General features: G+C 31.9%; 7 protein-coding genes and 1 pseudogene across 15 annotated transcripts in view; 3 read left to right on the forward strand and 5 right to left on the reverse strand.

Annotated features, from left to right (window-relative positions):
- Positions 1-314: 314 nt before the first annotated feature.
- LOC123915447 (probable serine incorporator) lies at positions 315-7,932 on the reverse strand. 3 transcript variants are annotated; one of them, XM_045966561.1, is made up of 13 exons: positions 6,858-7,932; positions 4,690-4,989; positions 4,325-4,398; positions 3,922-4,081; positions 3,787-3,811; positions 3,594-3,683; positions 2,866-3,037; positions 2,699-2,772; positions 2,388-2,457; positions 2,023-2,094; positions 1,810-1,943; positions 1,614-1,687; positions 315-776 (listed from the first exon to the last, which is right to left on the reverse strand). In XM_045966561.1, exons 2-13 carry the CDS (start codon positions 4,880-4,882, stop codon positions 721-723), a joined length of 1,194 nt encoding a protein of 397 aa, XP_045822517.1. In that variant the 5' UTR covers positions 4,883-4,989; positions 6,858-7,932; the 3' UTR covers positions 315-720. The 3 variants fall into 3 exon arrangements, with proteins under 3 accessions (XP_045822517.1, XP_045822520.1, XP_045822519.1); XM_045966564.1 differs by lacking the exon at positions 6,858-7,932 and adding an exon at positions 6,386-6,413 and having other exon boundaries at positions 319-776; XM_045966563.1 differs by lacking the exon at positions 6,858-7,932 and adding an exon at positions 5,711-5,969 and having other exon boundaries at positions 319-776.
- Positions 7,933-9,157: 1,225 nt separating this feature from the next.
- LOC123913623 lies at positions 9,158-12,333 on the forward strand. Its single transcript, XM_045964429.1, has 6 exons — positions 9,158-9,274; positions 9,387-9,473; positions 10,336-10,500; positions 10,630-10,690; positions 11,062-11,204; positions 11,974-12,333. Exons 1-6 carry the CDS (start codon positions 9,158-9,160, stop codon positions 12,331-12,333), a joined length of 933 nt encoding a protein of 310 aa, XP_045820385.1.
- Positions 12,334-24,433: 12,100 nt separating this feature from the next.
- Positions 24,434-27,349, reverse strand: LOC123915448 (leucine-rich repeat extensin-like protein 4). Of its 5 annotated transcripts, none has more exons than XM_045966567.1 (2): positions 25,532-27,328; positions 24,434-25,489 (listed from the first exon to the last, which is right to left on the reverse strand). In XM_045966567.1, exons 1-2 carry the CDS (start codon positions 27,053-27,055, stop codon positions 24,821-24,823), a joined length of 2,193 nt encoding a protein of 730 aa, XP_045822523.1. In that variant the 5' UTR covers positions 27,056-27,328; the 3' UTR covers positions 24,434-24,820. The 5 variants fall into 5 exon arrangements, with proteins under 5 accessions (XP_045822523.1, XP_045822524.1, XP_045822525.1 ...); XM_045966568.1 differs by having other exon boundaries at positions 24,434-25,485; positions 25,528-27,328; XM_045966569.1 differs by having other exon boundaries at positions 24,434-24,963; positions 25,030-27,328.
- A 6,033-nt stretch (positions 27,350-33,382) lies between these two features.
- On the reverse strand, positions 33,383-38,616 carry LOC123915449 (aldehyde dehydrogenase family 2 member C4-like). The gene is made up of 10 exons (XM_045966570.1): positions 38,581-38,616; positions 37,945-38,116; positions 35,825-35,967; positions 35,341-35,724; positions 34,860-34,949; positions 34,588-34,761; positions 34,354-34,491; positions 34,132-34,269; positions 33,964-34,025; positions 33,383-33,858 (listed from the first exon to the last, which is right to left on the reverse strand). Exons 2-10 carry the CDS (start codon positions 38,051-38,053, stop codon positions 33,585-33,587), a joined length of 1,512 nt encoding a protein of 503 aa, XP_045822526.1. The 5' UTR covers positions 38,054-38,116; positions 38,581-38,616; the 3' UTR covers positions 33,383-33,584.
- A 3,036-nt stretch (positions 38,617-41,652) lies between these two features.
- LOC123915450 (aldehyde dehydrogenase family 2 member C4-like) lies at positions 41,653-46,949 on the reverse strand. 2 transcript variants are annotated; one of them, XR_006811867.1, is made up of 10 exons: positions 46,787-46,949; positions 45,884-46,026; positions 44,416-44,799; positions 44,210-44,299; positions 43,795-43,968; positions 43,156-43,293; positions 42,890-43,027; positions 42,729-42,790; positions 41,939-42,313; positions 41,653-41,706 (listed from the first exon to the last, which is right to left on the reverse strand). XR_006811867.1 is itself a non-coding variant. In XM_045966571.1 (9 exons), the coding sequence occupies exons 1-9, from the start codon at positions 46,887-46,889 to the stop codon at positions 42,040-42,042; spliced, it is 1,506 nt and encodes a 501-aa protein (XP_045822527.1). In that variant the 5' UTR covers positions 46,890-46,949; the 3' UTR covers positions 41,922-42,039. The 2 variants fall into 2 exon arrangements, 1 of the variants encoding a protein (XP_045822527.1); XM_045966571.1 differs by lacking the exon at positions 41,653-41,706 and having other exon boundaries at positions 41,922-42,313.
- A 1,106-nt stretch (positions 46,950-48,055) lies between these two features.
- Positions 48,056-53,803, reverse strand: LOC123915452 (FRIGIDA-like protein 4a). The gene is made up of 3 exons (XM_045966572.1): positions 52,745-53,803; positions 49,006-49,181; positions 48,056-48,897 (listed from the first exon to the last, which is right to left on the reverse strand). Exons 1-3 carry the CDS (start codon positions 53,583-53,585, stop codon positions 48,295-48,297), a joined length of 1,620 nt encoding a protein of 539 aa, XP_045822528.1. The 5' UTR covers positions 53,586-53,803; the 3' UTR covers positions 48,056-48,294.
- On the forward strand, positions 53,657-55,803 carry LOC123913624 (annotated as a pseudogene).
- A 14,878-nt stretch (positions 55,804-70,681) lies between these two features.
- Positions 70,682-71,461, forward strand: part of LOC123915453 (ras-related protein RHN1-like) — a 2,765-nt gene continuing 1,985 nt past the window's right edge. The window contains exons 1-2 of one of the 2 annotated variants that reach the window (XM_045966573.1): positions 70,682-70,941; positions 71,441-71,461. The exon at positions 71,441-71,461 is cut by the window's right edge and continues 57 nt beyond it. In XM_045966573.1, the coding sequence (XP_045822529.1) occupies positions 70,909-70,941; positions 71,441-71,461 (54 nt within the window). In that variant the 5' untranslated portion in view covers positions 70,682-70,908. Of the gene's footprint in view, positions 70,946-71,440 lie in introns of both variants that reach the window. The other variant, XM_045966574.1, reaches the window with a different exon arrangement.

Raw genomic sequence — 71,461 nt, forward strand, 5'->3', positions numbered from 1 at the left:
AAACTAACATAAAAACTGATTTATTTGTATAAGTTGTTTTGTATAAGTTCAAAAATAAACTATTTCAAACGGGCCATAAATAGTATTTTATAATGAGATGTTAAATATTTTAGGGCGCGCGAGTAACAAGTAGGGTGGCAAAATTAGCTCCCATACTTTAGATTGTTAAAAATGGGCCCTAACTTATTTATTTAGATGTTAAAATACTTTAGATGTTAGTATTTTATGATGGCAAATTGAAAAGATGTTTTTAGAAACTAAAATCTAATTTTGTCTATATTATTATAGGATGAAAAACTATAATATATTTAGCCCAGAAAAACTATCAAATGAGATTGATAATTCAAAAAATCATGATCTAAAAAGGCATATACTAAATTGTTTTGCATAATATTATGCTCTCTCACTGACACATTTACAGGTAAGAGTGTAGTTTTCATTGTTAATCACTTCATAAAGAGAAAGGACTGCATATCTTCATGCGGAAATTGCACGAATCTAATCCAACCAGTATGCGTGCATTTGTGCCAGAAACATTGCTTCTGTCCAGTGCGGTGTCCATTAAGAATTTCCTGAATGATTGTAATTGCAATTCTTTTTCGTATCTGCAGACTGCAGAGCTGGAGGAGTCCCCTATATGTACACCTGAGATTTGGGACTGTCTGAATATCTTAATTCTCAACAAAATTTCATAACTAGAATGGTTAGGTTTCGACTTTCTCAAGTAGAACCAGCTTGTCTACACTTCCATATCATCGGAGCTACCAGCATCCATACTATCAACAACAGATATTGTTGTAAGAATAATAAGGAAAGAGTTAGTAAAGCTCTATTAATCCGAGTTAATGATAAGTAAAACATTTACCATGTTAATAGCTCAAAAGTTATTTACTAATACAACATTTAATTGCTTTCATTAAGCAATCTAGTTAAGTAAATCGGACTATGATACCATTAATTCTGACATTCACTGTCAGCATAGCGAAACTAAGCCATAGCCATAGACCATAGTCATGCAAAAGAAATTAATAAAAGTACATAACTAAAATCTTTGTCAAAGGGCATGACTACCACATTCAATCAATCATCACTTAATGCGGAAAATAAAATAAGCATGCAAATAAATAATCTGAGTTAAAATCCATAAAATCATTATCACTGCCCTATGGGACTGCATGATATCAAACTCAAACAAATAACGTTTAACCATTGCTCCTACAATGGTCAAAGACGATTTAGTCGCAAAATACATGATTCATTGGACACTCCAACCACGTTCATCAAATCCCTAACTACTCTTTCCAATATAAGTCATTTATCCCCCTCTGACTTTCAATTTCAACAACTTAGGTCATTGGTAATTACTGATTAGGGGTCTAACTATTTCTGCATACGCTAAATGTAAGGGGAGTAATTTACAACAAAGAAGTATGCTTTTGATGAAATTACTTGTCTTTTTCCTATAAGTATAACACCTTTAACTCTTTATGCATAATTGACAAAAAAAAAGTAGGTAATATAACATTGAAATTTGAAATCCACAAATAAGTAAAAACGTTTATTTAAACAACCAATAATTAAAAATTAATGGAGGGTGTATTGATTTTTCTTACAATAAACACAGACTGCCAGCCATTCATTTACTATTCTGACCCAGGTGCTGGTCCAGCCCACATCAATTGTCCATCTGTAGAAGAATGAAGGCATACCATCAACTTGCTATATCATATATGATTGTACTGAATGAAAGACATAATGAAGATAATATGATATGATATGGACCAAATACAGGAGGGTAGGAGACCATACCTTCTCATAGCATGATGACTATTCCATCCAACTAATAGCATGGCAAAATACATTGCTCCCGTGGCAAAAACAAAATGGAAGAAGCCATAACCATATGGTACATCATCCTCGGCTGGTGTATCATCCTTCCGGAACTGCATGGATTGACAGATACTTATTGGAGAACCTAATAATCAAGTAAAATTTAGACTAACTTCAGAGTTTCGAACTAACCTGGAAGCATTTGGAATCTATGCCTGTTGAAAATGTCGCAATAACAATTGCAAGTATTGCAACAACAAAGCTCTGCCAACAACAATCATAAAGAAGGTATGATCATATGTACAACCAAAAGGCAAAACAAAAATAAAACAAGAAACATTGGGTTATAAATTCTGGGAATAAGTATCAGTTTTTCATAGCACTTATTTGATAGATACGTGTTTGTGACCATGGTAATGAGCATATAATTGGGCTGTAAACCCAGACTTAAATTCACTATAGACATATATATATTTGTAAGTTCACAACTATTGGATTTAAAGAGATATTCTAATACAGTTCAATTTTCTGAATCAAAAATAGACGAGTATTATTACAATTATGCTTAGCCAGTCTGTTTTGGTTGCAGTGTCTGACTTCCTAATGCAGTTTTCTCCAGCAGGTTCACTGCATTCAAAAATATTTCAACGCTCAAATTAAAAAGACGTAAAAAAGGGGAAATTAAGATAGGTTGCATAAATAATAAATGAATAAAACCAAAAGAATATACAAATGCCTGTCTTTCTAGATTGTTTTACATCAATGATTTCTTTGGGAGATAATACACACTAAACAGTAAAAGCTAAATGCATTGGATGGAAGTATGGATACAGATGTAAAAGTGTTAGGAAAAAGTTGGTAGCCCTGCCTTCTAATAGCGCACCAGCAAAGGAAGACAACGTAAAGCCCCATCAGCCCTGGAGTTAGAATGCCGGCATTAACCTATTGCAGATAAAGTTGAAAATTCCAAATCATGTTATGTTGTGCGATAAAATGCACTGAACAAGTAAAGATATGGCCACAAATAGAACATACTTTTGGGTGCAGAGACACACTGGTCATGAGTTGGACAAGTACCAGAGTCCAAGTAATGAAGAAAATGTTGAGAAGGCAAGAAGGCTCTGGTGCATACCAAATGTACATCAAAATGATCCCCACCAAACAGACGACATATGCAGTTGTGGCAAACAACATCACATGAATTTGGCTGCATGGAATTGATGATTAATACAAAATATGGAATCTTATTCCTGGTATTATCCTAAATATATTGATCCATTTTTTTTATCAAGCAGTCATTGTAGTATAGTGGTAAGTATTCCCGCCTGTCACGTGGGTGAGCCGGGTTTGATCCCCGACAACGGCGTTTGTAGCTAGAATTTTTATTTTTTTTGCCAATTAGCCATTTGTTTTGTCAGCCTATTGAAGCTTTACATGTGGAAAACGGATAAAATGCACAATATTAGTTGATGCTAAATTAGTATATTAGCTCAAATAACACCAATCAAATAACAATTGGTTATCCCCTCTAGATTCTCGAGTACTTTCAACGATGTATTTGGAAAATTCAAGATTTTTTTTATCCTTCCTCTTCATATAAAGCACAATAGTCAATTGTTCAACATCCAAAATCAATGAATATAACTTGCTAAATCATTGAAAATTCAACCAACAAAGTTTATACGGAGACAATAATCTCAAGCATATTGTTCATGGTCGAGAAGCTTCTGTTTCTATTTTTCTCTAACTGAATAAATTCTTACCAACGTGCTGCATATTTTTCAGATGCACAGCAATCATTCAGCCATGTGATGAAGCTGATTATGCTTATTAGTTGAATTAGGAGGAAAACCCTGAAAAGGAATTACAAAAACACTTTAAGCAAATAACATATTATTTCGAAGAAGAAAAAAGTGTGATGAAATCATTTATAAAGATTAAGAGGCAAAACTATACCCGGCACCAAAATGCGCTACCTCCCCTGGCAAAAGAATTGTATCAAAGGAATGACAAGGTTACAACAACAATCTTTTGATATAACAGATGATGAATTTATACTTGAACGCTTGTTGAAAGATAAAGTTTACTAACCATAAATTTGAATAAAGCCAGTAGGAAGAAAAAATGGGATGACAGTCATGACAACCCAAAAAACAATCTTAACTAACCACCATCCAGAGTGCCATGTGTCTTTCTTTTGGTTCAGTTTTGAAGTGCCAGCAGTTGACAAAAACATTATGATATAGAATATCTGAACATGGATTAAGTTTAACTTTATATATGTTAGGACTATGCAACTGACCTTAGATAAGTGACTTAGTTATGATATATTGATATAACACTTTGATCAAAGAGCAAACATGTTTTTAATTACTATTTTTCCACCCACCATAAATGAATCAAATTCTTTATTCTTCATTTTCTTTCTATACAGATCTTATACAAAGCCTTTCGTGAGGGTGACCAATTTCATGTATATAACTGAATAGGATACAAAGCAACCCAAGCTCACACGCAAAACACCTTCAGCACCCAAACAGTCTTTTCCACCATTGCATCCTTTTAATCCTGTAGGTTCGATATATTAGATTTAAAGCCAATGGAAGCTATAGATATGATGGAACCACGATTTAATTGTCCCATATGTGTACTTGTACATAAGGTGTAGCAAGAATATTTGTTGATTAAATTGAATGATTTGCCAACATTGAAAACGTTAAACTTAAGCATAAGAAGAAAACCACTTCAATTTATATATAACATACAAATGGCATAACTTAAGCATAAGAGTTGGGACTGATAGAAGCATCATGACGCTAAATGATATATGATAATGGAAAGTGAAAGTTCTAAACTTACTTTCCATTTCAGTTAAAGCACCATGACCATAGTCACGAGCAGCCCATGCCAACAGATTCGACACAAGAAAAATCAAGGCATAGGCATATCTTGCCATCCAAGGATTGGATGCATTTCGGAATTGACTGAGCCATGAAGAATCATTGGATATGATTCTCCTCTCATTACCATTGTTGCTCTCCCCTGTTTCCATACCTTCTTCAACACAGCAATGCTACGCGAGTACGCGGTACATGAATGAATGGAGCAGACAAGAAATGGACGACATTCAATTAAGATCTTTTATTCTATTCCCCTGTACTGTAATGCAGAAAAGAATCATCTTTGTCATGGGAGGTTAATTACTGTTTAGCTAAGACTTAATAAAACAAAAGATAAATAAGTAAATAACTGTGGATGAAGAATAATAGATGTTTCACTTTTCATAATATTTGGATAGTCATAGCTTTTCCTAATGAAAATCAACATATATTCTCTTATGAAGGTTTAATGTTAGGGAACGCAACCCATAATATACTTCCATCCAAAAGAACTAAAAAAGATAAAAATAAATAACTTAATACTCTATTCGTTTATTTTTATTTAATGTTATTTACCCATATCAATGATCATTTAAAAAAAACATACCTCTGATAAAATTATATATATATTCTTATTAATTTATATATTTGTTAACAATGTAGAATTTTTTTAGACATGCATCTAATCAATACACTCCAGAATAGCACCTTATGAAAATTTTAGACCAAAATTAACGCAATTTTTTCTCTTATAACTTATGAAAATATATTCATTTATTAAGGACCAAGTTGAGGGATCAAGTTACATTAACTTATATAGTTAAATGATTAAATTGACAGATTTTAAAATTAAGGAACCAAGTTTAGTTAACTTACATAAGATAAGGGACCAATTGACCGGTTTTAAAGTTATGTACCAAAAGAGGTATTTAAGCCTAAAATATCGTAATTAAGTGCAAAAAATAACAATTTTTTTTTTGTCAAATAATCTAGTAGCTAACCTTGAGGGGAAGTCGAGAATTTGAGATTCTAACTTTGATCTATCTAATAATGTCACCGATAGCTAGTTGACAAAATTCTAGTAGCTAGCCTCTCTTAATATATGACTTTTTACAAAATTCTAACCTTGCAAAATTACCAGTAAAAAACTATAAATACATTTTATTTGTCTTATAATTTATAAATAATTAAAAATAAAAATATAAATAAAACTACACAAATTTTAATTTTTGCGAAAGTTTTTTTATACAATTAACTTAGTTTAGGGATGGATGGAGGGAGAGGGAGGGAGCAATAAAAAACTCATCTGGCAGGCTGCCATAATAATTGGTGATTGGATCGGGCATACTACTTTACTTTCAATACAAGTATCGGAATGCGCAACCTCTCGATTAAAGCATAATCACAATTGTTTGACTTTAAACGCATCTACCTTCTCTCTCTCTCACACACAACTCAATCAATTCATTCATACTCACCGTTTGTTTGTTTTCATATTTACTGAAATACTAAAATGACAAATTAACAATGCAGGAACTATTTTCACACGAACACCGAATACAACACGGACACTGACACGCCCACACTGATAAAAATTTAAAAAAATAACATAATTTAGTGTAATCGTAAGTGTCGGTGTCGGTGTCCGTGCTAATCTAAGGAGTGTCGGTGCTTACTAGATTTTCAATAATAAAAATAATTGCAGATCTACTTCCGTTGAGAAAGAAAATCGATTATCTTTTGGAGAGTTGTATTTCAATTTTATATTATTATTATTATTATTATTATTATTATTATTATTATTATTATTATTATTATTTAAAGCAGTTGAGTACAGTACAATAGAATGATTCATTTTTCTTTACTTCAAAGTAACCATCCATCCCCCCAACTTTCCTTTTTGTTTATTCTTTTCTAATTTTCTCGGCAAACAAATATCACATCCAAATGCATTCAACATTTACTTACATCTGGAAATTGTGAAAAAATAGATAGAAATTTTCACATAATGCTAAGAATTAAACATCAGAACAAGTACTTATAAACAAATTAATGCAGAAAAATAAAAGATGAATCGAACTGAGAAATGAGAATTACTTGAAAGAAAAGCGTAGAATCTATGAAATGAAATTGAAAGCACGCAGATACCTGAGAAGAAGAAGAAGAAGGAGAAAATGCAGATCTATTTGCGAGTGAACACTGGATCGCTGTTTCTCGAAGCGGTTTGTGGTTTCATAATTCTGTTTTCAATCTCTCTCTCTCTTTTTGAGAGAAAGATTATTAGAAAATGAAAAATAAAATGAAAACAGAGAGAAATAGAGAGGGGTTGGAAATTAAACGCTTTGCTGCTTGTGCGCTTTCGGCTCCTAAAAAATGATTTAAACTTGATTGCTTTTTACTTTTGGTTTCCTAGTTTTTGTTTGCTTTTTTCCTTTTTATTTTCCCGCCGCAAGCTTCCTCTATTTTTCTAGTTTTTCTTTTCTGGTACATTCTTTTTTTCCTTCTAAATACTAATATCTAGGGGTGGACAACGGTTCGGGTCGGGCGGGTTTGGGCCCAAAACCATCACCCGGTCCAATCCACGGGTGACGAATTACAGTCCACACCGAACCATTTTTGGACTTCGGTTTAAACGGGTTCGGTTCAAGCGGGTCGCGGGTTCAACGGATGGATATATACGGGTCAGGCTACAACCAAAATTTCAAAACAAACACAAATCCAAAGGATTAAAATTCGGAATACAGCATAAATTAAAAAACAATTTTAACTCAACCTTAGATCTGTATTATCAAGATCTCAACCAACAAAAAACAAAACATAATTAGACATGGAAGAATGATGAAGAAAAAGATGGAAAAGAAAGAGGAGAAAGAGAAGAAGGAAGGGGCAATTATTGTTCTCTTTTGACACTTCAATCGTTATTGTATAAGTCGTTTCTTGATCTCTATTGCTGCAAGGCTAAGAGGAAAATAGATTGAAGAGGCTTAGACTTGAAATGAACAGGAGAGAGATAGAAAAGTTGTATTGGTAGTGTTTGAAAAGAAATAAGTTGATTATAATAAAATAATAAATAAATTAAATAAATGAAAAAATCTCTTCAGATTTGTATGCATGATACCGTAAAAGGAAATTAGGCAGTAATTGGCAGTAATTGTGTTCTCTGAATACGCTTTGGACACTCCATTTTATGAATAATAAAACAACTGTCACCCATTATAGCTGTATTCACGTGATTTTAGATAGAAAACAATAAATATTAATTAATTACTCGGATTGGTTCGGACTACCGCGGATGACTTTCAATGATCCGAACCCGACCGCCTCTAGTCATACCAGACCGCTATTTTGGACTTGCCAACCCGCGGTTTAATTTCAACCCGACCCGGTTCGGTTTCATAGCCTCGGTTTTTGCAGTTTCAATCGGGTTTCGGGTCTTTGTCCACCCCTACTAATATCTCTTTCCGTCTAAAAAGAATGTAGTAGAAAAGAAAAACTAGAAGGGTGCTGTTAACATGTGTATATAGGGCACATGTTAAAGTTTCTATAATTAGAAATTTACATTTAATATTATAAACGAATTTAATGCTTAAAAGATATAATACACATGTTTCGAAAAAATATTTCTAGATTTGTATTCTTAACATGTGCCTTAGGTGCACATGTTAACATTTGCCTTATAAAAATTACTCTCTCCGTTCCAAAATATAAGAGCTAGTTTGATTAATGTACGTATACCAACGAACAATTTTCATCATTAATATCTTTAATTCTCTATTATTAAAAATTATAAAAACTTATATTTTGAAAATACTCATCAAAACAAATCAAACAAGATCTTATATCTAATATTTATATCTATCTATTATTAAAAAAATATGGTCAAAGCAAGATAAATGAATAATGTCATTTAGTAAAATTAAATTTTATAAAATGGGACGTGGGGAGTAAAACATTCATTAAATGCATTTTCTCTTAATAAAGGAAGAGTAACAATGACTTAACTTATTAACCCGCATAATTATATATAATATGCATTATATAATTAAATTTCATTTATAGCATAGTAAAAAAAAATTATCTATTAATCCCCCTTTGTGTGGTTCGTGAATCCCAGCTCAATAATTTTATATTATTAATTAATAGATAAATATAACTAAAAATGAATAATTTTTTTTGATATATTTGGTTAAAAGTTTGGACTAAATACATTAATTAGTTTCAAATTCAACGCTAATTACCACTGAATCAACTAACTATCGATGTTTTACTTCCATTTTTGTCTTCTTAATCATTGTACCAAGCACTGTTTAGCTAGACCATTTTCAACAAAGCATATATAGAAGATAATTAATGTTTTATTATTTCGTTTGCCCTGAAGCGTCGATGCATAAATAGGCAATATACTAAAGCATGATCTATATCATCAAGTCATTACTTTTAACAAGAGAATGGTGAAAATAACAAATACTTTGTTCTTTGTTTTGTGTTTGGTGACTAGTATTACCGGCCACACATTTGATGATTTGGAGATACAAATTAACAAGCCTCATGTCAAGAGCATTCGTGTACACATCTCGTTAATTTATTTGTGGTTTAATTGATTTAATCCCCCTTTTTTATTTATTTTGGTGATTTTATTGATAATTTTGTTTTTGACTTATTTTGGTGATTTTATAGACCGAGTCCGGGTATATAGTCGATTGTGTTGATATTAACAAACAACCAGCTTTTGATCATCCATTACTAAAAAATCATACGTTACAGGTAAAATATTTCATATAATTAAATTTCTACAATAAAATTCTTTTATTATTTATTTTTGGTCAAAATCTTGTAAATTCTTTTGTTATTTATATGGTCTCTTTCAATGAATGTTTTTCTTCTTATTTTATCGTAGAGAAAACCGAGTTTTGAAAGAAAAATGAATGAAACAAGTGTAAAGAGTTCGCCAAACAAACCCATATATTGGCTTGAGAATATTAGGTGTCCAAAAGGAACAGTTCCTATTCGAAGTGATTTTAACTGTTAATCAGAACAGTTAGATGGCCAGCTAGCAGTCCGTTGAGCAGGTGGTTGACGGCGGGTCGAGCAGCTGATCTACGGAGGGGGGGATTGTACCTGCAGGTGCTCTGATGCCAAAGTCAGACAAGGAAAGAGAGTAAGAGATACTAGAGAGATAAAGTAATTGAGAGAATGAATAATGTTACGTAGCTCTCCTATATAGGAGAGCTTATATAGCCCCCAGCTCTTGGCCAAAGGTCCTCTTATTAGGTTGGACTTGTCAAGGCCCAATAAGATGGATTGCCAAGATATCACCCTAAGATAGTGGGTAGAACAGTAATTTGCTCCTATCTTGGAGAGGTTCCACCATGTTCTGCTGACATGGATATGATGGGCAAGCCATGTGGACTTTAGAGGGTATGAAGTGGACTAGTTCTAGTCTAGTCCAGAACATGAAGGATAACCAAAATTGATCTTATTCGAGGCAAATCTGTATTCAATGATCATAACCTAATTCAATCCATTTTGCATGTAAGTTTTCTTTTGAATTTCCAATTTCTTAATTTATTTGTATAAATAACATATAATTCATTTTTATTAATATGCGAATATATTGAATTTGTAGGAAGCTAATGCGTACAATGTACCTCAGCTGGATATTATCCATGGAATTAAGGCAACTACTAGTATTTATAATCCAAAAGTTGATAAGGATCAATCAAGTTCAGGTCATTTATTCGTTCAAAATACAATCACAGATGCTACTAATAAAATCATGGTTGGATGGCATGTGAATTTTCATTATTCTATTATGCAAAAATTTTGTTTTTAATCTTTTTTTTTTTCGATAATTTTTTTTTTTTAATCTTAAAACATACGCGTATACATATAATTAACTTTATACATTAAATGACGCCAGGTATCTCCAAAATTATACAATGATGATCATTCGACTTATTTTTACTCAGCATGGACGGTAAGTAAATGTTTATAGAAAATAAGTCATACATCCTCCGATAATATATAAGTAAAAATTAACTTTTTAGGTTCATTGCATATATAATGTATCTGTTTTATACTATAGATCAGATACATTAAATATACAATGAATCTAGAAAGATGATTTTTGTTTATATATTGTCACGAAGGGAGTATGTTTTTAAAAGATGTTCTTACTAAAGTAACTTTTTTTTTTAAAAAAAAATTATCAATGTTTGTAATATTTCTTTGAATCTTAATTTACATTTAAGATTAATTGAAAAATATAACAGTTTTGTTTCTTTTAAATATAAGATGATTTGTTGAATTTGTCAAACAAAAAAAAAATGATTTCTTAAAAAATTACGGTCAGATGATTTCAAAAGTACCGGATGTTACAATATGTTATGCAAGGGTTTCGTTCAAACAGATAGGTCATATTATCTTGGTTCACGTATACGTAGAACATCTACTTATGGCGGAGAGATGATTGAGATGCCAATTTCTCTTAATAAGGTAATATCTTTACATAAATTTATAAATTTAAAATGTTTCAATTATTAAACCTGAAAGGAAAAAAATCATGATATAATATGTTATAGAGTGATACTCATGATATAAGGTATGATTTTAATTAATATGCACTTACGGTGTAAAATAGTTTTACATTATCAATCAATATCAACCATATTTTCCGCCACATCACCCCACTTCACCCCATTTTCTTGATATGATATGGCAAAATAATGGTTGTTTATTGGACAATCGTGTAAAACTATTTTACATTTTCGGTGCATATCAATTAAACTCATAAGGTATATTGTATTATATATACACAACTTACATAAGATTTAAATTCATTCAACTTCTTAACCATGTGTTTCAAAGTACACATAATGAAAATCTTGTCTGTAACATATTAAGTGTGGAAGGATAATGCTATCATCACAAATTCAAATGACTGTCGATAATAATATTTATAAAAATAAAAATTACGATCCTTTTCATTTTTACGGTTAAAAAAAATATTATTAACGTCAATTCAATATGAGCCACATCTTTATTATATGTTTTTTTAATCAAATCGGTGTCAATTAAGTCATTATTTTAACCATAAAAATGAAAATAATTATTAAATTATACTTGCAAACATCAATGTATATTATCGATAATATTTTAGATATTTTTTAAATATTGTCCCATCATGGACCACTTGATAAAGTGATCTAAAATATAATTTACGTGGAAACTATATATTCACAAAATGTTATGGATATTCATGTAGGATCGAACAAGCCATAATTGGTGGTTAGCAGTGGCAGATAAGACTATTGGATATTTTCCAGCAGCTTTATTCCCTAACATGGTCAAACCTTCCGGAGTGGGATGGGGTGGGTCAACATTATCTCCTGCGGGTACCTCTAGTCCTTCGATGGGATCTGGACACTTTCCTGATAAAGATTTCGTTCATGCAAGTTATTTTAGAGAAATTGGAATTCAAATTGATGATTCTGGAACATATTATGAACCAACTGGAGAAGAACACGCTGATGCTGCCTCCTGTTATAATGTTATATACTACGGAGATCAAGGAGAAGAATTTGGATATTCTCTTCAATTTGGAGGACCCGGTTGTAACAAGTAATTGTCGTAACCAATGTTTGATTATTTCTCATAATAAATTAAGAATAATCAATCTTACCATAAATAACTTACTTTTCTTGATAGTCTAAACACAAATATAATTTGCGACTGTTGTGATATTGATAATGTTGTTTCCTTAACAAATTAAAATTGCTGGAAAACATCCAACATTAGCAATGGTTGCTGTCTTATTTTTCTCATGAAAGGATTAATGTTATTCTTTGGCTTCTTAAAAAAAAATATCAAACTCTTCGAACTCGTCATCATCTTTAAAGATATCATGTCATATATCGGCAGAAAAGTTTGAATTCCAGCAGCAAATAAGAAATTTGATACGGGTTTTGCTTGTTTGAGTTTTTTGTAATAGCAAATATATTATATAAATATAAAAATAAGAAGAAAAAAAAAGTAAAAGAGAAAGTTTAGAAAAATAAAGAGTACGAGAATCTAATAATCTCCTATATATATAAGATAGAAAAATAAACACTTGAAACTTAAAAAAAACAATGAGGCGCACCCACCAAACATATGTTGATTACACTTTTAAAGTTCAGAGAGAAACACAAAGTGACGGCTAGGGTTTCAATAATATTATAATAGCATTACTTAACAAAATAAGGATTACAAAATAATTTATAATAATTCCTAATGGACTACTAAACTACTAACATATAAAGCCCAATACTTAAAGCCCTAATAATATTATTATCTAACACTTCCCCTCAAACTCACGATGCATTATCAGATAATCATCGAGAGTTTGTCAAACAAAAAACGAAAATCAAACTACTCTAACTAAATATTTTATTTCTAATACTACTCCTCAAGCTAAAGCTTACTAAGCTTTGAGCTTGTTACAAATCAACCCGAAAATAAACTAAATTAACTAATAGCTTCAAATTCAACTTCTTCAGATTTCAGACTTCGAATTGTGAGTATTCCTTCACCGGATTCAATGTGAGGATTCCCTCACCGGATTCAATGTGAGTATTCCCTCACCGGATTCAAATTTCAAATTGTGAGTATTCCCTCACCGGATTCAATGTGAGTATTCCCTCACCGGATTCAATGTGAGTATTCCCTCACCGGATTCAAATTTCAAATTGTGAGTATTCCCTCACCGGATTCAATGTGAGTATTCCCTCACCGGATTCAATGTGAGTATTCCCTCACCGGATTCAATGTGAGTATTCCCTCACCGGATTCAATGTGAGTATTATCTTAACTCACCCGAGAGAACCAAACAAAAAAAACAGTCATGACAAACCAAACCAGACCGCAAGAAGCAAAGCATAACCAAACAAAACAGAACAAAAACCAAATCAAATGGAACTGAACCAAATTAAATCAATCATACCAATCCAACTCAAATACCAATCCGATGCACATAATTCCATCAGCATGTGCTGCCGTCTTCTTCATATACCATATACACTATACTTCCATGAGAGTATATGGCACCGGCAACTCTGCCAACAATAAAAGTGACCTTTGATATATTGGAATAGCTATTAGCTTCAATACGGCGGCTGCGGACGAAATTAACATCACTCAACAAACAGAAAATTGTGATTCACTTTAAGCTATTCCTCAAAAACAAATTTGCTCTTTCTTCAATCGATTTCTTTGAACAATACGGAAAAGAACCAACAACCAAAAGATCAGTATTAAATTTCTTTGAACAATACGGAAAATCAAATACTGGAACGGAAAACAAAACAATCAATCAAACACCGAAAATCAAAACAAATAGATTCCCAATTATTATTATTTTTTGGGAACTCGACAACGGAAACTACGAATTTTTCAAGGCGGATCGAACCTTGCTCTAGATACCATGTTAAATATGCTTGGATCTCAACCTCAAAAGCTAGCTCAAAGGGTGAGGTTGCTCTCACATATTTTATACACTTCACATCCCGGGAACCTAAGCAATGTGGGACTTCAAACAATCTCCAACACAACAACATATTCAACACCCACCCTCACGCCTAGCGTGGTCCTGGGTCAAATGCCCACATTGCAGTCCTTAACCCGGCTCTGATACCATGTTAAAGTTCAGAGAGAAACACAAAGTGACGGCTAGGGTTTCAATAATATTATAATAGCATTACTTAACAAAATAAGGATTACAAAATAATTTATAATAATTCCTAATGGACTACTAAACTACTAACATATAAAGCTCAATACTTAAAGCCCTAATAATATTATTATCTAACATACACCACCACCAGAAAAAGAATAATTCTCATAAAAGAGAGAATGAGACTATAGCTAAGAAGATCAAGGAAGGGGAGAAGAATTTATGAGATTGCATATTTGTATGTTTGGGTTCTGCGTTGGGCGGGCGAATTATTGTTTTTGAGGGTTCTGCGTTGTAGAAAATGATACGGATGCTTTTAAAAAAAAATTATCAAGTAATTTAGTGCCTAAAAAACTTTTAAGATAAACTAATTAAAGAACCGTGCGTTTGCATGGGTAGCGTAATATTACGGTGATTAATTAGTTTTCAAATTATAATTTTACTAGGGGTAAACCCGTGCGTTGCACGGGTTCGATTAAATATATAATTAAAATATTTTTATAAATGAAAAATAATAATTGTTATAAATATAATAATATCATATAGTTAAATGATAGATATTAAAATAGCATATTTAACTCCTCTTCGATGTATTATTGGTCAAAAAAGAATAAGAAAATATGAGACATAAGAGCAATTTAAAGTTCGCTTATAGATATGTCGTAAAATAAATTATAACCTTTAACTTCTAAACTTTTGCATAGGTCATATACATTCAAATTATTTCTAATGTAGTTGAGACATACATTTTTTTTTTAAAAAAAGCATACCAAATCCATGGTTTAAATAGAAGGAAAACTTCCGATCAAATGGACGTGCTCCACAATCATCACACTGCAATGACCACATTTATTGCATAAAGCAATCTTTAAACTTCAATCCTTAAAAAGATGAAAAATGGATATTGAAAATAGAATAACATTCATATATATAGACATAATTTGCTAAAATATCTATACATAGAAAACATACAAAATAATTTAAATACAAAAAATGAGAGAGCATGACTAAACAAAAAGTATGTGATACAGGTGAATAGATATTAGTTATATAAGGATCATGGTTACATTGAGAAGCATTCCAACAGTCATAAGATTTAATTGTAATGAGTGTTTAGTTATCATTGCATTATATTTTTACAGATTAACTATGCAAATGTTAATTTATAGCATAAGAAATTAGATCTCTTTATGCAAAAACCACAATAACACATGAAGTTTAATTCTTTTCATTTTAGTGTGCTGTTTCTTTTGCAGATAATCAAAAGTCACACTATTAATTGGTGTTTCCAATTATTTGCAATTAAGCATAAAATAAATCTCATAACTGATTTCAATTATTTTTTCTTCTATGGACCAATAATAAACATGTTATTGTTCTCGTATTTATCAATTCTCTTTTCTAAAAAGTCTAGTATCAAATATAAAATTATATTCATAGTTATACAATAACTTTAGTAAAATTGCATATTATTAAAAAAAATTCTAAGGAAGATTTTTTTTTTGTTTATCAGAGAATTTTTTAGTAAAGTTGGACGCAAAAATGTCAATATGGCGCAATTCAGTTTTTTCTCAATTACATTATATACTATCATTTATCATTATAAGTCCAAATTTAGTAGAACGCTGAGACAAATAATATAAGAATACATCATTGTTTGTTGACATATCTTCTTGTGAGAATTTCATTTTAGAATTCCAACAATCATGAGAATTTGATGATCATAGTATCATTTATGTCTCTCTCTAAACCATAACCGAGATATAAATTTGTAGGTCTTATAATATTAGTTTGTCACTTTTAATTAAATTTTTCATTTTTCATTTTTCATTATTGATATATTCTTTTGTAAGAAATTCTCTTAGAGGTGCCACATCATCACAAAGAAGGCCTAAAAGCAATTCAAGCTTCTTTTTAATAATAAAAGATGTTATGTCAATTTTCAAGATATAATTTGGCCGATCAATATAATAGATATCCAACCATAAAAAATATGGATTAACATATATGAAGAATATGAAATACAAAATGGATAAATAATAAAAGGGTGAAACTGAATATACAATAGATGATAAGATATTCTTATATGAGTGACTATTTGTTTTACAAATTTCTCGTAAGGATGCATGAAAATCAATAGATACTTTAGTCAATATTCTGCCATAGAAATCAATAAATTAGTGAAGGCATACATGAAAAGTAAGAAAAGAACATAAGACATTATTAAAAGTAATACGTACCTAAGAGTTATTTTGGAGAAAGTAAATGATGACTCAAACAAAAAATTTATAAATTAGTAAATACCTTTTTCTTCCTCTGGTTCTATCACATGGATCTGGAGTAAGTAGACTAAAATAATATAACGTTCTATGTTATCGATAACAAATGAACAACCAATATCAATAAATAAATGAGAAAAATAAGATTGTTTACTTACAATCATTGTTATGATAAAAAATATATTTTAAAGATAACTTTTAAATGAACAATATAATTTGATAAGAGTAATTGAGTATACCGGCCTTTTCATCCATTAACATTCTATTGTAGTGAAAAATTATTTCTTTCAACCTACACATGAAGAACAAAAACTAAACATTAGTACAAATGAATATTGTTAGATATCAATACATAACACCATGGTAGAAATACGCTCAAAGATTGAGTGAAAATATCAATTATTAAGATTTAGAAATAATAAGTAGAAAAAGAATGTGGGGTGGTGGTTATAAAGAGTGAGAGTGAACCTATTAGTCACTAAACTTTCTCATTTTATAGTAAAGTGTTTTTCTAGCTCATACCACTTTCTAGCTCTAGAATTTGAAAGAAAAACCTATCATAATACATAGCACATACCACTTTTTTTTTCCTTAGTATTGAAAGAATATATTTTGTGGTTATATTGGTCCCTTTTAATTCATTTAGGAACCAATTAACTTGCAATGAAGAGAGACACACGTTTTTTTTTATTAAATTCAGCTCTTTAAGGGATTGATCAAAGAGGTTTGGAATATCAAAGTGACTCACTTGCTTGAAATATAATGATTCCTTTTTTGTATTAGTATTAGTATTGAAAGAATTCCAATAGTCATGAATATTTTGTGGTTATATAAATCTTATATATTAGTTGGTCCATTTTAATTTAATAATTTTTCATTTTAGTTAGTTGGTCCCTTTTAAGAAGTTATATAGTGATAATTTGATATATTGATAATTAAAATTAAAATGATTTAATTAAAGATAATTAAAATTAAAATGATTTAATCAAAGGAGATGATGAAAAGGTTTTTTAATAGAGATTGTAAACTTGATAATTTGATATATTGATAATTAAAATTAAAATGATTTAATTAAAGGAGATGATGAAAAAGTTTTTTAATAGAGATTGTAAACTTTTCTTGTAGAGTGCCACATCATCAAAATACTTGATTGTGAGCAACTCAACATTCCTTTTATAAATTAGTAAATACCTTTTTCTTCCTCTGGTTCTATCACATGGATCTGGAGTAAGTAGACTAAAATAATATAACGTTCTATGTTCTCGATAACAAATGAACAACCAATATCAATAAATAAATGAGAAAAATAAGATTGTTTACTTACAATCATTGTTATGATAAAAAATATATTTTAAAGATAACTTTTAAATGAACAATATAATTTGATAAGAGTAATTGAGTATACTGGCCTTTTCATCCATTAACATTCTATTGTAGTGAAAAATTATTTCTTTCAACCTACACATGAAGAACAAAAACTAAACATTAGTACAAATGAATATTGTTAGATATCAATACATAACACCATGGTAGAAATACGCTCAAAGATTGAGTGAAAATATCAATTATTAAGATTTAGAAATAATAAGTAGAAAAAGAATGTGGGGTGGTGGTTATAAAGAGTGAGAGTGAACCTATTAGTCACTAAACTTTCTCATTTTATAATAAAGTGTTTTTCTAGCTCATACCACTTTCTAGCTCTAGAATTTGAAAGAAAAACCTATCATAATACATAGCACATACCATTTTTTTTTTCCTTAGTATTGAAAGAATATATTTTGTGGTTATATTGGTCCCTTTTAATTCATTTAGGAACCAATTAACTTGCAATGAAGAGAGACACACGTTTTTTTTTATTAAATTCAGCTCTTTAAGGGATTGATCAAAGAGGTTTGGAATATCAAAGTGACTCATTTGCTTGAAATATAATGATTCCTTTTTTGTATTAGTATTAGTATTGAAAGAATTCCAATAGTCATGAATATTTTGTGGTTATATAAATCTTATATATTAGTTGGTCCATTTTAATTTAATAATTTTTCATTTTAGTTAGTTGGTCCCTTTTAAGAAGTTATATAGTGATAATTTGATATATTGATAATTAAAATTAAAATGATTTAATTAAAGATAATTAAAATTAAAATGATTTAATCAAAGGAGATGATGAAAAGGTTTTTTAATAGAGATTGTAAACTTGATAATTTGATATATTGATAATTAAAATTAAAATGATTTAATTAAAGGAGATGATGAAAAAGTTTTTTAATAGAGATTGTAAACTTTTCTTGTAGAGTGCCACATCATCAAAATACTTGATTGTGAGCAACTCAACATTCCTTTTACTTGTAAAAGATTGCATGATGTGAGAAAATGGATAGGTTATTGCACATTTATACAGGATACTACTCAACTACAAATATGTTTAATTTTGTAAACGTTTTTTATATATGAAAAGTTGTGCTCTTTCAAGTTCTAGAGGATTAACACAATCATAAATTATATGAAAATTTTCCGTTTTGTTTTAGGAGTATTTAATTTTAGTTGGTCCCTTTTAATTTAATTTTTCATTTTTTCATTTTTTAGTATTGATATATCCTTTTGTAAGCAATTTTATTAGAGGTGCCACATCATCACAATGAAGGCTTTGGAGCAACTCAACCTTCCTTTTACTAGTAAAAGATTGCTATACGAGATGAATTAAAAAAATGGTTCTAGTTTTCATTTCTTTTGTTAAATTAAAATGAATTAAAGAAAATTCAAGAGCATTTTTTTTCTTGTTGAATATTCAAGAGCATCTATATGAGATGGTAAAATACATCTTCCAACTTAATAAGAAAATCCTCAATTTAGAGGAACCCAAAAAATTAATATAAAAAGGAACCAAAAAATTCATATAAAAAGAATTACATCGTCCCCGTTAGCTTAATTTAGTCGGTAGAAATATTGCATATATTAGCTTAGTTGGTGGAATTTCTAACCACTATTCTATTAGACAAAAAAAATTCACATATGTTGCCAGCCCTAATTTCATATCTATATATTCTTTGAGTTTCTTTCTTCTTTCTTCTTCCTTCACGAGTGAGGAGGTGGTTTTATGTCTTTTTTTTTTCTTCCTAAAATCACCTCTAAACATCTTTTTTCCTCTCTTTTAATTTAAATAGTTGATTTTTATAAAGATTGAGTTTTTTTAGTTGCTTTGTTTTGTTGTGATTTTGTCGTCTAAGTGCGGCGTTGTGTTGTTCGTCGATGTCTTGGTACGACGTTGTTTAATTTTCCGCCTTGTCACAATGTTCGTTTAATTCATATAGATAAAATCTTGATTTGGGGGTCATCGCTGCTGATCCGAAACATGGACATTCCCGTCACTTTGATTTTATCATATTATGTGTAGGTTTGTTCGAAGATTCATCTTTTTCGTGTTTAGTAAATATTGAATTTGTATTTGCATGATACATTCTATCAATTATTAGAATGAATAAATATCATTATTTTCAGTAAAAAATATATTTGAGTTTAATCCAGCTCTAGAAACACATTTATTAGTCTCTTATATATTTACATTTGATTTTCCTGTGACTATGCGTTTACTGACCATGTCAATTTGTAGCTTCTACGTTTTTTAAAACATAGGCTGGTAGTAAGAACATTTGGCATTTTATATGTTAATGATTTCATGGTTAAGATTTAAAGAATGCACCAATCCTAATTTTTATTTGCTGATGGAAATTTTCGAAACAATGGGAGATGTACTATTTGGTGTTGGATATTTTTGTGCTGATTACATCATTCCTATTTATAGGTAGGTATTAAAAAATAAGTGAATAACTACTAGTAATTTCTAACTACAAACTATATATAATATAATGGTAACACATCTATGTGCCTGCATTCTACATTTTCCATAAGGCTTTCAAATCAAATCTTATACCCAATAATTAACATCAAGATCAAATGTAAGGAAGGATTTTGATGCAATTAAATTAACCAATACATATGAAAATACCAATTTAATAATTTGTTGTTTTTTCTTCAATTGTAATCCAATCAAGATTTTTATTCTTGCAGCATCCGATTTAGGTTATTTTAGATTTGTTATAAGAGTAATTCTCGAGTTGTTTTTTGAGAAAGAGTCATGTTGTGAACTATCGTAATATATTTTTTTGTTGGAAAACTTGACATTTGGTCATGGGTCGACTATGATATGACTTATGATACCGGATCCAGGTAGAATTGAAATATACACCTCTGGATGACCGAAGAATCGAAAGAGATGCTGGTATAATATAGGGTATCCCCCTCCTGCAGGATAGAAAAGGTTGTATTAAAGTTTCGATCGGTTAATAACATTGTGATTGCCCCTGCCAATATCGAAAGTGATAATAAAAGTGGGAATGTTGTTACCGGACCACACAAATAAGGGTGATCTATGCATAGTCATTCTAGGTCCACACATTTTGGAGATAGTTGTTATAAAATTGATAGAACCTAAAATGGATGAAACACCAGATAGATAAAGACTAAAAATTGTTGAATCAACTGCTCCTCCAGAATGGCTGGTAATACCACTTAAGGGCGGATAGACCGTCCACCCAGTGTCGCTACCCACCTCTACTAAGGCTGAGCTTAATAGGAGCAAGAGACGTGGCGACAACGACCAAAATGAAATATTATTTAATCCTGGAAATGCCATGTCAAGTGCACCTATAAGAATCGGAACAGACCAATTACCATATCCACCTATCATCGCCGACATAACCATATAAAAGGTCATTAATTTTTTTTTATAAACAATGTTAGTTGTTAGTATTACAATGTTATGTTAGTTTTTTCTTTTTTGCCATGACTCAGACCCTTGACCTCCTGCTCCTTAACTCTTAGCTCAACCAGATTAACCAGCTGAGCTACCAATCACACCCCATAATTGTATGTGATTGTGAATTTCAATAGTGTTAATCACTTCGTCTACAAATAAATATTGAAGGTGTTTTTTAAACAATTATCGTAATTTGGTCAAAATTTAGGTTTTTTCTTAAAATATGGGTGATTTTTTGTTCTCCTTAAAATTTGTAAGGAATGGAGTATATAATTTAGTTACCAGTAATTTAGTGATGAGAAAGTTGATATGTGCATCTTGTGGTCTTGTTTGTGTAGGCACATAAGGAATGAACATATAAACATTTAACTATTCAAGCAGATTAAAGTCATTGAGTCACAATAGGGAATTCGTAGAAGCTTAAATTTGTTTAGCGGATTTATTTGGCTAATAATGAATAAGGAAGAAAGGGGTGAGAAAGAAAAAGAATGCTGACTTACGGAAACAAAATTAGACAGACAAAAGAGGAATTTGAGGTTATATTGGGCTTGGGCTTAGAGTTTGACATGTTATAAGAATTTTTCTCCTTCCCTTCCCACGTTTCTTTTATACCCCCAATATTCCGCTTTTGCCCCTATTCAAAAATTATACAAATTGTACTTTTTTCGCTCACGTACAGGTTTGGAATTTTTTTTTCCAAAAAAATGCATTTCATACGCAGAAAGGCATTTTCGTTCCTCTTCGTCTCCTAACTTATCACATTTGTTCCTCTTCACTCAAAGTACAAATTTGTTCCTCTCATCTCGTTTATTATAAAAGTAAGTTTTATGCTATAGTTAAGTGTATTTTAGGTTCATGTTTAAAAATTGCAGGCAACGAAAATTTCGGAACATATTTTCCGATTTTTCCTAGGAGAAATTTTGGAAAATATTTTTCGTTATAAACGTGTGTTAGAGGGTGTTTTATTTTTACGAACCTACAACCTGCTAATGCAACTAACCATGCCTCAAAGAGTGTAGAGTCTTTGTCAATCCTCTAATGTTTGATTTTCGTCCACCACTCCAAGGAAAAACGCAAGCTTCTTTGAGAGAGATATTATGATTGAGTAATGAAGAAGTGATGCACATCTTTCCAAAATTTCCGAACTTGAACATGAGCGGAAAATATTTTCCGAAACTTAGGTTCAAGGGAAAAGGGAAGTTTGGGGGGGGGGGGATAATAAATACTTTGGGGGATTTGGCTTATTTTGTGGGCTTATGCAAATAAATAAACTTTTATGTTAATTCATAAGTTTTGACTAACGAAAATTATATTTTTATAAGCCGTTTTCTCATAAACTACTTTGAAAAACTTACAATAATACATAAAAGTTTATTTATTTGTATAAGTTGTTTTGCATAAGCTTAAAAATAAGGATCTTTTAAGTCTAACTTCATCACTAGTAAACTTCAACATAACAGAACTTTTTAAAAACAAAGTGAATTTATTTCATATCATTTTGAATAAGAGTAAACAAGCCAAATTTGAACATCAAAATAAAAATGAGGTATAAGAATGATGCTTTGAACAAAGAAGTTGCTAATTACCACAAGCTGACAGTTTTGTTGGTGAGGTGTGAGACATCAAATGAGTACTAACTAGGAGATTCAGTTTAAATCCTAGAAACTAAGGTAAGCCTACTAACATTTGCTCTAGCAATAATTCTCCAAGTGCTAAGAGGAATGTTATCCCAACACTTATCATTCATAGATTTCCACTCATATTCTGTAGCTCAATTTGGACAGGTTCAATTAATGATTACTAACGAAGTTGCTTTCAACAAGTTTCAGCAATAGGAGTTAAGATCCTAATCCTAACTCCAGCAATAGAGCATGAAAAGAATAGATGCCAACAATGTTCCACATTGGTATCGCAAAACACATCCCCTACGATCAGGATTTGCTGTAGTAAGAAAAAATGCAGTAATACACAGTAACTAGTCTCGTACATTGATTTTACATTAGACGATTTATATTAAACATGCATCAAAGTAATCTTGACCATTTATTGAAATCGGACGATTGATACTGTAACTGCGTTAAAGCACAACATTTGCCCATCCCCTGGTAGGACAAAAAACTCCCAATGATAATCTTTTAGCTCTGTTAATCTTTTAAATCAATGATAATGCCACATTACACCCCTTTAAGAAAAAACTATTTTTTAACATCAAAAGCAATTGCCATTGAGAACTAAGGAGATACAATTTATACAAAAACATTATGACATCAAATTTTTTCACTGCAGACACAGAATACCTTGAGTAAGAGTTACCTGTATGTAGTTCACTTATTATTTTAATCCACACAAGCTTAACAGTTCTAACGTTCACAATGAAATGGGAAATTGTGTAACTCAAATCTCAAAACTAAGAAGACAGTTTGCACATGGAGGGATGGGTAATCTTAAACAACCATACTATTAATCAAATCTAAACTGTTTCAAAAAACTATTAATTATATCTCAAGAAAAGGACTTCTCATTAAACAAATTAACTCTTGCTGAATCTCCCTTGGGATGTCTATCCACCACCATATTTGTATTGTATTGTATTCTATTGAATACAATTTATGTCTGCAAACATGTTCTTTGGCAAACAAACACTGTTATTTCCAACACATACGATGATAAATTAAATTGCTTAAAACACGGTTACACAAATGAAATGAGGAGTTATCAAACATCGATGGCATATCCAGAAACAGATTGGAAGCTACCTATAGTAGGTGTATAATTGAACTACATGCATGGATTGATAATTGATGAACATTAATGCAGAATCAAAATCTAAAAGCTAGTAGAATATCATAATCAAAATCAAAATCAAAATCAAAATCTAATAGCATATCAGAATCAAATTTGAGAGGCTAAAAAGAGAAATGAGTTATCCCAAATCTCATTGCATAAAATCAATAGAAATGAAATGATCATCAACTATAATAATACATATACTAAATTAGAAAGCAAAAGTTTCCGTGGCCATGAATTGTGATCTCCAATTCATTCCAATACATACATTTTTTTTTCCTTCTCTACAAGCTAGTAGAATATTCATAACAAAGTAAAATCAATACGTAGAACCTTTCTCCTCTTACATTCACATATCTTTCTGCATCATCAATCCAAAAGAAGCCTTGAACAAACTCTTGTGTAGTAGTTTTCCTCCATAGTCGCATAGAGGATGATCTCAGCCACAATAACAAAAACGTGACTAACTGACTTGTGTCATTTGTAAAGGGAAAGGGTGAGAGTAGATAAAATACCAAAAGAATCAATAGTAAGGTGGTGGTGGAGGCGATGCGTATGGGAGTCCAGCGATTGGTGGCAATGGCCCTCCATATGCAGGGGTGGGTGGTGGAGGAGACCATAATACGGGGGGTGGTGGAGGCCAGCTGTAATGAACATGGGGTGGTGGTGGGGAACTGTAATGCACAGGGAATGGATGTGGTGGTGACGGAGGAGTATATTGAAATGGTCGATGTGGTGGTGATGGAGGACTATATTGAAATGGTGGATGTGGAGAAACATATACTGGTGGCGGTGGTGTGGAAGAAGAAGATGGTGGTGGTGGTGGTGGGGCTGGATCTTCACAAGGTGGTGATGGTGACGGATGAGGTCCTACAGAAGGCGGTGGAGATTGATATGGTGGTGTTTGTGGTGGTAAATGAACAGGGGAATGAGGGGGCGATGGAGGTGGAGGCGGCGATTGGCCATAATGAGGGCCTGCCGGTGGTGGTAAATACACCGGCGGAGAAGAGTGTGTTGGTGGTGGAAAGGAAGGTGGCACTACAGGCTTTGGTGGAGAGAAAGGTGGTGTTCCTGGTGGTGGTGGTGAAAGAATAGGGGAATGAGGGGGTGATAGAGGTGGAGGAGGCAATTGGCCATAATGAGGAGCTGTCGGTGGTGGTAAAAACACCGGCGGAGAAGAGTGCGTTGGTGGTGGATAGAAAGGTAAGAAAGGTGGCACTACCGGCGTTGGTGGAGAGGAAGGTGTTGTTCCCGGCGGTGGTGAAAAAACAGGGGAATGTGGGGGCAATGATGGTGGTGAATGAGTTGGAGGAGGCGATGAGCCATAATGAGGATCAGGAGATGGTGGTGAATTTAGTGGCGGAGATGGTGGCATAGTATGTGACGGTGGCGACACCACAGGAGTTGTTGGAGATGGAGGTGGTGAATGCACATCCGGAGGAGAGTGCGTTGGTGGAGGAGATGAAGGTGACACTACCGGCGGTGCTGGGGAAATAGGTGTCCCTGTGGACGGTGGTGGAGAAGAAGGTGCAGCTCCAGGCGGTGATGGAGAGATAGGTGTCACTGTTACCGGTGGCGGAAGAGAAGGTGATACAGCTGGCGGTGATACTCCCGGTGGTGACGGAGATATAGGTGACACTGCCGGCGATGGTGAAGGCGAAGATGGATCAAACGGTTTACACTTAAACGACTTACAATCCACCGGTTTAGACAAAACCGACGCACATTCTCCAGAAGATCTCTGTAACGGCCTCGACGGCAAACAATTTCTCTTATCATCAACCGCCGGCAAAGCAGCACACGCCGGAGGTTCACCAGTAAAGAAATTATCAGAAAACGTAAAGTTCTTAAGATTAGGCAACATACAAATACTCGCCGGAATTTTACCAGAAAACACATTATGCGCCACATTAAGTTGCTCCAAACTTACCGCACCGCCAATAGCCGACGGTAACGAACCAACCAACTGATTAAAACTCACATCGAAAACTGTGAGATTCTTCAATAATCCAATCTCAGAAGGTAAACATGACTTAAACAAATTATTCAAAAAATTGATTTCGTTTAAGTTAGACATGTTCCCTAAACTGGAAGGAATGCATCCATGGAATTTGTTATTTGCCAAAACGACAACGGAAACAGGCGAATTACCAAAATTATCAGGTAACTCAAACGCAAAACGATTGTCGTTTATGAAAATCGCGTCTAAGTCTTTATCAAAAAGCGCTTTTGGAACCGTACCTTCGAATTCATTGAACCTTATATCCAAAAACTTGAGAACAGGAAGGTTTAATACAACTTCTGGAAACTTCCCCGCGAATCTGTTATTACTGAGATCCAATTCGAAGAGAAGTTTCAATTTGTTGAAAGTGTGTGGTACAGTGCCACAGAATCTGTTAGAGTTTACGTGGAAAAGTGCGAGATCTGTTAAGAGATCAAGCTCATCAGGTAAATAACCGGCAATGTCGGCGTGATTGAGATCGATACCGGCGACTGTGCGTATTTTAGGGTTGTCTAATGCTTGAGCACAGTAAATGCCGGTGTAGTTGCATACATTGGATCCAACCCAATTTGTAGTGAAATTTAATGGATCAGAGAGAATGGATTGTTTCCATGATTGTAATGCTGTGTAAGCGTCTCTGATACGGTTGTTTTCAAAGACAAGAGATGGGTCATCGGTTGCAAGAGCTGAAAGAGAGAGTGTGTTTATGGTTAGAAACAGTGTAATGAGGAAGAATGTTTGTGTTTTTTTCATCATTTTAGAAATGCACTAAATGGTGAGGTGATTTCTTCACGTTTGCATTTCTTTGTTTTGTTTTTTTTGTGTTTTGTATTACAAGTGTGAGGAGGTTTGAAATTTGTGGAGGATGAAGTGGTGGTGGTGGTGGTGGCTGAGGAGGAGGAGGAGGAGGAGTAGTTTTGTGTTGTGTGGATTTTGGAGGTGTGTGTGTGTGTGAGAGAGGTTTAAAGAAGTGAAGTTATTCCAAATCCAAGTATGGAGTATACGCGTATCCTGGCAGCCAGCTACTCTACTGCAAATAATAATAATGGAGTAATAATTAGATTTTTGAATAATTGTGTTGTCCTTCTGATGCAGTTACACTTTTGTCTATGTGTCTCTTATTTGGATTTAAATATTTATTGATTTTGGCAGACCTATCTCATATAAATAATCACAATTACTACTAGTAGTACTATTGATTAAGATAACTTACTGTTAATTTAATTTAACTAGGGTGGATACATGCTTATAAAAACAAAACTAGGGTGGATACATGGTAATTAAAGAATTTAATTAAAAGTAGAAATTTTAGATTAAAAAAATTAACATTTTGAATCTTAAATTAAGACAAATCTAAAACATGTTCATTTAAAACCAACTATAGGGAGTAATATTAATTAATAATTTGATTTTGTTAATAAAACATTAATGGGAGTAGTTTAAAAATGGAAGGTTATAAAAGAAAAAATGTATTATCATGTGAGCTTAACATGTCTTTTTATTAAAATAAAGCTTCAAAAATTGAAATAGTATCTAATGTTGGACATAATTAGAACCATTAGATAGTATTTCAATTTTTAGAAGATAAAATGACAAAATTATTAGGGTCTTACTAACATGTGCCATAAGGGCAGATGTTAAGAATCTAAAATTAGAAATGTTTTCTTAAATTTTGTGTAATTAATTTGTGATCAAGTTTAAAAATGGAATTAAATACATGAATTATGATCAAATATTTTTTTTTTTAATCACTAACATGTGTCTTAGAGCACATTTTAACTTTCCTCAAATTATATACTCACACATTATGTGGAGGAGCCCAGTTCGAATCTGATCATAACACATTTGTTGCCAAAATAACATTTCTCAAAGAGAAAAACCTATTTGTGCTAGACAAAAATTGTGATTTTAAATTGAGTTAGTTAACTTAGAGTCTATAATTAATTGGAAACATTATTTTTTTAGAGGAATTAGTAATTGGAAACATGTTAGCATGATTGTTGACTTATACTAAAATATGAGTTGGCGGTGCCGTATTTAGGCTTAGTAGAGTAAGCTAAATTGTTGAATTAATGAATGAATCATGGAATTTATGTTTGGTTGTTGAGCTTGCAAGACATTTGTGTTATTCTTCTCCCTACTGGCGGTGAGACGCGGATAAGTGCTTTTAGTTTGATGTTTAGTTGTCATGAAAATGTTTTATGAAAAATTAATGAACTTTTGTACTGTAAAATATAAAGTGGAGCAATTTTGTTTGGATGTGTTGTCAAAAAACCGTAAATATCTCGCAGAAAATGACGGTATCTGGATTCTCCATGTTGGACTTTTTCAGTTTTCCTACGATCTCGTGAAAGTTAGTATTTTTTTTGGGTCAAAGAACGATCCCGTGAAAGTTGAGACCCATTACTTGATAAGTGCTACCCCACCGTGCGTCCCACAACAATAAAAGAAAAAACAAACAATACATGTGTGCTCTTATAGTGGATCAGAGTTTGTTTGGGTCACAAGAAGTCATGGACATATTTAGAACCATGTTTCCAAACGTTGTTTCTTTATAGATCTACTCATAACTCATGTGTAGGCAGTGGCGGAGCCAGGATTATAGCGGAGCTTGGGCACAATTTTAACCACAATATTTTTTTGGATAGCATGAGTTAAAACAAAAAAAAAAACCTAATTTATTTTCAAAATCAGTTTGAAGAAATCAAAGACAATTGAGATTGAAGAAATCAAAGTAACAACAGAGCAAAACCCAACCCAACAACACAAAAATTCTAGATTGAGATTTAAGAATAATACCTAAAGTGAGAGATTGAGCGGTTGAGAGAAAGAGAGAGATTGGGCGGTCGGCGACTGAGAGAGAGATTGAGTGGCTGACTTTTGAGAGAGATTAGGCGAGGGAGATGGAGATTGATCGGCAACTGAGACTGAGAGAGATCGACGGCGGTGAGGGCGATGGCGAGCGTTCTGACTTTGAGAGAGAGAAGCAGCTTGTTCGTTTTTTTTATTTTTTTTTACTTTCTATTTATCAGTTTTATGTTATTTAAAAAAAAAAAAATAGGTGGGACAGAGCCTGGGCACGTGCCCAGGCATGCTGTATGCTAAAACCGCCACTGTGTGTAGGGGTCGATTCAGAGGTTAATAGTACCTTAGTACTCGTAGATGGTAAGTAATTGGTGCATGTGTAAAAAACAATTACACGGATGAATAAAATGTATGTGTAAAAAAAAAGAGATATATATATATATATATATATATATATATATATATATATATATATATATATATATATATATATATATATATATATATATATATATATATATATATATATATGAGGAGTGCTAGCAACACACTCTTTAACAAACACATTCTAACACACTTTCTTCTATTGGTTAAAATTTATATGAGTCCCATAAAAGTTATATGGGTCCACATTTTTTTATGGGACCCATGTGAATTTCAACCAATAAAAGAGAGAGTGTTAGAGTGTGTTTGTTAAAGAGTGTGTTGCTAGCACTCCTCATATATATATATATATTGTCGGTGTATATAGATAAATTAATTTTTAATATTATTATTTTGGATACACCAAAATAATCTCACATCGCTTGGTAATTATGGTAATGCGTGTTTATATACAATACCAACATCTTTCAAACCACCGATGCGTCTTTTCTACAAATAACAAAATCGTGACGGGCTAACCCCAAGGCGAACAATCTCTCGGAAAAGTGGACTTGAGGTTGGATCTGAACAATTTATGTTGATAAATTATCAATGTTTTCACAAAAATAAAAATTCATCAATGCTAACAAGAATACTTTAATAAACTTGCAAATATATATATTTTTAATTTATTATATTTTCTTAATTCGTAAGAGCAATGGAATGGAGTACTATATTCACTCTTAAAAAATTGATAGGATCCTTGTAAAAAAAAATTGATAGAATCGTTCCATTTATATATAAGCTTAATATTTTTTACGAAATTCTTTCCATAGGCATGGTTACATGCGTCAAAAAAAAAGTCCATGGTTACATACTACACTGCAGTTCTAGATTAGGCTAAGTCCTAAAACGTCCTGCTCATTTTAATGAGCATGTTGTCCGAAGCATCACATTCCTATTCAACGACCACAAAATAGAATCATTTCTTAAATGTCCGATATGAAAATGATATATACATTAATTAAATGCCAATCATGGCCAAATTCCGACAACCATCACCGTCAAGGCTGTTATGCTCTCGTATATTGATGCTCTCTCTCTCTCTAACCTCTCACTTCACGCTTTTATTGACTTGAACGTCAGAGTTTCGAATTGCAAATACACCCCCTTTCCAAACAACTACAGGGACACGGCATTCCAACGACCACAATGTTTCTGAGATCAATAGTTAAATTAGAAGAAAACGTTCATGCTCATGCATTTGCTCTTTAGTTTAACCATAAGTCTAGTGTAACTAGTAGATGCACATAGTATGTGGTTGTTGTAAATTTTAATGTATCGAATTCATTTAATTTCTAATGATCTATACAAAAAATTGCTCTTTAGTTTGAATTGTGTTATTTTGGTCTGTTTTTTTTTTTAACAAACCAATTAATTCGTCCATTTTAAAATTTCATAAACTTATTATTGTACTCTCATATTTGTTTCATGTAAAGTTTAACTGCCAATTTTTTATCATAATATTTTAGGATTTGTGACGATTTAAAAAAATAAAAGAAAAATTGAATTTAAAATTTTTAATATTTCTATATTTGCAAAGTTTTGTTAAAAATTATAAAAAGCATGCACAATAGATAATTGAGCCACTCTTTTTCCTTTTTTTCTTTAAGAAAGATAATTGAACCTATAAATAAGAGTAAAGATTCATTTTGGTCTCTCACAAATTTATGAAAGGACAATTCAGTCTTTGACAAATATTTCACATATTCATATTAGTTACAAATTAGTTTCTCCGTTATAACGAATGGGCAACTATTTTGTTAATAATATGAAAATTTTAAGAACTAATGTGTGTTTTATTTTTGTTAGGGACTGAATTGACCCGTCAGAAATTTGTGAAGGATGGAAATGAGTCTTCCCTCTAAAAATACAAACTTCAATAATTTGCCAACTTCAATAATCAATGTGAGATATGCTAGTGAGTAGTGATCATATGCCAACTCATTGTGAGTGATAACTTTCAAGAATATTGCTAATGATCATATCTGATATTATGATGAAGATATTGCTCCTTTAAGTTTAACCATTGATTGATTTGATTCCTTAGATTCCAAGGAACCACTGAAACCTGTGGAGTAGTATTAGCATACATGCTGTTTTTCACTCGAATGTTCCTTGCTTTGTCGCATCAAACTCTGCAACAAAATTTTACTTCAATATATTGCTTAAACTAGGCATTTCAGATTCTTGAAAAGGCTATAGGAAGAATGACAGCAGTTTACAGTCTTTACATCATCAATAAGTATGGTGGATTGATCTACTATAAGGTTCTGTTGTTCTAATTTTTTCCTTTGCTTAAGTTTATTTTTTGTTTCCTATATGAAAACTGTTCTGTATTGTTTCCTAAAAAATAGTTGATGGAAATAATGCTAATTCAATTTTTTTTTTCACTTAATTTTGAATGCTTGCATAAGCTTTTTGTTATTATAATTGCAGAGGTAAAGAAAGACTAGAATTTTTATTTTGTTTTTGTTTTCAACCCTCTGGTTCTCAGGAAAGGGTGTCTGTTATTCCAGAGTTTGGCCGCGAGGTAAGTAAAGTTTAACCAAACATTCAAATTATGTTTCCTTTTTGGCAATTAGGATTATGGGTCTTATGGACACCAATGACAGCTTGCGGGGGTGGCTAGTTTATGGCATTCAATGCATGCCATCTCTCAGCAGTTATTCATCACCTGTTTCTGGTTGTGCATGAATTGAATTACTCTCCAAGCTGACACATTTGATCTTCACTGCTTTCAGTCACTGACAAGTATTATTTTCAATAACTCATCATTATGTTACCATTTCAAATTCACAGGATGAATTAAATGAAGAATGAATGCATCTGGTACATATCATTCATTGGTATATCTCTAATACCAATGTTTGATTTTTATCCACATTGGTATGTAGCCTTGCTGAGTTTTAACTTTTAAGGAAAGAAAGTTTAGTAGTAACATAAATATTTCAGAAACTCTAGATAATTATTGGTAACATAGTCTTACATGCCTTGGAATTTTACCTGTACGTTGCTATTCTGCCATGTTTTCATATGCTATGCTAAGATGAAGCTATTCTTCCATGTTTTAAACTTATACTATATAATTATTTTAAGGATGCCAGGACATACTAGAGTGACAAATATATTTATTAGGCTTGAAGAAAGCTGAAAATAAATAGAAAGTATGGTTGCAATGGAGGGGGAGAGTTGTACATGTAGACACTCCGACGCTCAAGACAATTTATGCTTGTAGTGAAGGTTTTAGAGAGTTAGGATATAATACTCGATCCTTCTGCATGAGAAGGTATATATAGTCTCCAGTGTGGAGCCAAGGTCATTAATGTGAGGACGGATATGGCGTCCTCGCCATTAATGGTTGTCGGAATAACGGTTAAAAAGCCATGATTGGCAATAAATGTCAATCATTTCGATGTCAGCCATTACGGAAGGCCAACTTCCTTGACCGTTGGGTAGGAGAAGGCGATCATGGGCCTTCGTCCAATTTGGGCTGAGTTCGTAGTTGGGCCTTAGGCCCAGTCCAAAACATCAACAAATGAAAAGTTTATTGAAATTCGTATATGAATTGTACATGGATTATGTTTTGAAGAACCCCTTGGATGAGATGGAGATGCCTATACTATGTGAGCTCTTTGATATCAACTTTAATTCTATCAGCACAAAAGGATCGTGTTGCATTGCTGGGTCGATAAATCGCTATAGATTGGTCTGTGTTGTTTACCTAATTTTTTTATTGAGTGATAAAATACTATGATGTTTGTTTTTTCTATGACTGACATACGATCTGCATCACCATGTGCATTTTACTAGAGTTACCCCCACATGTTCTGTAATGAAAACTTGCAAGCTATGTTTAGGATCCATCTGCAAATTTACTTGGATTTTGATTGCAAATACAAACAAAATATCAACTTGCTCTTTAGATACTACAGGCAAGAGAAACAATGAGAGTTACACACATAGATCGGAAAAGAAAACAACATAGAGCTTACATAAATTCATATGCATGCATGATGCATCGGTAGATATTTTATTTTATACGCGTAGAAGAAATTCAAAGCCAGGGAGAATTGTAAATAGGTGTTACCACAGATTTAACTTGTAAGTACTTATGAAGAGCTTCTAATCCCGAATCTCTTCCAATTCCACTCATTTTATATCCTCCAAAAGGAAAATCACTTCCCAAGGCTAAATAACAGTTGATCCAAATAATGCCTGCACGAATGGACCTTGAAACGGTGTTTGCAATATCCATGTCCTTGGTCACAATGCCTGCTGCTAGCCCATATCTGGTATTATTAGCACTCTTAATGGCTTCCTCAATAGTCCTGTTATTCACATGTCATACTTTAATCCACCATTCATCAACATTCCCTTAAACTCTTTATGGTACTAAGAATGCAAAAAAAGTATAGAATTAAAATGTAACTTACTTAAACTTCATCAGTGCCATTACAGGGCCAAATATTTCATCTGTTGCTATAAGCATGTCCTCCTTCAAAGTTTTTATATGATAAAAAGGAAAGAAAACATGATAGTTATTTATCAACCTATGATAAAGATATACCCAATTTGATACTGGTAGAAATATAATTGATTACCTTTACATTGGAGAAAATTGTAGGTTCGATGTAGTAGCCTTCACTGCCCAATCTTCTACCTCCAGTCAAGAGTGTAGCTCCTTCTCTCTTTCCATGCTCAATGTAGGATAGAATTTTTTCTAATTGGTTCCTATCAGCCTACAGTACAAAGTTTTTTCAACTGGGGTTCGTCGATTGTGGGGAATTAAATGCTTTCGCTTGGCCACCATATATTGACCTTACCTGAGGTCCTTGCTGACTTTTAGGATCAAAAGGATCGCCGACGATCCAAGCTTTTGCCTTCTCCACCAACTTCTTCTCAACTTGATCGTAGATCCCTTCTTGAACAAACACACGAGAACTTGCACAACAAACTTCTCCCTGCAAAAACCACAAGTTTTTAGAAATAAAGAGATATAATAGTGGATGCTTTTTGTAACGAAAGGATTTTTGGGAAGCAAAATTTCACCGATTCACCTTGTTAGCTAGGATACCGAGAAGAGCAAGGTCAGCAGCTTTGTCTACGTCAGCATCATCGAAAATAATAAGAGGTGACTTGCCTCCTAATTCAAGTGAAACATGTTTTAAATTACTCTTAGCTGCAGCTTGCATTATTTCACGGCCTACTTCAACTGAACCAGTAAAGCTAACCTGAACATACAAAAATGAAAGAGAAATTAATTAAACTTAGAAGTCATTAGTTAATAACAACTTGGTAATTGAACTTCTTTGACATTTGATTAACTTGCCGCGTCTATGTCCATGTGTGAGCTAATTGCAGCACCAGCAGTTGGTCCAAATCCGGGTACTACGTTCAACACTCCATTTGGGATTCCAGCCTTTAGAACACACAAAATAAAATAATGAGTGAAGGTCCGAATTAGTCCTCCAAAAAAAAAACAAAAAAAAACAGATCTATTTAGTCTATGACTAATTAAAAGTATTAATCTCCATGTCAAAAGCGTGCACACACTAATGCGCGCACAAATCCACGCTTTTGCGTGGAGTCTTGGTTGCGCCACCTGGTCTATTCAACAAGATATTACGTGACATTGCACGACTTGATTGTGCAATGACTCCTTGACCTTGCTTAGACCAACTCATCACGCTAATGTGTGCATTTCTCACGTCAAAGCGTGTTCACACATTTGTGTGCAACTCGATCTCCAAATTTAAATACTTATAGTTAACCATGTCTTGATGGAATGTAGAAATGTAAAATGTACATACCAGTTTAGCTAGATGAGCATAAAACAAAGCAGAGAGAGGTGTTTGTTCAGCAGGTTTGAGCACCATAGTGCATCCAACAGCTAAAGAAGGAGCAACTTTGGTGAAGAAAATTGAACTGGGAGCATTCCATGGAATTATATGTCCCACAACGCCAATCGGTTCCATTAATGTGTACGCGTGGAATTGGCCATGACTTTTTAATACCTCGCCATGAATTTTATCAGCGGCACCTGCATAGTAACGTAGTATACTTATTGCTCCAGGAATTTCCATAACCTTGGCAATATAGTACAACTTTCCAGCATCAATTGCATCTAATGCTGCTAATTCTTCTATGTTTTCATCAATTAGTTCTGCAAATTTCATCATTATTTTCCCCCTTGCCTGCGGATTAATATTACGACAACATTAATTTAAACTATTAGAGGGCAATGCAAATGAAAAAAAATGTTCAATTAAAAAAAAAAAGAAAGAAAAAACTTACCTCACCAGACATTCGAGGCCATGGACTGGAGTCAAATGCCTCGCGTGCTGCTTTAACTGCAATGTCAATGTCTTCCTTAGCTCCTTCACTGATTCTTGCAATCACCTCTTCTGTTCTTGGGTCTATTGTCTCAAATGTTGCTCCTAATTTTTCATTAAAACGCCATAAAAAATGTAGCATGGTTACCAACAGCTAATTGTAGCCGACTTTTTTTTAACATGTATATTGTTTTTTCTCATTGGTTTTTTAGGTGGGAGTAAATTAGCAACCCCCTATTGATATGGTATATCATTTTAAAAAAATGCAACACTATTAAGCACTTACACATTTTTAATAAAAATATTTATTTATAACATAATGCAAATATAATGTGAATATGTTAATGCATATATGAACTTTTGCATAAAATTAGTAATAATTTTAATTTGTTTATAACTTTCATGTGTCAACGTTAAAATCTTTAAAATGATTTTAATTCTATTAAAATGATATGATATTTTCTAATTGATTGATTTATTTTTAGCAAACATATGAATAATCGGTACAAATATGGATATATAGAATATATGGTACTTGGGGTTGGTCGAGTGGTGTTGGCTTGGGCCCTTGGAGTATGCTCCTCTCAAGGTCTCAGGTTCAATTTCCACTGGTGCCAATTTCGGTGGGCTAAGTCCATACAGAGCAAAAAAAACTCTGGCTTTAAATGGGGCCCCCGCAAGTGGGCGGTGGGATTGGTCCCTTGGATTAGTCGGTCCTAAGGCCGGATACCAAGTTTTTTTAAAAAATAAAATAAAATATATGGTCACATATACATAAGTCGTTAACCACATGTATATAGGTTTGAGTACAATTATTTTTTAAAACTGTGGAAAATGGAGATGAGTACTATAGTATTTTATCCATTATTATCCCTAGATAATAACACCCACACACATTAAATGAGAGATAAACTACTCATAGCTAGAGCTATCAATTTGAAGGGCCAAACCAATTTGGGTCGTAACCCCAATATGAAGGTGGTCTAAGAGATTTATTTTTGTTACTCTACTCATTTTCTCGCGCACCCTATGAATTTATCAAAATACCCCCATCCGCTACTAAAGTAGCGGAAGGGTAAAACGGAAAACGCGTAGGGCACGGGAGTAACCGGTAAGGTGACAAAGGAAAATCTCATGGCCTAAAATATATATATGCATAATGAGCCCAAAATATACTAGACCCTAAATATATTAGGAATATTTTTCGAAATTTTTAGGCTAATAAAATGTTATTTTCAAAGGCAATTTTTTTTTTAGAAAATACGTTCCCAAATTTTTAGCAGGGGCAAAAGAGTCTTTTTAGATGAAAGAAAAGAGTATTGGGGGAAAGAGAAAAATAAGGCCCAAAATGGACCCCAAATTTCCTATAAGAGGCCCAAAGAGAGGGACAAGAATAAAAGAAAATGAGGTTGGGCTGGACACAAATCAATTTAAAGATTTCTCTCTCCACCCCATGTTTCTGTTTTACCTCATATTTTCATTTTTGTCCTCAAATAAATATTTCGGAACGCGTTTTCCGAATTTTTTTGCCTTGGAAAAAATTTCGGAATGTGTTTTCTCGAATATGAACTAAAAAAACTTCGAAAAACACGTTCCAAAATTTTTATACAAGGGCAAAAATAGAAAAATGGCGGTAAGAAAAACACGGAGGTGGGAAGAGAAAATTTCAATCAATATAAGATGCGGCTTAAAATTTTGGGCCTGATAGATGGCTCAATTTAAGGGCTTCTAATATAGGGCCTGTTTGACTGCTCTACTCATAGCAAGTTCAAGTTCCTTAAAATATGTTGATCAGAGCTCTTACTATAGTATAAACTATTGGCAACTAAATTTTTGGAACTGTTCACTAAATTCCACAGAATCATGTAATGTAACGTGATGATAGATCCGATTTTATTAGACAGATTTATCTCTCTTCCGTGTAAGATTTGAGGTTTTTCTCATTACACTCGCAATGTTACTATTAAACTTTACTAAAGCAATTCATTTTAGTAAATTCTTAAATTTTGAGTCAGGACATTAGAACAAATTCTAAGAGTAGTACTAGAGGTGAAAAGGAAAGATATATATGGATGCAAGAACCTGATAGAGAATCGACAAAATCTCCATTGATGAAGAGCTTGTTATACTTGATGGTCGGTATTTTGAGCAAGGAGCTGTTATTGCCAATACTTGAGTTAAGATCAGTCATCTTTTGTATATAAAAATTAAGAATGTTGATTTGAGAGTTGTGCTTATCTATGGTGTTAATTATATACAGGGCGTCTCCGAGTTTTAGGAGACTCTGTGCAAAATATAAAAGTGGCCCCTTAATAAAAAAAAATTAAAAAAATTATCGATTTAAATTGCATATAATATAAAAAAAACATTCTTGTAAACATATAAATTATCAATATTAAATCTTACATTAAATTAAATGGAACAAGAAATACAAAATAATTATCTTTGAATATAACGTCAAAAAGGAACATCATAATCTAAAATTAAATTTTATGCAAAGATTAAAATGGACTAGAACTATATTTACGAGTATAGATAACTAATATATTGATACTCGTGATATTTATGAACATTAACAATATATAACTATTATTTTAGGGCCTAAATAATATATAAGTAATATTATAGAACCTCAAAATTTTGAGTTGAGACCCTCAAAATTTTGAGGCCCTAAGCCGTCGCACACCTCGCACATGCATGCGAGCCTCCTCTGATTATATATATGCATAGAGAAAAGCATCGAGGAGTGGGTGGGAAAATAGTGATTATAAAGCTGGCAATGAGTGAGCTCCTACTTTAATTAGTTAAACTTTTATTAAATTTTAATGTTTATTATTAAGCACTTACTTTATTTATGTCAAATAATTTAGTTGTTAAACTTGCATGTTTTAAATATGATGTGAAAATTTAGAGTTAAGACACAATCCTCTCTCTCTATATTGAGGAGTACAATGTCCTAATGAATCAGCAATTTTCAATTTATAGTATGTTTAAATAATTTAATAATTAAAAAAAGTCGACGTTTTTGATTTCCCGCCTTCGTGTGATATTAACTTAAGGAACCTCTTGATACATTGTTCTTGTAAAATACATCACGTGGTCATATGTGTGAAAAAAATTCGGTTGGAAATGAGGAATTCACCTTGTTGTCCCACAAATTCTCCAATAATTATCGTTAACGACGATGAAAACTTCGTAGTAACCCAAAAAAAACTTAAATGGCGGGTCTGCACTAGTGTGACTGAGGGGGCCTGCACGGCTGCAAGCCTGCAACCCTTTTCAGAATTATGCTAACTAGTGCCCCGGGATGTTGGACTGCGAGAGGGAAGACTCACTAGATTGGATCAACACACTAAACATTGAACAATCATATAAGTGACTTTCACATCAAACTTTCACTTATAACCTTAAAACATTAGATTAATGTATTACTACTTGTACTTCTCTCCATTAGTGGGTATAGTACAAATTGTATTTTATCTCATATATATATTTGTTTGTTCTTAAAAAATAAATTTATTGATTTTCTTAGTTATATATTGTTCAATCTCAACACAAAGGCACTAACTAAAAAAACTAAATTTTGCATTAAAAATGGTATTATTTATACTTTTAATAAGTAAATTACACAAATTCTGAAACGATAAAAGAAATCCAAAACTTTTTTACTTTTTTTATTTTTTTATTTTTTCTGACGAACTTTATTTAATTTCTTATATAACTAATCACTAATTAGCATTTTTCATTCTTTATTAAACATGCACACACGCTTTCCACGTAAAAACTGTTCCTGTTTACTCCATAATATTAATAATGCACCAAGGGAATCAACAAGCAAAAGGGTAAAAGAGTTTCCCACCACCATCTGAGATAGGAAAATAATTGCACGTTTCATTAATTTATTTTCACACTTTTTTTCGTCAAGTAGTCACTTAAGTTAGATAACATAAATAAAATATGAGTAACGTTAACAATATTGTCATCAAATATTCAGAATCTTTCCCCATTTTGTAGAAGTTTGGTTTGAATATTAAAAATGTATCTCTAATAAAAAAACACATTATTTTTTTAAAAAAATTAGCTTCTATTTAAATTGTGAATAACTTAAAAAGTAACTATCCTTTACTTATAAAGAAATCTTAATCCGTGATTAAATTTGATGCAAAGAATGAAATGACCTAGTGATTGAGTTATATATGTAATAGTTTAAATTCTAAGTTTTCTTAGAAAAATTTAACGGTTTCAATTTAATTTAAAATGACAAGAACTAAAATTATGCAGAAAAGTTGGCACCGTATGAATTTGGATCAATGACTATGCACAACAAAAACTTATAGCCTAGCTACCACTAATCTATTAATGTACATTTGATTTTGACAAACATAAAAAATGGTCGTTTAAATTAAATCGAATACTAAGAGTATCTCCAATGATAATATTTAAGGGAGTTTTATATGTTAATGATTTGTACCTTATTTTTTTTATCATGGAGCAATCATGATGTGATAGAGTGTGAGTATCTAAAAAATAATTTAAGTATCTTATTTATCATATCATCAATTTAATATTAACTTACTTAGATGAGATTAGATAAGATTACATAAATTTCTAATTTAATTAAGGTCTCAATAGTTTCATCTTAAATTTGGATATGCAACATTATTAAAACTTAAAGAGAGTTAGCTGAATGTACCAAAAAAATAAAAAAAATAAAGAGAGTTAGCCATTAATTTAAGTTTCATATATAAAGCATAGAAAATTATCCTCTCCAATGGGCCTGAAGGATATTTAATTTTAAAACTTAAATAAAATCTGAATGATTTAGACCAATGGCCATTTTTTAAGTAATGAAAGAAAAAAAACAATTATATATATCTAAGAAACAATTGTGGGAGAAAGAAGACGAAAACTAGAGAAGGTGGAGTGACAGATAAAAGTAGAGAAGACAACAAGTGGTTATTTGGTGTCGATTAGGTGAGATTTTTCTAACGTTAAATATAATTTTATTAACAAAAGTTTGGCAATAAATTAATCAAAGAACATGATTGCATAAAATGGAAGCGAAGCCTTTTTTTCTTTCTTTATAACAAGATTCGAATTCAGTCCCTGCATTTTAAGGATAATGTTTCTATCAATTGAATTATAATTATGAAAACGTAAAAACTTTTTTTTTTGTACAAAGACGTGAAACCTTTTAAAATACCTTAATATATTTGCTAAAAAAAAGTACATCAATATGTTTATTCAATAGTTATTTTAATCAATAAACATTCATTTAAACTGTTTATAAAATAGATCTCTCTATTTATCAATAAATTTTTTAATGAAATTTTTAATTTTAGTTACTATACAATTGTGCGTCGAGGATATCTTGATTTAACAAAAAAAATCCAATAAATTAATTTTCAAATATCATGCAAGCAGTAATATTGCATTTCTATATTATCATGTTGACTAACGCCTTTAAGTTACTATAAAATTGAAGATGGGTAATCTCTTGTTTTTGTGCCAAATTTACACCTAATAGAGAGAATCATTTGTTAGTAAAAATTCACTAGCATGTCTCATCTTCTTTAGAATCATACACTTATGATGAGATGAAATGATTCGAAGATAATCGGACCGAACCATAACTCCTCTTTAATATTAGTTTTTTTTCATTCTTCTTTATAATCATACACTTATGATGAGACGAAATGATTCGAAGGTAATCAAACCAAACCATAACTCCTCTTTAATATTAGTTTTTTTCACCATAAAACCAAATATACACTAAGAAACTCTAATACCTTTGACCAAAATCATCGAAAAACTTTATAATCACTACTTCATGGGCCATGATATTGTTAGTGTTGATTAGCTTGAGGTTAGGCTCGGCAGGCTCATGGCGTGCCAATGAGCAAGGATGTGCGCGCGCGCAAGGCAAGCAGGCTTGGCCTGGCTTGGCCTAAGGTGACTTGGTTAGCAAGTTAAGCACTTGTATGTGTGTGTGCTTACTTGTATGTCTTGTACTCCTATATAAGGACTTGTTATGTGATGAATAAACTAGAGAATACCACTTGAAACCAACAGATATGTCATATAAATAGATGAGTGTGTACCAAAAAAGAAGTAAAACGAGTGTCGGTAGAAAGTAGGAAAGTAGTCACTTTCCAAAATACAGAGGAAAATAGTTAATTAGAGCCATGGAGAATTATAAATTGGAGTAACAACAGATTTAACTTGTAGATATTTTTGAAGGGCTTGTAATCCATGATCTTTACCAAAACCACTCATTTTATATCCTCCAAATGGAATATCATCTCCAAAAGCAAAATAACAGTTTATCCAAATAGTGCCTGCACGAATGGATCTTGACATAGTGTTTGCTATATCCAAATTCTTTGTCACAATACCTGCTGCTAACCCATATCTTGTATTATTTGCACTCTTAATTGCTTCTTCAACAGTCCTGTTATTCACATCTCATACAGTTAATCCACTAATATTATTCATGAACAAGTCTCATATAGACATATACGATTAAAAAGTGACTAACACTTAACGAAAAAATAAATGTTGAGTATTATATAAGTGAGAGAACTCATATGCGATGTTTTAAGAATTTTGGTAAAAATGTACTAATTGTTTATTGTACAATGTGAGGAGTGACGATCATTGACTCTCATGAGTCATGGTAAATTGTTTTTTTCCTTTTAAAATATACTAAAAATAGTTTTCCATTTTAATTAGAAAAACCATTTCTATATATAGTTTCTTATTGTTTAAACTTAAAAGCTTATTAGTTAAAACCAATTAAAAACATTAACAATGGGCTATATACTTAACTTAGATTAGAACATAACAAATAAAAGCAATTAACTTACTTAAACTTGTTCAGTGCCATCACAGGACCAAATATTTCATCTTGTGCTATAAGCATATCATCCTAAACATGACCAAATAATTTGAACAATGATTAGTTATTAATTAATTATGCCCAAAAAACATACCCAAATTGATTAATGTGGACTTGTTTGTTAATGACCTTTATATTAGAGAAAATTGTTGGCTCAATGTAGTATCCCTTGTTTCCCACTGTTTTGCCCCCAGTCAAAAGGGTAGCTCCTTCTTTCTTCCCATGCTCTATATACGAAAGAATTTTTTCAAATTGCTTCTTGTCAACCTGCATTAATATAAATAATTAGTAATTTATAAAAATAATAATTTAGTTTTATACCAATTAATGCTTATTATAAATAGAGACTCTTAGAGAGTTAGAATCAGTGTAGAAATAATTGTGTCACCACTTACTTGAGGCCCTTGCTGAACATTAGGATCAAAAGGGTCACCAACGACCCAAGTTTTTGCTTTTTCTACCAATTTTTTCTCAAATTCATGATAGATCCCTTCTTGAACAAACACACGTGAACTTGCAACACACACTTCTCCCTGTTGTAGACACACACTTCTCAAATTAAAGGTTGGTACTTTTTGTCTACTTGACACAACAAAAAGAAGCTAAATTGCACTTTTGACTCATAACTTTCACAAACTTGCGATTTTGATCACCTAACTTTCATAATAGCACTTTTGCAAAAGGTTAGCCCTTACCGATTTTGATAAAGTCAACACACACATAGACAATGACACACATGTCACGTCAGCAAGTCAACGTACATGTGGACATTGACTCACATGATATGCTGACGTGGCATGCGAGTCACCATTCACGTGTGCGTTGACTTGGTCAAAATCAGCGGGAGACCAATTTTTTGCAAAATGGATTAAAGTTAAAGGGTAAAAAATACTATTATGAAAATCAGATGCCAAAATTGCAAGTTTGTGAAAGTTAGGGGGCTAAATGTACAATTTAGCCAAAAAAATAAAATATAACCATAGTCCATACAAGTTGTTTAAAAATGAAAGGATTTTTCATATAAGAAATTTTACCTTGTTAAATAGAATGCCTAATAGAGCAAGTTCAGTAGCTTTTTCAATATCAGCATCATCAAAAATTATGAGTGGTGACTTTCCTCCTAATTCAAGTGAAACATGTTTTAAGTTACTCTTAGCTGCAGCTTCCATTATCTTACGTCCAGTTTGTGTTGAACCAGTAAAACTTACCTAAACATATATCATCAACCAAATTTAATCAATACTATATATTTAATATCATGGTACGTATTTCTAAATTCAATTTTAAAAAAAGGTCATGCGCGGTCACAATCACAGTTCAAACCAAGACATCCATGACGCATCACCTACATTTGACTGCAATTCTCCATAATATTAAAGACGGCGACATACTATTAACGTGATTAAAAAATTTTGCTTCCAAATTACATATGCTTAACAAGTAAATTACCGCATCAATGTCCATGTGTGAGCTAACAGCAGCACCAGCAATTGGTCCAAATCCGGGTACTACATTGATCACTCCATCTGGGATTCCAGCCTTCAAGAAACGAAAAAGAATAAAAGGAGAACACAATCATATGAGACACATATTAATATGAGACATGGACTATGTAGAAATTAATAAGTGATTATTAATGATTTGAAGAATGATACCAATTTAGCAAGATGAGCATAAAACAAAGCAGAGAGAGGTGTTTGTTCAGCAGGTTTGAGGACCATGGTGCAGCCAGCAGCTAAAGAAGGGGCAACCTTGATGAAGAACATAGCAGTGGGAAAGTTCCATGGAATTATATGTCCAACAACACCAATTGGTTCCAACAATGTATAAGCATGTAACTCCCTTGAAGCTTTTAATACCTCACCATGAATTTTATCAGCTGCACCTGCATAGTAACGTAGTGTATTTGCTGCAGAGGGAATGTCTATTGCCTTACACAAATGGTACAACTTTCCTGCATCAATGGCATCTAGTGCTGCTAGTTCTTCTGTGTTTTGCTCAATTAGGTCCGCAAATTTCATCATAAGTTTTGCTCTCTCCTGATCATTTTATCATATCATATATGCCTTGTCAATTTTAATTAATGTGTGGCAAATTCTAGTAACATGCATGACAGTGATGCAGGATCAATTTTAATCCAAGGAAAATAAATACTCTTTTGTCACACTTACTTACTCTGAATTACTGTACGAGTCAAACAATTTTTTTTACGGTACTCCTACATCAAAGTTTACACGTGATGAGTACGGTCAAAAAATCATCGCATGTAAACTTTGATGTTAATCAATAATCATGATTTGCTAATCACGATTTGATGACATTTTCTTTTGATTCTTTTTTTTTTTTTTACGGAAACAAACTTAATACATTTTATTTATAATGATAGTTTCAATACAAAGTGGACAAAACTCAAAACTTGGAGACTAGCATATAAACAAGCTACTTGAACTAATTCATGAGTCACTTGATTAGTTCGTCTCCTCACATAATTGACCTTAAAATTTTGAAAATGACAAGACTTTTACATTTATCAATAATTTTCTTTTGGTTCTTAATGATTTTTTTTAGTGATAATGACATTTTGTAAGTACAACTCAATTGATAATTGTTTAGGATATTGATTTGTAGGGAACTTGATTTAAACATGGAATTTTTCACTTTTCTACATTTAAAATGCGAGTTTAACTACCGAATTACTTAACAAAAAAATTTAATAAAAAATTTAAGTTTACCCCCTCTTTGTACCAAAAAAACAAAATTTACCCCCAAAAAAACTCTAATGATTGTGTCTAATATGATCCAAAGTTGAACCTTAATCATTCTTTGGTAAAACTTAATAATATAAAATTGAGAGCAAAAATAATATTTAATTGTAAATTTTACTATTAGCAATAGTGTTCACCTTTGTTTGGACCGGATCTATATTATAGATCCCTCATTTTGATATTTTTGTTTGACTAACCCTCATTTATTAATAAGATATTTATATAATTTTTTGAAAGGGACATAATAATTTGTTTATATTAATAAGTTCAATCTAAATGCTAAAATAAACTCAATGACAATCACTAAAACTCCATTTAAATAAATAAAAAAATTTAGAAGAGAGGAAAAATAACATACAACACCAGGCAGGCGAGGCCATGGACCAAAATCAAATGCGTAACGTGCTGCCTTTACAGCAATATCAATGTCTTCTTTGGTTCCTTCACTAACCCTTGCTATAACTTCTCCTGTTCTTGGATCTATTGTCTCAAATGTCTTCCCTATTTTTTTTATCCACAATTAACAAAATAAGATTTTTTTACAAAGATATATTGTCAAAAGATAAAACTAATCTTCCTTTATAGTTTATTATTGTTATATATATTGAGCATTTACAAATTAGTCTTTTTGTATTTTTAAAAATCAATATACCATATGAATATTCCTTTTCACAAATGTATAATTTTCAATGAGATCTTTTTTGCATGTATATGACACCTTTTATAGTTTATTATCATCGTATTGATCATTTAGAAAATTAATCTTGTTGTATATATTTTTAAAAATCAATATATCATCCACAAATGTTAGCCATGAAACCTACCACAAATTTTACTATATGAAGGTTTTTTTATTTTATTTTGTGTACAAGACTTCTAGTTTAATAAAAAATAATTCTTTTACATGGCTTAAAGTAGAGTTTTAGTCGTCACTAACGACGGTGAAAACTTCATACATGATAATCCAAAAAAAAGAAAGAAAAGTTTTAGTTATCTTTATCTTTAAGTCAGCCCAATCTTTCCGAAATAAATATCATGAATATTACCATGCTGCATGACTAATTTATTACCATATTAGTTTAGGCAACAATATTCTAAGTTAAATAAATTTAATATCATTGGATGAACAAATTTCACTATTTCATCAAATGAAATATATATATATATATATTATTTACGTGAGGAAAAGTAGAGAAAAAGAGAAGCAACTGAGTAAACTAGAAAAACAAGCCAATAAATGGAAACAAGTTATAATATTGACCTGAAACTGAATCAACAAAATCTCCATTAATGAATAGCTTTGTGAACTTGATGATAGGGACGTTGGTGAGGGAGGGTGCGCCATTAGAAGAGGCAGTACTCATCTTTTTTTTTGTGTGTGTGTGGATGTTAACTCCACTAATGAAATGAAAAAAGCTAATATTTATGAGATGTTAGTGTTAATTAATATGACTTATCGTGCCGTGTGACGTTAAAACTGAAGGCATTTTATATGTTTTATCCATATATAAAAACAATACTATTATCATTGCAATTATTTTTTACGAGAAAAATAATTGCAATTGTCTTTGCAAACTCTATATTTTTTAAATTATATAAATTTGTCATCGTTATTTTTCGTAGGAAGTCGTTTGACTTTTCCTACAGTTTATATAGGTCTCTTTCATACATCACTCTCATATTCTATATAGTAAGATTAAATTAACATTAGAATAATTCCATATGTACCAACTATATAATTTATTGCGATCCAAGCCTTTTAGGCGTTTACCAATTCTTTTTGGTGGACAATGGGCATGGAAATCTTTGGTATCCTAAACTAAAATCCAAATTAAGTTTTGATTTGACAGGAAAAATCCAAATTAAGTTATCCCCTAAATATATAGACCTCATGAAAGCCATTCAAAAAATAAAATTAAAAAGTAAAATATAGACCTCTTAAAAAATGGTCCAAGTTAAAATTACACATCCAAATTTAATTATCCCCTAAATATATAGACCTCTTAAAAAATGGTCCAAGTTAAAATTACACATGAGAGATCCTCCAAAAATGGACTCCTTAGCATGTCATTATTTTTCTTTCCTTCAAAAATCTAGGTGGAGTCCAATGGGTGTTCCTTGAAATAAATTCTTAGAATTATGTGAAATTTATCCTTCAAATCAACTTATAAAAAGAGAATATAATTGTAATTAAAAAAAATGAGAGAAGTTGATTAAAGATTAGAATGTAAAAGATTAAAGATTATAATGGTGAATTAATAAAGTTGTCCACCATGGTGAAGTTAATATTTTACCATTAGATTAAGTAAGGTACACAGTTTTATCATAGTCTCACGACATCATAAAAAAAAATTACTTCATGTTAGTGCATCATAAGATCCAATAGAGTTGCATGATCAAATGGATTAAAATTTAAAAGGGTTAAAAGTTAACAAAATGGACCAATTTGACTAACAAAAATACCATTAAGGACCTAAATATAACAATTAACAACTAATTACGGGGCCAAAATCAAAATCAAACTCATAAATAAGTTAAAGGACAAAGTATCTAATTTAAACTATAATTATAACAATGTTAACTATTACATAAAAGTTCATCAGTAATCCACTTTGAATTGGCACCATAGATCTATGCATTTTAAGAAATACTACATTCCTAGGAAACTGTTCTATTTCCAATATTGACACGCAACAGGAAATGAATTAGATGAAAGTAGCATCACAAAAAGACAACAACCAACAAATTACTGAGGGGGAAATAGAAAACTCAACCCCTATAGTTGGTTTGATCTACTGTGTATGGATAAGTTGGTGGAGCAGCACTTCCATAATCATATAGGCCATAGCTAGTCTGTCCTGCATAAGAATTGTTGGATAGGTAACTAGAAGGACCTAAATTGTCAACAGGGTATGAGTAGTGTTGTTGTGTTATTCCTATTCCAGCTGGGCTTTGAGTGATGGAGGTTCCATAGGTTGCTGCATAAGGATTAGCAGCAGTTGAACTTTCCATCATAGTCTGGCTTGGGTAGTGTAATGGTGCAGAATATCTTGGACTAGGACTAGGATGTAGCGGAGCCAGGTTTCTGCGACTAAAGGATGACGGGTATGCACTAGTTTTGGCTGACTTGGCTGGACGAGAAGAGGTGGATCCACTCCCTCGACTGCCACGCTTTCGAGATCTACTTCCAGTTACAAATGTTCTACTTCCAAATGATGACGACGAAGGCTTCTTTCGCTCAGCCTTGCTTTTCTCCAATTGGGATGCCCGTCTTTTCAATTTATCAAGCTTAAATTCTGATTCAAGTTTGTGATCTTCCACACATTTGATTATATCCTTAATCGAATTCAACTCCAAAGTGTTTGATTCATCCTAAAAAATACAAAGATTTAACAAAGTTGTCCATTTAAGACGTGTTTCATGAGGTTATTAACGTAAATGCATTATATGAAACTGAATTGAAAAGGTAGTTGTCCATACCGTTGCAGCCTGACTGTTATTTCCGTTCATCAATATTGTCGCAACATTATTTTTGTAGTTCTTCACATAAGACTCGAGTAGCTCGATTGGTTGAAATCTTTCAGTCAAACCAGATTCTGAAGCAAAATAAACAGCTTCTATCTCTTTGCCATTTTTTACTAGCTCATCTATAATATCTGGCATACAACACTTGTGTTTATTAGCCTTAAGTATGATGCACTAGAGCTTAAAATAAAAATAAAAACAAAAGCATAATGCACTGGTCAAAACTGAATTGTAAATCTAATAAAGTTTTGTCCTCTGATGTATTAAGTGTGTCAAATAAATATGAATCAAGGTAAAATCTGTATGTGATAACAGAATCTGAAATTTCTCTTACTAATTGATTTAAGGTCATCCATCCTTCTTGCTATGTTTTATTATCCAGAAAATTTAACACTTAAGCGCTTAGACATCTACAAGGAAATGTGTAATGGGAACATTGAGGTGGATTTCTGACAAAATATAAGAAATGAAGATATTCGATGACGGGGGTTGTAGAAAGGTAGAAAAGTGACAAGATGGCAGTTTATAGTGGATGGACAAAATTCAGCCATATAAACGTAGGATTGGGACCTATGGCAGGTGTTGCTTCACAAATTGCCTATGGTGCTGCTGACATAAAATCCGCCAAAGCACCACCATGACTGCTATTTAACAAACTGCCACTTAACATATGCCAATGAGCAGAATCAACATTCAAAGTAGTAATCTAAATTTGTTCTCTATAATAATCTCTTGGGGTCTATCAGAACCACCTTCCAATTAAAATTGACCAATAAAGACAAAGGAAAATCAGAAAGTACTGAGGGCTACAGAAATAAGTTGAAATGCAAGGAATCCCCTGGAAGTTTTTAACACCAAGTATGGAAAAACATGCTATGGCTATGCAGGGATGTGTGAACCTAATAAGACTCAAATATGACAATTTTTCTCCTCTCATCCCCACTATTTTCCCTCACAACCACCCACAATTATTATGCAGCCATTCTTCCTTAACAAGCGACTATCTTACTTTCTCTGCCCATCTTTGCCATTACTCCAAACAAAGTTTCGGGTTTCCATTTAAATACACTCTTCCAACCATCATGGCAACTTGAAGGCCACATATCGATCCAACTTCTATTGCTAACACCAATCTTTGAGCAAATTACACTTGCGCATTAAGCAGCTTTATTCAGTTTATTTAATGTTTGACAGATTTGATCCACAATTGGAGACTTTGTTTGAGTTGGGTTTTGGAGGAGAGGGCTTACTTTCTTTTTTAAATTAAGGACACCAAAATGTTTTTAAAAATGAATCAAGTGTGATTGAAGTATTATATGATCATTAATCATGTTGGGCTTTCAAAAAAATTTAAAATTTAAAATATATATATCAAAATATAGGCTTATCATTCCAAAGCCCTACCCTCCTAAACTCAACTCACAAACAACAAAGCCTTAAGCTATTAGATGGAGAATAGTGCCAGGGAGACAGACATAACCTAGAAGTAGAAGAGGACGAGGGGAATAACTGGTCAAAGAACATTGAAAAATACGTGTATGCTATTGTAATATATAAAAACAATTTGCTTCGCAACAGTAGTCCTCATCCATACTTCTTTTGCCTTAATTGCTATGTAATATATCATCATTGCTAATTTGTAATATGATGAACTAATGAAGTGTGAGTATAAACAATACAAGTTCAAAATAACATCATGTTCCTCCAAAATTTTAGGTGTAGTCTCACCGCTGCATGAAGGATGCTTTTTACACCTAGTAACCAACCTTTGAAAGGAATTCCTTGCCCTTTAGCTTATACCAGTGTATACAGAAGCTAACAGAAATGTGATGTGTTTGAAAATGCATGAAACTGACCCTATATATAAAAATAAGATGATCACAATTTTCTTCAATACTCTTTATACTGTAAATGAAGAAACCAGTAAGGATTGAGGGAGGTCGGCACCTCTCTACTGGGGTGTACAAAAATCGGTCCGTTTGGTCCATATGTGAACCTGTCTTGGCCTACATGCTATGAGTCAGGTCTGACCCTAGCCCAAAAAATTGGTACAACATGGTGTCCAAGGAATTGGCCCGATGGAAGGAGGGACCGGGACCTGTCCAGGTTGACACAAAGGGTCACCACTCACCAGTCCCATCCCATTCATTTGTTAGGACACAAGGTTTTTTTTACTTGTAACTTGTCTCACTCCCTAGTTACTGGGATTACACATTTGTCAATATATGTTTTTTATTGGATTTATGGGGTGTGGCTTGTTTATTGAATGCTATATTATATATGTTATGTCAAAGTTTACTCATTCCCCCATCTAATTGAAACATTGAAAGTAGCATGTATTCTAGAATGTAGTAGTTGCATTGCAGCATGTGTTAATATAGGACTACAGTAGTTAAGCCAACTAAATTTGTAAAAATAATATGTCAAAGTTATTTTTTTTGTAAATAAGTATTACTGATACTATTTCACCAACCTGGTCATATCATGTCATCAGGTTTTATTGATCGGAACTAAAAATTTGGTCCAGTCTAATGTTAGGGCGACACACACAATCCGTCCTCCGTACACCCCCTACTCCTCTATGAAAGAGGAATATAACAAACCACACAAGCTAAACCTTAGTAGGCTCTAATCTATTGACCTTAGCTAGTTTCACTTGAGGTTCAAAGTTTTGAAGCGCGCCTTTCTTACAATAAGAGCACTCAAAAGGCACACACAGGCAATACCTTAAAATGTAACTAGACCAAACAAGAGCATAGATAATCATTTAACCAATCTAATAACATTGATGCTCGATAGAACATTCTAACAGATAATTCAAAGTAGTAATCTAAATTTGTTCTCTATAATAATCTCTTGGGGTCTATCAGAACCACCTTCCAATTAAAATTGACCAATAAAGACAAAGGAAAATCAGAAAGTACTGAGGGCTACAGAAATAAGTTGAAATGCAAGGAATCCCCTTGAAGTTTTTAACACCAAGTATCGAAAAACATGCTATGGCTATGCAGGGATGTGTGAACCTAATAAAACTCAAATATGACACTTTCTCATCTCATACCCACTATTTTCCCTCACGACCACCCACAATTATTATGCAGCCATTCTTCCTTATCAAGTGACTATCTTACTTTCTCTGCCCATCTTTGCCATTACTCCAAACAAAGTTTCGGGTTTTCATTTACATACACTCTTCCAACCATCATGGCAACTTGAAGGCCACATATTGATCCAACTTCTATTGCTAACACCAATCTTTGAGCAAATTACACTTGCGCATTAAGCAGCTTTATGTCATCAGGTTTTATTGATCGGAACTAAAAAGTTGGTCCGGTCTAATGTTAGGGCGACACACACAATCCGTCCTTCATTACCCCCCACTCCTCTATGAAAGAGGGATACAACAAACCACACAAGCTAAACCTTAGTAGGCTCTAATCTATTGACCTTAGCTAGTTTCACTTGAGGTTCAAAGTTTTGAAAGGCGCCTTTCTTACAACAAGAGCACTCAAAAGTCACAAACAGGCAATACCTTAAAATGTATCTAGACCAAACAAGAGCATAGATAATCATTTAACCAATCTAATAACATTGATACTCGATAGAACATTCTAACAGATAATACTAACAACAAAGATAATTAACAGAACATTCAAGCAGAAGAAAATCAATCATACACAAAAAAGAAACAAACCTATCATCTTGTCTCCGAATTCTAAGGAAGCAGCTACCTTAGCCATATCCCTCCTTGAAGCAAACTCCATCACAGATTTCCTCAAATACTCATCATCGAATTTCGACCTTAACCCAAAACAAGCCACAATCTGCAAAAACATCACCATTTCCGCAGCACTCTTCTCCGCTTCTCCATCCAGCTGTTCCTTCCACAAATCCACAAGACTCCCAGCTCTCTCTACAATCCTTCTAGAATACACACTAGTTTCCGAAATCAACCCCTGAATCAAAAGCCCACAAGCCCATCTCTTATCAGTAACACCAGATTTCGCCTCTGTTTTACTCTTGACATAATCTTCCACTGCATCAAGCACCAATCTTGGCGGGTCCACGGCCTCTTTTAACGCCGCCACTATCTCCGGCCTCAACAATATCGACTCTTTCCGCTTCGAAACAACGAACCGAAGCAAACCCGAAGCGTCCATTCTCCGTGACAAAGATTTAAGTGCATCGGAGATATCGGCTTCCAGCGGATTAGATTTACGGAGGTCAGCGAGTGCGGCTTCCTTCTGTTCATCGATAAGTGCAGCGGCGGATGATTCACGTTCGGGAATTGAATTCTCTTGATTGTTGAGAGATTCTAGGGTTTCTTTTGAACGTGATTCGAGGGATTGAAATTTGGAATCTAGGGTTTGGAATTTTTGGGAAATTGAATCTTGAAGAGAAGAGTAATGGTTGGAGAGTTTGGTGAATAGGTCGGTACATTTGATTAACGTGTTTTTTTGAGATTCTAATTGATTGAAGAATTGATGAACATTGTTGGTTTCTGATGAGGTTGTTGCAACCAATTGTGTCGCCATTGTAGTGTTTCTTCTTCTATGGATAAGTGTTTTCGAAACCCTAATGAAGCATCTCTGAAATAAGAGACATCATGCGATGCTTGGTATTTTATTTTCAGAAGGTGCTATCGACAAGTAAAGGTTGATGATAGTGATTAGCGTAAACAGCGGTACTAAACTCATGATTATGTGTTTAGATTATATGGGCCAAATGTTATGGATATTACAAAGATAGTTTCTCTTCCGGCCCGCCCCGTATGTTTCTTTTCTATTCAAAAATGCAAAATACTTCGGTCAATAGAACTCGAAGTTTTTTTAGCTTAAAATTTACACTAAAAAAATTTCGGTAAATAGAAATAGAATTTTCTGCGAGCGTGAGAAGATAAACTTGGGGAGCCGAAAGAGAAACTTTCTTTTTCTTTTCCTCTTTTACTTTCACTAGGGTTAGGATCATCTCCGGTGCAGTTTTAACTGCAGGGATCCGTCCCTAACGCCCATACACACATTAAGTGCGAACATACGCACACTAAATATATCTTTAAAATAATCATATAATAACATACACTGATTTAACAAGGTTGTTATTTAAGCTATTTTTATTAAGGAGATTTTGTTTTATATATTTTGATAATTGGTACACTACTCTCCGGTAAACATATTTTTTAAACATGTTATTTGTTTAAATATGCATTTGATCACGGTTAATGTATTACTTTTTAAATTTTAGTCCTTGTTCATTTTGGTTGTTTTTATTGAAATTAGTGCGGTGCTAATCAAGGTAATCAGAACTGGATCGATCAATAAATTGGTATGTAATGCACTTGAAGCTAGTGGATTTCACCTGGTTATAGATGGTAAAATCTCCCAACTAGTAGGAAAGTGAGAGAGTATTAAATTAAGACACGTGTAAAAAAATTCATGTCACTATATTTAAAAAAAAATAGGTTAGAGAGGTCACAAAATGCAAAAAGGATAAAAGTGAGACTAAATTCAAGCATTTCAAACTAAGAGGGCTAAAATCAAACAATTAGAAAACTTGGCAACGGCATGGACACCAACACGGCGTCACTTGGCAATTCAAGTTAGCAGTTATGAACAAGGAAACTTAGTTCGACCCAAATGGACTGGAGAGACTCCTCTCTCTCTCTCTCTCGCATGGTTCGAGCTCTCATCTCTTTCAAACCCTTATACTTTATCCTCAAGTTTGGTGCTAGACAAGTTTTAATAAGGTTAATCATTTCTTCCCTTCACTTTGCTTTGCTTCACATTTTCTAACATTCTTTCAATAAACAACTTTTTTTGGATAATCAGATGCCATAGATTAGAAAGTGTTCCTCTTTGGTAGCTGAATTGGTTGTGGTTGTGTATGAAACATTGACACAAACATTAGACACGCACTGTCACGTAGGAGTAGACATCGGTGATTATTTAATAAATTGAATGTAGACAAGCCACATGTTTTGCTGTCATGTAGGACACTAACACGCATCAGACGCTGGACACACTATCAATCTGTAGTGTCGTTCGTTGCTACATAGTGGCTGTTCTTCCCAATACTGTTTTGGTTTTGTTTTGTTATGCTTATTATTTATGCAAAGTTAATGCTATTCTGCTGTAAGTTCCAATTTATTACTATTCAAGAGTTGTGTTTGTCAAATGTTACACATTATAGTTGTAAAAATGTTCCCTGTGACTTGGCATACATCCAAGATATGCATGGTAATTGGTAACAGATCAGACAAAGCAAAAAAATGTTCCTGCACATTATAATAAGATTTAGTTTAATCTTGTGTACATTACTATATGTTCATGCACATTTATAATGTTATATGCATTTTTTCCCGGGTCTTTGGCAACCATTTGAATCTTAGGGGCGTTCTTGACTGGGTCTTTAGTTAAATAGACTATAATGTGGATGGAAATCCTAATTACTGTTAGCTTCCTTGCTGAAATTCCATAGAAAATATCATAAGAACTGTATTATTTGATGATAGGCAGCTGCAGAAGCAGAGGCTGCTACTAAGTCAATGGTAAGATGAGCAATTCCTGACGCTTCTTCAGTAGACGAAGCGACTCAGATCCTGCGTGGAAATTGGCTTCGTGCAATTGAACAACACCATCTACAGCATTCACAAACATCGTGATTGGTGACATTCTAGACATCGGATGTTCTGTTGGAGTAAGCTCAAGATTTCTTGCAGACAAGTTCCCTACAGCTAATGTCATTGTGAGTTGTTAATGGATCAAATTGAAAGTAAGCAGTACTGTTATGCAAATAATTTCTTGATATGTGATATGGTGACTGCAACAAAAGATATGTGATATGGTGACTGCAACAAAAGTCCATAACCATAAGCTTATAGATTTTGAAAATTCTTATACTCGAACTCGTTGTTTAGAGACTAATGTTTTTAAGTGTTCTTGCATTAAATCAAATGTGGATTATCAATTTTTTAACACAATATACATGAAAAACCTTTTTTATAGAGAACATATCAATTTGCAAACATGTATTTTACTTCCTAGGAAAGGAATCTTGCAATTGAAATAAAAAAAAAATATAGGTGCTGTTTTTCCTGCAAGACATAAGTCCTAAACATCACACAACTGAATGATGACATCTTTTGAATGTTTTTCACGTGTGAATTAGTTGATACATATATTTGACTGCTTTAACAACATTTTGTTTGTTTTTAACAAAATATTCAGTGGATTTTATTTTCTGGACTCCTCAAATTTATGCAGTTTCATGAATCTCCTGCAAGAGCTATAGTGAATGTAGTTAGGGAAGCATTCCGTCTCCTTCGGCCTGGAGGCACATTTGCTATGACAGATAATTCGGTATATAAAACCATCATCAATTTTTTTTCTTCATTTTATGCTCCTATCACAAACACTAATATCATTAATATTGCTTTCTGCAGCCAAAGTCAAAGGTCTTACAAGTATTTTTCCATCTTTTCTTCTTGACCACATTTTATAATTAATAGAGCTTTTTACATAGCTTTTCCTTTTATTGGGATCAACTGTAAATATTAACACGTAGTATGTTATTAACTAAGTCAAATTGATTAAGAAAAGAATATGATTTTGGTAATTTGGAGCATACCAGAACATTATGCATTGTAGATTACCTTTAAACTCTTCTAAAAAATCCTATCTATCCGATTTGAGACTAAATCCCACCGAGTGTTGGCCGCTAACAATAGCAAATTATTATCAAGTTGAACTGTTTTAAGAGGCAAGTTTGGCATGTGGGGAGAAATAATGCAAATTGGAGACATAATGCTCAGTTCAGTTTCAGTTGTACTCAGTCTAGCTAGCAGCATATGCCTGCCAGATTTATAGCAGCATTTGTCAATGTAACTTCGTACAAACATCATCAATCATCAATATTATAACAACCACAACTGAGATACCAGGTTTCTTTCTGTGAGGGTCTTACCTTACCCTTATGTCAGTATTTGTGTTTGGAAAACACCAAAATTACAGAGAACTAGAACTTCCAAGTGAGCAGGCACATGCCACGCATGAATGAAGAAGTTAGAGGCACAAAATAATACCACGTGGCAGAATCAAAATAGAGAATTGTACGGTTTGTATATAGTGTGGCGTTGGTCCAATGCAGCAAACTGATTTGGCTAAATAAATCTCTCTCGAGATAAAAAAAAAAATACAACTCCTAAATCATGGACCTCAAAAATAACACACTTGCAAATTGCATTGCATTATTACAAAACACAAACTACTCACTCTATGGTCTCTATTAATTAATTATATTGAAATCTAATAGTTGTAAAGAGAATTGGGAAGAATAATGTGTCACGAGTTGTACACAAGATAGATTGAATGTATTCAGGGAGGTGCAAATAGTGGTGGACACTGAAACAGAACAAGAACTGGCGGCGGTGGCGGCAGGAGAGGTTCACGGTGGAGACGACGGTGGTTCAGTAAAGTTGCAGTGTGTGTGCTCACCGTCAAAACATCCAGGGTCATTTCGTTGCCGGCAACATCAAGACAAGTGTGTGTGGCGCAACAGAACAATCAAAGTAGGAAATATATGATGATGATGTATGTATCAATTTCATATGTGCACATTGTTGTTACTTTTTTTTCACCATCCGTATTCGGCTCACTGGACCGCTTAATATGGTTCACATTGTTGTTGTTATTTGTGACAACTTCTGAACCATTAATTTTAATTGTGTTTGTAAATGTATGAATGAATGAATGAATGAATCATGAGAAGGAATGTATTTTGCTTTGCTGATTGCTGGTAAATGCATTTTCAGCTTTGAAATTAAGCGACCATTGCATGTCCTAAATTTTTTCTACCAAACAAAATAAGAGTAAATAGGTATGTCCATACTAGGAAGTTGTAAGAAAGGAATTTATACCTGAAATTTATGAAATACTAGTAGTAGCAAATGAGTCTTTTAATCTACTATATAAGAAAAGAAGGTACATATGAAATTCCTAATTTGCCCCTTTTTCATTTTCTGACACATAATCAATTCAGGATTATTTTGTGTCTTTATTAAAAAAAGTTAGTAGAAAAATGTTAAAAAATTTCTTAGTAGGAATCGAACCCTTAACTTTTTAGTTACACTTCTTATTAGATTTACCACTAAGCCATATGAATTAATTTGTTATATTTTTGGAACCAACATATAATCAACATGAGTTAAGTTAAAAGAAGAAAGGGGAAGTGTTTATTTATTTTTTCTTTTTTATAATAAGAGAGTAAAATTCATTACAAATAAAAGGAGAGATTCAATGAAATTCTTTATTTCAACGTCATAAGTGCATTATACCAAATAAGACAACAAATGTATGGTTTATTTTTTTTACAATATAGAGGTACATGATGTTGTTTCCATTTATTTATGATATTTTATTTGAGTCCAACCCTTTCTTTAGTGTAATTTTATCATTTATTATTTATGTTTCGTTATTTTAGATTCACTCAACTTGATTTATGGACTTCAATCCAATATTTAATTAAGTTAATTTTCAATTTGTAGTTCAACTCAATAAATTTAATTAATTTAATACAAGAATATGGTGGGAAAAAACTGAAAAACTCCCGTAAAAAAATGGCGAGACAAAAACAATAAAAATTGTCAGTTACCTCAAGAGGATTATTCTCTACAGTTGCGCGTGAATGATACATTTAGTTTTAAAAAAAAAGTAAAAATTAAATACAAAGTTGAAAATAGTTGAAAAATAAATGACATTTTTTAGAAGTTTTTTTTTTTAAAGATTTTTTGTTTTTGATATAAGGACTAATATTTTTTTTTAACAAACCAAAATGAGATATATTAACATAGAAAACCTCTCCAACACAAGATGTACCGAGGTAGACTACAAAAGTTTACAAAGAGTCAGAGAAACAAAACCATAAACAAATCACACAAGAAAGATATAATAAGAAAAATATGACTTTCGTTCTTAGGAGATTTTTCTATGCGGAAGAAAATTATTGGAGAAAAAAAAGGACTAAAATATTATGTTGCCTATTTTTTTTTAATAATTTTATGGGTTATATTCAAATTAATACGGGAACCTAATTTTTATGGATATATCTACGGGTCTTATATTTTTACTCATATATTAGTAAAGTTGTTTACTTTTTTTATAATTTAACGAGTTATAGTCATATATTAATATGGGGACATAATCTTTCGTGTGAATCCTACGGGACCTATGTTTTTCTTTTTTTTTAGACTAACAACAAATAATATTCATTTATTCAAGTAAGTAGAGTACGTGTGAATCTGCACTGAATCTGAATCGGAGCAAATCTGCAAATCTGAACAAAACAAACATTGTACTACAACGGAATTAAACCGGACACCGTACCAAGACGCGAACTCAAGACAAAAAACCTCTGCACTGAGACGGGATTAAAACAACATCAGACAAGAACAACAAAAGAAAACTCAAATGAAACATAAGAATGTGTGAAAAATCACTTATTTAAATAAAAAAAATATATAAAACAATCAAAAATGGGTGATTTTAGATCAAAATTGATCCAAAATCACCCCTCTTTAAAAGATGAACAAGAATAAAAAGCAAAAAGTAGGGTTTACTATGTTGTTGTTGTGGGGCGGCTATGAAAAAGCAAAAAGTGGCATATGTTTTTCCTCTTATTAATAAGATTTCATGTTCTTTAATAATTTATGTAGGACTATATATTTATACTCATCAATTAATAAGATAACCTTTTTTTTTTTATTTGTACGAGACTTATAATTTTAATCATATATTAATAAAGTTGTTTATTTTTTTTTTAATTTTACGGGTTATACTAGATCAAATATTAATTCAAGGACCTAATTATTTTGTTCATTTTTACGAGCCATATATTTTTTTTATTAATATATTAATAAGGTTGCTCATTCTTGACATATTTTTATACTCATGCATTAACAGAAGGATATAATCTTTTGTGTGATTTCTGCGGTGCTTGTGTATTTTTTTTTAACAAACTAAAATGAATTTTATTATTAATAATGAGTCCTGATTGGCACAAGGTGTGCCAAACAAAACAACAACAGTTTATATCATACACGTACGCAGGGCCTATGTTTTTACTCTTATTAATAAAATTTACAGTTTTTAACTATTTTTTGTGAACTTATATTTATACTCATATATTAATATACGATAACCTGATCTTCTGTGTGGTTTATGCGGGACCTATGTTTTTTACTCATATTAATACGATTAATACGTTTGTCCATTCTTTTATAACATATACAGAACCTATAAAATACTCATATATTAATATGGAAACTTTTTTTTGTGATTTCTACGGAGCTTATACTTTTATTTATATATTAATTAAGTTGCCTATTTTGTTTTACAATTTTACGGGTTATACTCATATTTAATACGGTGACCTAATTATTTTGATGATTTTTGTGAGACCTATATTTTCACTAACATATTAACAAGGTTACCTATTTTTTAATAATTTTAAAAGGATACATTTATACTCATATATTTAATACAAGGACCTAATTTTTTGGTGGTTTTTACAAGGTCTATGTTTTTACTAATATATTAATAAGGTAACCTATTTTTCCATAATTTCTACATTATCATTTATATTCAAATATTAATACGGAGACATAAGGTTTTTTTGTGATAATTTTACCATTGTTCTTTTTCTATTTTTTTACCAAATATTATTATATCTTTCTATTTTTTTAATCTTTTAATCTACTTCCCAATAAATTACTATTTTATGTTATCAAGTGAAGTTTTCAATTTTTTACTATTTTTTTTAGTCCTATATTTATAATTATATATTAATACGAGATCCTAATCTTTTGTGTGATTTCTGGGGACCTATGTGTTTTTTTTTTTGTACATGTGGACCTATGTGTTTTACTCATATTAATAAGTTTGCCCATTCTTTTATAACATCTGCGAGACCTATATTTAAACTCATATATTAATATGAAAACTTTTTTGTTTGTGTGGTTTCTACGGGACTTATACTTTTAATTATATATTAATTAAGTTGTTTGAAACAAAAATAAAAATTAAGTTGTCTATTTTTTTTTTACAATTTTTCTGGTTATACTCATATTTAATACGATGACCTAATTATTTTGATGACTGTTGCGAGACCTATCCTATATTTTCACTAACATTTTAATATGATTGCCTATTTTTTAACAATTTTTACGGGACTATATTTATACTTATATATTAATACATGGACATAAGTTTTTTTTTTGTGATTTTTCAACACCTATATTTTTACTAATATATTAATAAGGTAGCCTATTTTTTTTCTTCATAATTTCTACATTATCTATATTTATATTCCTAAATTAATACGGAGACCTAAAGTTTTTTTGTGATGGTTTTACCATTGTTCTTTTTCTATTTTTTTTACCAAATATTATATCCTTTCATCTTACCAAGTGAGGAGCGGCAACGCCGCGACTCCCGTGCGGACGCACGGGTGTCCTGCTAGTTATTTTTAAAAAATAATGGTAGTTTTGGTTTTAATTTTCAATCACTCACAAAATCGGTGTCATTTTAGACCTCATAGTTTTGGTCTCTTCCACAAATTTTTGAGCTTCTAAATGGTCGAAATAGGATAATTTTATGTCCTTTTCGTTTGGTCATCTCGTTTATTTTTTTATATATTCAACAATTGATAAGTCATAAAGAGAGAAAAAAAAAAAAAACTCAGAAAGAAAATGGGAGAATAAATGAGTTTAATGCAATACGGGCAAATAAATTGAAGAGAATTTAAATTCAAAATTTGATGTGACATGTTTTGAATGATATTTTTTTTGTTCGGATTAAGTGTAAAAAAATGAAAAATATGAAATTTGAACCCGAATCTTTTAATAATATTCTTTCTAATTATCAATTAAACTATATTTATAGAACAACTATAGATGATATAATACGAGATGATGAAGAATTATTTAATTTTAAATAATCATTTGTCATTTTATTCTCAAAAAATAAATAAATAAATAAACTTAACACTTTCTTTTTACAGTAAAATAAACTTAACACTTCAAAGTCCTCTTTGTCAGAAAAATTCAATGTAATTGAATGATTATGATTATTTATTATGTTATTTTTTTCAAAAAATTAAAATATAAACTTTTTTTTGACGCAGTTAAAATATAAGCTTAACACTTCAAAATTGAGAGAATTTTAAGATGTTTGTTCAAATTCGAACATAAACATTACGTATCATCTTATTTAAACATTAATTAATACATCATTAGCTGCTTTTTCAATCGAACCAAATCAAACCAGTTGCATCCGGTCCATTACCGATTTATAAATAACATTGACGATACCTACTAAAAATATGATATATATCCAGTGTAGGTGTGATTACGACTTTAATATTTTTGTTACATAAAATAATTCAAAAGATAGGATACTGATAGTGATATCAATGAATTGAATATTTAGAAAGGTGAGTTAACATTAAGATTAAGATAGTATACAAAGGAATGGATACAATGAATTATATAAATATTTAAAATAGTCCAATGGATAAGACTGATGGCTTCGTGCATAACATAACGAAATGCTAGGGTCACATCCTCTAACACACTCTTTAAACATACCAATGTTATGAAGTCATGTCATCCTCTTTTTTTATTTTTTTACTGGATAACCGGTTGAAGTTGAGAGATTTTTTTTTGTCTTTTTCGTTGCCCTCTCAAGTCTCCAAAAACACCATAGATTTATCGATCTGCACTGCCTTGCTGTTCATTATCCCCACCGTCTCTATCTGAACCTCTTGCAGTCGTCTTTGACTACATTTCAGTTACCATTATTGCTCTGTTTTATTTTTTGGTTTTGTGATGGATCTAAAAATTAATTTTACAATTCACCGTCATTAAGACATTTCCCTTTCATTCATCTTCTTCCTCTCACTCTAGAATTCACAAAGATCTAAATCCCCAAATTTCTTAAACCTTCATTTTCAAAATCAAGGCTTCATTTCCTTTAGTTTCTTAAACCTTCAATTTTTTGTGGGTCTGTTAGATTTCTTTGTGGAACAAAAACGTAATGGTGTTGGTCAATGGGTGAATTTTTTTTATTGTTTTAGACTTTGATGGATGAACAAAAATGAAAATTTCCTTTGGACCTTTGACATAAGAACGAGGAAGGTACAGTGAGAAGCAATGGTTGGGAAAGAGAAGAGATAAGTTTTGGCTTTTGGGTGAATCTAGAAGATGACGAGTTAAAATTAAATAATAAAAAAATAGAAAATAAATTGGAACAGGTAACCAGGAAATGAATAAAAGAAAGAGATGAGGTGGCATCACAATATTGGTGTGTGTTTAAAGAGTGTGTTAGAGGGTGTGACCCTAGCACTGCTCACATAACGAAATGCTAGGGTCACACCCTCTAACACATCCTTTAAACACACAAACATTATCATGCAAAGTTATCAATCAATGGCATACATACTATTTTCCTTATTTTAGTCTTATAGAAACCTAGCTAATTCATAGAGGTGAAATTAGCCAAAATTTTATGGTCAAATACAACGAAAAAAATAAATATCGTTTTATTAATCTTATTTTAACATTTTTTTATTATTCACAAGTTTTCTATGTAATTGTCGTAAAGAGCAAAAGTTTTAAAATAAGAAATGATAATTTTTTATTTTTTATATTTCTACTATTTCTTTTCAAATAAAATTTTTTTGGGTGCTAAATCTACACATTATTAGAGTAATTAAATATAAAAATAAATTATCTTATTAAAAAGTGTCAAGAGTCCTATGTCGGTTAGAGATGACCTGACTAAATGTTTATATAGTAGAAGCAATCATCATCTTACAAAAAAATATGTTCAAAAAACATTTCCCTTATTGTTATTAGTCTTTTCTTTTTGTCCTCGACCACCTCTAATTTTTAAAGGAAAATGAATTTCACAATTTGAAGTTTAACGTAGGGACGGATTCAAAAATTTTAACTATGGGAGTTTCTCGTTTGAAGTTCACAAGAGATATTGAAGACCGTAATTTGGAACATCAACAATGAGAGTTCCTCATTTGAAGGAAACTATTTACATTGGTTGGAAGTTGCTGCAAGAGGGATATATCAAGTTCAACGGTGATTGTGCTTGCAAAGAAATAGGAGAAGTTGCAAGTTGTGGCGGACTTATTCGAGATTCTAATGGAAGATGGATTAAAGCTTTCGATAGAAAGATTGGAGCTTGTGATGTCTTACATGCTGAAATGTGGGGCTTTTGTTTGGGGTTAGAAATGACTTGGTGAAAGAATGTATCTCATCTCATCATGGAATGTGACTTTAAGATTCTTATAGACATGATCTCCAATAATTACAAGTTTAACGGTAATATTCCAATTTTAATTCACCAAATTCGCAATTTGCTTAGTCTGACATAGCAAGTCCAAATCAATCATACTTGACATGAAGGGAATATATCGTGCTGACTAGCTAGCGAACTTTAGCATTTCCTTAGATGATTTAGAGGCTTTGGTTTTGGAGAACTCCTAGTAATTTAAAAAACTTATTCGATGATATGTCCGGGGTTTCCATGTTTAAACATGTCCGTTTGATTTCTTTTTTTTTTTTTTTGTTCTTCTTTGGGTTATGCCCTCTGTAATAATAATTTTTTCATTTAAAAGTCTCTAAGGTATCAGTCCAATAGCCAATAAATAACTTTACTTTATAATTTAAAAAGATATTAATTCAAATCTTATATAAAAAAAAATAGTTGTAAAAAACCATTATTAATAATAATTTTTCATTCACAGTTATTTTTTAAAAATTAAATGGAAATTGTACTTTATATAACCAAATCTGGGCCTTGGAGCACACTAAGGTCAGTGACACAGGTCACAGATCAAAATCAAATCCTTATTTAGAAGAATTTGTAAAAAGAAAATAAAATCTTGCAATCAAATGAATTGTCTCAATTTCTTCTTATCATATATATCGAAGCATACATAATAAGATGAAAAACATTCATAAAAATATATATTCAAGATTTACATGTGTAATTTAATTCAACTCCAAACAAACTTCAAAGCCTTTATTTACATATAGATATATAGATAGATTCCATATGTAATAATCAATTAATTAATTAAAGCTTAAAAGTAGTTAATGATCCATAACTTATAATTAAGCATATATAGACATATGAAACATGATGAGAAACAGAGCATCATATTCATTCATTCATTCATAGTAACATAACATGATAACATATATAATAACACTCACTGTGGAGAAACAGAAACAACAGACTTATGATTAGGAGGCATAGATTTGGTCCGTTTCATCCAGGATGGTGGTGTAGATGACGAAAATGTCCCTGATCGATGAAAACGACACCGGAAAGAACCTTCATGTGTAGTTGGAGAACATAGACACTGTTGTCCTTTGGGAAACAACGTCGACGCCGCTGCATCGCCGGTGATTCCACTGTCACTTTTGGGTGATGTTGAAACGGTGAGCTTAATTTGAGTTGGAGTTTGAGATTGGGAAGCCATGAATGAATCAAAGAGGTGAAAAAGCTTCAAAAGTTTTCTGAAAAGTAATGGCTAGAAACTTCGGTTATATAAACACAAAAAAGACAAACTACCATGGATATGTATGTATGTATTATTATTATTATATTATATCATCATATTTATTATTTTGATAAATAAATGGATTAATTTATTTATTACGTAAGAGTCTCTTTGGTAAAAATAAGTTATATTGGCAAAAATAAACTTATATTGGTTAATTATAATAAATTTTAATAAAGAGTGAATATGTGAAATAGAGGAAATGAGAAATTCACACAAAGTACAATTCGAAGTTCGAACTCAAATCTACATAGTGTATGTTTGGTTTCAATTCTGGAGCATCCAGAATTGATTCTGGACGTGTAGAATTGATTCTGACTTGTTTGGTTTCTCAAAAGTAGAATTGATTCTGCCTCCAGAATTGATTCTACTTGAAGGTAGAAATCGTAGCTTCTGATTCTAGAATTGATTTTTACACTCAATTTTTTTGTTCAACTCACTTTTTCATGAATATATCCAAACATAAACCACTTCAGCTTAAAATCAATTTTGGCCAGAATCGATTTTACAGAATCAATTCTGCCAAAATCAATTCTCTCCGTCGCAGAACCAAACACACGCATAGCAATTTCAATATTTTAACTTAATTAAATTTATAAGATTGATCACTTATTTGTCTATTATGCAACCGCATTAGATAGTGTATAGGATAGGGCACGAAAAACGAGTAGAGAAACAATCATTTTATCTCCTAGATCATATTGCAACTAAACAATTAAAAATCAACATTTTCATAGTTTAAAATAATTTTATACTTGTCAATAATTTAAAACCTGAAAGAGATAATGAGGGGTAAGGTAAGGGAACCATGGAGATGGAGGGAACTCGTGATTTAGTTCTGTAAATGGCACATGTAGTGTAGTACTAGTAGATGCTTATTCCAACATGACTTCAAATGCGTACAAATAGAAATAGGGTTGCCACGTAGGCAAACCCAACCTACTTTTTGGAGCCATTACAAATAAATTTCCTTTTTTTGTTTTCCTTTCCTCAACTCCGCATGTTTTATGATAATTGAATTTTCCTTTAACCCCAAATAAAATTATCTTGAATACAACTTTAATTATACTGTAGGACCTTTCTTTTGCCACATAGTTACAGGACTTGTGTTAAACTTTTAAGTCTTTAGGGGGAGTATGTAAAAAAATATGTTTTTTTTTTAACAATATGATTTCCAAAGAAAAATCGTATAATTCAAAGTTCGTGGTCGTAAGATAAGTAAAGTTTGATTACGAATTGTTTCAACCAAAAATTGAATTCAAGTTCTTCCAAACAATTTGTTTTAAGAAAAATTCATTAACCACTTGAGTCTAAAATTTTGATTAAAAAAATATGAATTTTTATTGATGAGCAACTAAAGAAATGAATAACTTGGATTTTTATGAGTAATATTGTAGATATTTTAAGGTACTAAGGTAGGGTCACTCCATGTTTTTTTTTTGAAGACAGGGTCACTCCATGTTGAATCTCAAAGTAGGTCCAATTTGTAGTTTGTACAGCATGATAAATTGTGGGTAACAATCAGACAAAACTTGATTAATAAGAGACTAAGACCATATTCTAATTTCTAGGATTAAGTGGACCCTTAAAAAAAATAATTAAGTTAGTGGGTTTGGTTTGTTCAAAGCGAGGATTAGATGTAGATATTTTCTCTTCCCACCCCCCATGAATTTTTTATCCTCCTTGAATTTCCAATTTTGCTATTAAAAAAACTTCGGTTCGTAGAAACCGAAGTTTTTTTTTGCCTTGAAAATAAATTTCGGTTTCTAAAAACCGAAATTTACTCTGAATTTGCACTAGAAAAAATTCGGTTTTTGCGAATCAAATTTTTCTGCAAGGGCAAAATTGGAATATTGGGGGTATATTTGTGTAACTATGTTATGTGTAGATGTTACAATGTAGATGTTACAAATTTAAACAAATTTGTTTAAAAGTTACTTCTTTTACCCCTCAATTTGGTTGATCGGGTACTTGGAGTCGCATTTTCTACACATTTATATGATTGGCAGTTATTCGATTAATATTGGAGAATTTTTTTTGGTTTACAACGGAGTAGGATCGAACCCAGAATTTCATGCATACTACTCAAATCTCTCACCATTATCAAATCTAGCGGCTGGATTAATATTAGAGAATTTTAATTCACTATTTTAAATTATAAATTAAATAGAAAAATTTGTATTTTAAAATTATTGGTTTGAGATCAAACGATCATCTATGTTTCGAATGTGTGCTCACATGATAGTAGAGGATTTTTCAATTAGGTTATCCATTTTTGTAAAAAATTGAGTATCCATATTTTAGCTTTAGTCACTCAGACAACATCTAAAGATAGAAAAAATAAATCAGATCGATTGATAGGTCTCTATAGTCTAGTCTACGTTAAATTCATGATATTCGTTTTTTTTTACAAAATACTTACGATGCTTTTTAGAAATATTTACGATGCTTTCCTTTTGTGTTAAATTATAAATTTACTATAATTATTTTAAAAAAAATTTTAAGCATACTAACTACATTAATTTTTTTGGATTTTTTCTCTCTGTACCCAAAAAAAAATTGTTTTACTGCAATACCCTTCTTTAAAAAAAAAAATTCCGTAATACCCTTTTTTAGACAAAACCTGACGTATTATAGGTCCCCACTGACGGCGGAATTGAGAATTCCACCACTGACTTGAAATAGAGGAATTTTGTATAGTTGTTGGTGGAGATTATGATCACTCACAAAGGGAACAAATAGCTCTTATTTTGAGAGATTTGTTGATAAAAAGGAGTTTATACAAGAACGGCTTTTTGATATTGTGCATGTCGAAGACAATAAGTTTAGGGCATTACATCTTAAGGAAGGACTTTGTGCTATACTTTCTCGACATGATCTTGATGTTTCTAACATTCGTTGTCAAGAGTATGACGGTAGTTGTCTTATGAGAGAACAATGGAATGGTTTACGGGCACTATTTTTGAATGAATGTCCTTATGCATACCACATTCATTGTTTTGCACATAAGTTGCAACTTGCATTGGTTTGTGCATCGCAGGAAGTTATTCCAATTTACCATTTCTTTTCGAAATTGACTAGAATCGTCAATTTTTTCTGTTCTTGTAGTAAGCCCAATGATGAGTTACTAGCTGCCCAGTTAGATAAAATTGCACATTTGCTAGAGATTGAAGAGCTTGGAACCCGCGATGGGGAAAATCAAAATTCAAGGTCACATTTTTCTTCTATTTTGTAACTTGATAAATATGTATGATGAAATGAAACTTGTACTCTTTTAGAAAAACTTACTGAGAGTGGGTCAACTTATTGTCAAAGTGGGGATGCTGATATTGCTTACGAAAACATGACTACATTTGAGTTTCTATTGATCTTGCATTTGATGAGAAATATTATGAGGATAACTGATAGTCTTTGCCAAGCTTTACAGCATCAATGAGGACGAGGACAATGAGGATGTGGAAATTACTTGGACGAGGAAGTCGTCCTCATCAACCTCCCGATTGTGGCACTAGTGGACACATATATTTTTAGTGTTTTTAAGTGTTATTATCAGTACTATTGTAATAAAATATATTTCGCAATGTATATATTATTTTAATCTTTTTATCATAATTTTTAAAAAGGCCATTTCTATTTTTGAAACGAAAAAAAAAAGCCATGGACATGTAATGTGTCAGGTTTTGTCCAAAAGAGGGGTATTACGATTTTTTATTTAAAAGAGGGGTATTGCAGTAATTTTTTTTGGGGTACATAGAAAAAAAAGTTCTAATTTTTGACATATTTAAGGCTATTATTATAAAATAAAATTTAAATGTGTCGTATAAGTCAATATCACCTGAAAGGACACGGTGCATGCCAAAATAAAATTTAATTACATCGGTATATTAACTTGTTAATTAGACTATTTTCTTAAGAAGCCAACAAAATATTATTAAATAAGGTTAAGCACAAGATATGTGCTCAACTATATTAACTTGTTAGACTATTTAAAAGATAGATTAAATTATTTAATAAAAAAATATTATGTGTCTTTGAATATAGTAGATATTTTTAAAGGCAAATGATAATATGTGTCCTAACATACATAAATAACTTAACATAAAAATATTTCTTTTAAAAGAAAAATTGTGTATTCAAACTTTTCGAAAGTTTTATTTTGAATACAAAATATTCTATTTTTTTGAAAAGGCCAAACTTAAACTTAAGAATATGTTTCATAAAAAAAGAACTTAAACTTAAGAATAACTCTATAATGTGAACATGTCATACTTAAATTATGAATTTTTCAATGAACCTAAATTAATCCCCGCAAACTATATAGCTCGACTTAGCATATTTTCATCTATTATTCTTATTTTGTTGGTGAAATACTTTCACCCTATTAATTGGTAGGGTTGGAAAATCAATTCATATATTGTTTTTATAAAATAGATAGATAGATAGATTATTTGAACCCCAAAGTGAATTCAAAGTGAGTTGAGCGGAGTGACCACACTTTGATGTGTTTTACTTTTTAAAGTTGTTTTTAATCATTTTTATTTTATAGTTTTTTCCATATTATTTGCATGTTTCTTATTTTTAATTTAAAAAAAAATTAGATGAGTCGATCTACTTAGCCACCAACTGTTGGTGGGTTGAAGTGTCGAACCATATTATATTTCTTATAGCTCCCGAAAAAAACAGTTCTTTAACCCGCTATCTTATATGTTCAAATACATCAAAATACTTATTATTGAAAGTGTATTTTAAAAAACACGCGCGTGCACACACATGCATGAATGATAAATGTTTTTTTTACACAAAATCAACATCAATGCTGTATTTTTATAGATCCGACGTCCACACTCATTCATTTACTGTGTCAATATATGTGTGTCTAAATAACACAACTATTACTATTATGTATGAAGATGTATATACATGTATGTATATGCATATACGATATATGCATAGAATACATACCTAACTTGACATAAATCAGCTAGTTTCAAAGTAACGTTTTAAGAAAATGAAATAAAATTCAAGAAGTTGATGATATCAACAAAATGCATATTAATTAGCTAACTTACCAGTCAAACTATCAAACTACCATTCTTTTACGAATTTTATCAGCCTATTTTATTTCATTTTTCAGATTTCTAGCTCATTGCTAACATATCAATCTTTGAAAAGCCTTCTCTAGTGCTACACCAAATAATTTTCTCAATTTTTCCATTGATCAGCTAAGCTATGGCAAGGAATAAGAGTTTACAAGCTAAACTGGTGGGTATGTCTTTCCTTATTTTTTATTTGTTTGGTAAAATAAGGATCAGCTCCATTAAAGAATTGATTCATTGAAGTAGCTCCTAATTGGCATATTAGGCATTAATCCAGAGCAACATATTACACATGAGATACAAATAGCTTGTCTAAGTAATTTAAGTTCAACTAATTTCTTATGCAAAAATCTGTGTTGGATTCCAAGCAAACATATTTGACTAATTATGTGACATAAACAGCTGTTTTTAATGTTTGCAACATTATGTGTGTGTTGCTTAATCTGCTAACTATAAGATTATGGCCATCCACATTGATTAGCAGTTATGTTAGTTTACATGGTTTAAGCTCTAAACCTTCTGTTTAAAATTTCTTCCGTATTCCTTACCTTAGCTCATCGACTGAGCTACCTGCTTGCTATTACTATTTCGCTAATCAGTTTCGTATGATCAATGCTTTCAGAACTCTGAATCATCCCAAGTTCTTAAAATTATATATTTTTCAGGTACTTCTAGGAGACATGGGA

Source organism: Trifolium pratense, linkage group LG3 (assembly GCF_020283565.1).
Source record: "Trifolium pratense cultivar HEN17-A07 linkage group LG3, ARS_RC_1.1, whole genome shotgun sequence".
NCBI lineage: Eukaryota > Viridiplantae > Streptophyta > Magnoliopsida > Fabales > Fabaceae > Trifolium > Trifolium pratense.

Bases quoted from the DNA above. Each gene is read 5' to 3' on its own strand.
- LOC123915449 (XM_045966570.1), bottom strand. From the start codon at position 38,053: ATGACTGATCTTAACTCAAGTATTGGCAATAACAGCTCCTTGCTCAAA. The intron at 35,968-37,944 runs GTTCTTGCATCC...ATGAAAAATTAG, and splicing joins TTTTGTCGATTCTCTATCAG to GAGCAACATTTGAGACAATA. The intron at 34,950-35,340 runs GTATGTACATTT...TGTGTTCTAAAG, and splicing joins ATGCTCATCTAGCTAAACTG to GCTGGAATCCCAAATGGAGT.
- LOC123915448 (XM_045966565.1), bottom strand. From the start codon at position 27,055: ATGATGAAAAAAACACAAACATTCTTCCTCATTACACTGTTTCTAACC.
- LOC123915452 (XM_045966572.1), bottom strand. From the start codon at position 53,585: ATGGCGACACAATTGGTTGCAACAACCTCATCAGAAACCAACAATGTT. The intron at 49,182-52,744 runs GTTTGTTTCTTT...GTTGTATGCCAG, and splicing joins ATTCGGAGACAAGATGATAG to ATATTATAGATGAGCTAGTA. The intron at 48,898-49,005 runs GTATGGACAACT...TGTATTTTTTAG, and splicing joins ATAACAGTCAGGCTGCAACG to GATGAATCAAACACTTTGGA.
- LOC123915450 (XM_045966571.1), bottom strand. From the start codon at position 46,889: ATGAGTACTGCCTCTTCTAATGGCGCACCCTCCCTCACCAACGTCCCT. The intron at 44,300-44,415 runs GTATCATTCTTC...CGTTTCTTGAAG, and splicing joins ATGCTCATCTTGCTAAATTG to GCTGGAATCCCAGATGGAGT. The intron at 43,294-43,794 runs GTAAAATTTCTT...TGTCTACAACAG, and splicing joins TAGGCATTCTATTTAACAAG to GGAGAAGTGTGTGTTGCAAG.
- LOC123913623 (XM_045964429.1), top strand. From the start codon at position 9,158: ATGGTGAAAATAACAAATACTTTGTTCTTTGTTTTGTGTTTGGTGACT. The intron at 9,474-10,335 runs GTAAAATATTTC...TTGAATTTGTAG, and splicing joins TAAAAAATCATACGTTACAG to GAAGCTAATGCGTACAATGT. The intron at 10,501-10,629 runs GTGAATTTTCAT...AAATGACGCCAG, and splicing joins AAATCATGGTTGGATGGCAT to GTATCTCCAAAATTATACAA.
- LOC123915447 (XM_045966561.1), bottom strand. From the start codon at position 4,882: ATGGAAACAGGGGAGAGCAACAATGGTAATGAGAGGAGAATCATATCC. The intron at 3,812-3,921 runs GTTAGTAAACTT...TTCTTTTGCCAG, and splicing joins TGGCTTTATTCAAATTTATG to GGGAGGTAGCGCATTTTGGT. The intron at 1,688-1,809 runs GTATGGTCTCCT...ATTCTTCTACAG, and splicing joins AGTCATCATGCTATGAGAAG to ATGGACAATTGATGTGGGCT.